Raw genomic sequence first — 66494 nt, 5'->3', positions numbered from 1 at the left:
GAAAACAAGCTCATCGGAGACAGTAATGAGGAATTCCGTTTCCAAACGATAGTGGGAAACGTGCGGGGGCTAGGGGCGCCCTGCTGGGAGCCGGAACTCCGAGGGCTGAGGGAAGCTGGCGGGGCCCCTGGGCGTGCGGACCCGGCAGCCTCGGCGCGCCGGGCCACCGGATCAGGGGCGGTGGGAGCCCAGCGAGCTCAGGGACGGCACAGCTAGCTGCTCCCAGGCCTAGCTCCGGCCCCCGCCTGGTCCTGCGCTGGGTCCAGGAGCCGAGGCCGCCCCCGCCCACCCAGCCAGCCAGCCAGCCACCCACCCCTCCGAGGGCGCGATTTCTCCGGAGCCGGGCCAGGCTCAGGCTGACTTTCCTTGGCGTGCGTGGGAAGCGGGCGGCCTCCGCACGCACCCGCTAGGACAGGACCCGGAGGAACCCGTCCCCTCAACACTCACTCCGGGGCCGATGCTTTGACTTTTTCCTCCGGAAGCCACGGCCCAAGCCCGGTGGTCCGCGCCATAACCGCATCCCCCTTGCCCTGAAGGCTGCGCCCAGCCCGCGCCGGCCCCCCCGGGCCCGCACCCGGGACCTAATTCAATCGCCCCCGGCCTAATGAATAGCCGTGCGCTAATCAGATCTCCGAACGCTTATGAATTTATGCGTGCCGCCTCTCCTCTCGCAGCCGACGCGCGCCACCCTGGATCGCTTCCGAAGGCACCAGTCTTGGAACTGGCCAGGAGCTCGGGCCATGGGGGGCGGGGGTCCTCATCGCCCGGTAGGGGTGTCGCCGGAGCCGGGACTCGGGGCCGCGCGCCCTGTCCTGAGTCCCCGGCCCGGGCCCGCGGAGCCCGGCGCTTACCTGCCAGCCCCGGGCTCTCCGGAGCTGCCCCGCCGGCCGCGCCGCCCGAAGCGGGCTCCCAATTCCGGAGCCCCGCCCGCGGCCCGAGCCCCCACCCAGGTCAGAGATGCCCGCGGGGGAAGGCCGGCCGGGGCCGTGCGCCCGCTTCCCCTTTCTCTCTGGATTCCTTTGATCCGCGGGCTCTCGGCAGCACCTCGGCTCCGGGGGTGCAGGGGTCGGCCCGCGGGGGTCCTGGAAACGGTCCCCAGCTTATCTCCTTTCATCAAGCGGCCTCGGGCCGCCTTGAAACCGCGGAGCCAGTAATTGCTTTTTTCAGGAGGCCCTGTGCGGACTAGACAACAGCCAATCAGCGCCTTGTTTACACTCGGTGATTGACAGCCTACTGGCGGAGTGCCAGCCAATCCCGGAGGTCCCGCGGGAGAGGGCGGGGGGGGGAAGGAAGGTGACAACAGAAAGCCTCCGGCTTAACCCCTTCGTGTCCCTACCGGAATGAGCCGGCGGAGAATTTCTAACGCGTGTGCCTGTGTTGGTTGGCATCTAGTATAAATACCTTTTTTTTTTGTCCCCCAGAGGGGCAGGCAGAGCTTCACGTGGAGAAAGAGAAGTAAAAATAATGTATCCATCGCCACTAAGACATCGCCTTGACTCCAGAGAATAAATAGCGTTTTGTTGGGAAACCAAATTCTAACAGAAATATTTGGAGAATATCTTTAAAAGTAGTTTGCATCTGATTACGATGAAGATATTCGTTCAGTGGCTCTTTTAATTGAGGCGAGAATTTAGCAGATATGCAGGAAAGCAACATTGAAAAATACCATGCATGGTTTCCACACCGTGGGTATCAAGGTGAGCATATTTTAAAAATCTAGTTGCAGATGAAGGAGGGGAAATCTTTGTCATGGCCATAAACCCCCGATTTTCATTTTGATCGGTGCTCCGTTGCAAAATGTAGCCAAGAGAGATAAAAACTGAGGTTCCGCAGATAGGTGGCCAGAGATACAGGACCTTCTCCCCAGGGTCTGATCCCTGGGGCAGGGGGAGGAGAGGACCAGACAGGCGACTCTAGAGCCCGTGGTACCCAGGCTGCTGTGGGCATGGGACATTCCTGAGCTCGGTCAGAGCAGGCGGAGGCCTCGGAGTGGTGGAAGGGCCGGGCAACCCGGGGAGGCCTCCATGCTTGGGACTCGGGCCTACCTGTGACGGGTTCAGCCACCTGCCAGACAGATCCCAGGTATTTTAAAAAGCATCTGCTTCAACGCGTGTTGCTGTTTCTTCTCCTGGCCTCTGTGCTCCAGACGCCAAACTTTATACCTGCTGGGTTAAATTAAAAAAAAAAAAAAAAGCAAAAGCCTTCTCCTCGGCGTGGACATGCGCTCCCACTCGCCCCTGCTCCCTCTCCCGCCCTGCGCCAACACATTCCCATTCAGCAGCAACGATCTGCGCAAAGGAGCTGCGCAGTCGCCGGGCTTGAATTAGGCGCCATCGGGCTCAGTAGTAGCCCTGCTGCTCCCTGATTGGCAGCTCCCTGGCCCGGCGCCAGCCTATTGGGAGGCCTGTTTACGCCGAATGAGTGGCACGAGCTCCCGGCCGAGGAGGGCCGCGCGGCCAATCAGCGCGCAGGCTGCTCGGGGCTGAGTGGCACGAGCTTATTAGTATGCAGGGCCCGTGGCTTGCCGCGCCGGGCTGCAGGTTTGAGAGCCGCTCTGGATGGGCTCGCTAGAGTCGTTGTTGTGGAAGCGGTGCATTTACAGTGCAACAGTCAGCACATTGAAAATACCAATAGGAATACAAAACAAAGTCACATTTACTGGTTTAATTGTATTGCATTCAATTGTATCCAGGAAACAGCCTCCAGTAAGTAACTGAAATTGCTTTCATTTTTTTGTTTTTGTATTTTTATTATTATTTTATTTTTTATTTTGGCTTTGGGGATTTACAATTTTTTTAGTAAGAGAAATTCAGGGTTGCGATGTTAAGAAGTATATATCTTCCCTTTTAAAAAATCCGTTATAATGTCGAGCAGGCTTTTTTTTTTTGAAGATGGACTATATATAAGAGCGATTTTTTCTCCCTTTGAAAAATCTTATCGATCGCTTTAAAATTCCCCCCGTAATGCGTCCTTGCTTTGCTCTGAGCGCTTGTTGTCTCGATCGACACCCAGCATTAAAAATAAATGATCGCGACAGGACAGGGACCGCCAGGCTGCGTCTGGCGCAAGCCGCGCGGGCGGCTCCGGGTGGACAGTCGGCGAGGTCCCCGACGCAGCCAACGCGCTCTCGGCTCTGGCGGCACCACGAACGAACCCCAGTTGTTCGCCCCACACACACCCTGTTTCCCTCCCCCGAGCAGCCTCGGGTCAGCCCCGCCCGGTCGCTCCGCGGCGCCGGGAACCGGCTGGCTCGCGCTGGCCGAGGCGGCCCGAGCCGCCTACCAGAGTGGCTTGCCGGCCGCCGGCCGCGTGGGGGCGAGGGACCGGGCGGAAAGGGGTAACCGCGAGGTTTTGGGGGGTTCGTTTCCCAGAGCCTAATTCATTTCAGGACGTTTCAGAAAATTTTTTCTGGGGGTGGTGAGGGTGGAGGAGGTGGCCAAGCGAGGCTAGCGCAGCGGGGCTTTCTCCCCGCGCGCATTCCGGGCGGTGTGCGGGGCTCAGGCCACCGCCCGCGAGGCGGGGTCTGCGGGCGGGTGCGCCCTGGGGTGCGGGGGTCTGGCGCGGCCCCGGGCCTCGGTCGTCTCCCGGCGTGGGGGGGGGGGTGGTGGTGTCGGGCGCGACCGTTTCGCAGGGAGCGGGTTCTGTGGCGGCGCCCGAGCAGCCCGCGCCCCGCGCGCGCCGGGCCCCAGCCCAGCCTGCATGTCCCACAACGCCAGCGCACTCGGAGACGGCGCCGGGGGATGCGGGCGGCCGAAGCAAGGGCAGGGTTTTCCGTGTATAAGTTAAAACCGAAGCAAACCCGAAGGAGCCCCACATCCTGGAGCGCTTGAGCCACGCGCAGAGGGACGGGCGGCTCCGGGGACCGCGCCGCGGGGTCCTGGGGAGGAGCCCGGCTTTCCGAGGTTCGGCTCTTTCCAAAATACCCTTGTCAGCGATTTTCCAGCCGGCGTGGGGCCCCGTGCCCGCCACCGTTTTCGCTCCGTTTCCTCTTTGGGTCCGGCCCGATCCGAGGCTGGAGCTGTCCTTTACTGCGGCCTCTCCTGGAGCTGGGGGGAGGGGGATCGGAGCCCTAGGACTCGCGAATGGCGGCGCCTGGGCTCCGGGCTCGGGGCTCCGGGCCCAGGCCGGGGCGGCCCCGCTCCCTGCCTGGCTCGTGTTCCGCAGGCCCGCAGGAGCCGCTCTCTGGCGGGCAGTGAGGCGCAGCGCGGCCTCTCCCCGGGAGCAAAGAACACAAAGAAAAGCTCTCTCCGACCTGGTAAGAATCTCTGCGGCACAAACGAGCGACAATAACCCACCTCCTTCCGCGTAAAAAGTCTAGCGGGCTGGTGGGGAAGGATCAATCCAGCCCGCGATCTGCCCGCAGAAGGTGAAGATTAAAATTGCCGCTGGTAGCCAAGCCCGCGTCCCGAGAATCGAGAGCAACTCTCTCTTTCTCGACAATTTTGGAATTTTTTATGGGAAAAAGGAAACCCCACAAAACAAAAGCATAGCATACACGGCTCCCCGGAGGCCGCCGGGAAGCCCCCCACCCCCCGCGCGCGCAGCCCCGGGCCTTCCGCGCCTTTGAAGCCGCAGGTTCCCGACCTCCCTCCCCTCCTTTCCCTTTGTCCCTCCCCGCGCCCCCCGGCCCCTAGCCCGGTGCGGGCAGCCCCTCCCTCCCCTGACCCCGGCGCGGGCAGCCCCCTCGCCCGGCGCTCCCCCGGCCCTGGAGGCCGGGCGCTCGCTCTGCAGGCCGGAGCGGCGGCGAGCCGAGTTATTTGTTAGACCGGGGTAGAGAGCTGACGATCCCCAGAGGGAGGAAGCCCCAAACCCCTCTGTATAAAGTTGAGAGACAAAGAGAACTCTTTGTGTAGGTCTCGTTTATTTACAATGCAAAAGCTCTCCGAATAAATATTAAAAAGCTTATCAGCTGAGCAAATATGTATTCACTTAATACATTATGTTTTCGGTTGTAGATTAAATCAAACACAAAATAGTCTGCAAATAAGACGTGTAGAACCTGTAGCATTAAATATAGCAATTTAAAATGGTATTCACAAAATGGAAAACATCTTAATCGCTTTATTGTCACGGTGGGACGGCTAAAAAAAATCAGAAGACTTTCTGCAAAGTTCACAGTTAAGAATATTAAGCCTACCCATCTCCCTGTTGTTGAGGTGATATCAAACATTAAAACAATGCAGATTTAGGAAATGAGAAATGTGTCGAATGAAAGCGGTCCTCCACGCGGGCGCACAGCCGTCCAGTTTATGTGTTGCTCCGCCGTTCCGCACTCAGCGTCTGAAATTACCCCCAATTTCGCTTCCGAGTGGACTCTCGACGTTGGGTGGGGGTGGAAGAGAAGGGAGGTGGGGGGCATTAAGTGCCCAGCCGGGAGGTGGAGGTGGACGACGGAGGCCGGGGGTCTGTTGGGACCTGGGCAGCGGTGAAGGTTGCGCTGGGCCCGGGCACTTGTCCGCCTCCCCAGGGCCCAGCCCGGCGTCGCAAACCCCACGTCCCCCGGCCGTGCAGAGACAGGCCTCGGCTCGGCGACCCGGGGCAGGCGCTGAAGGGAGAAATAACGTGGCCGATTTGGGGCGTTAAGAGAAAACAATTTCTGACTCTCAAATCGCTCCCCTCCAAACCTCCAATCCTCAGAGGAAGATCCTGGGCGAATTTGACTGGGGGGCGGGGTGATTGTTCCAGCCTCTCCAGGAAGCTCCCGGCTCCGGGACGGCCGACCGGGCACTGCGGCGTGGCGGCCCAGGTGACGCCGCCGGCGGACGTAGACCCCTTGGGCTCCGGGGAGCTGGCCCGGGGTCCTGGCTCGGCAATGCGGAGTGGGGGCCTGGTCCCCTTAGGGATGTTGGCGGGGGGGCGCGGCGGGTTCAAAAGAATGTGCCGAAAGACGCATGAGGGGGATGGGGAGAGGGAAGAAAAGGAAGGTTATTTAAAAAAAACAAACAAAAACTCTTGAGTTACAATCAATAAAATTACTCGCTTAATTAACATGGTCATTCGGTTAAGCAGAATGCAGTAAAAGCTGAACCTCAGAATGGGGGGAGAGGAAAAAAGCTAGCGTCGACCCCAGGCCTTTCCTCAGAGACACCTTTGGGCAGCGGGGGAGGGGAGAGGGTGTGCGTGTGAGAGTGTGTGTGTGTGTGTGTGTGTGTGTGTGCGTGATGGCTTCGCAGATTTGGGTTTTTATCAGCCAGCGGAGCCAGCAGCCTTTCGCCGAGGCGCCCTCGCCGCAGGGATCCGCGAAGGGGAAGCGTAGAGCTGTACGGCCGGGTTCCCTCAGGCTCCTCCGGGCGGAGCGTGGCCGGGACGGTGCGTGTGCGCGCGGTGATCGGGGCGGCCCGGGTGGCCAGCGCGCGCGCGTGCAGCGGGGAGACGCGCGGAGCTCTCCGGGCCCGGCCGCCGGGCCTGGCCGCGGCTCGGGCCGACGGGGTGGGGGGGTGGGGGGCGGGCGGGGCGGAGACCCCCGGGCGAGCCGAGCCCCAGAGTCACCAAGTCTCCTCTGCTTGCCTCCGCAGACTATGGACCCGCACGGCGACCGCCGGCTCGGCACGCAGCCGCCCGCCGAGGAGCCCAGTCCGCCGGCGTGCTGACCGGCCCCGCCGCCGCCGCCGCCGCCGCCGCCAGTGACCCCGGACGCCGCCTCCTCCGCGCCGCCCGCGCGCCGTCCGCGCGCCGAGCCGCCCCCGGGCCCCGGCCGCGCTGCTCCCGGGAGGCGGCGGCGGGCCGGGGCCGGGGCCGGGGCCCGGCATGGATGGCCGCGATTTCGCACCGCCGCCGCATCTGCTGTCGGACCGCGGGAGCCTGGGCCACCGCAGCGCCGCCGCTGCCGCGCGCCTCGCCCCGGCCGGGCCCGCTGCGCAGCCCCCGGCGCACTTCCAGCCCGGAAAGTACTTCCCGTCGCCGCTGCCCATGGCTTCGCACACAGGTCAGTGCCGGCCGGGCGGGCGCGGGAGAGGAGGCCCTGCCGCGAGGTGGGCATGGTCGAGGGTCGAACGGGATCCTGCTCCTCCTCTCCTTGGAGCATTTGCGGAGAAGCCTTCGGTTTCATTTCCCTGCTCCGGCACCGGTGGCGGCCCGCGCATCCTGCGGGCGCCCCGAGCCGGATCATCGCGGTTTAGAGCGGCCTTCCCCAGGGTCCCCCAGCGTCTCGGAGGGGCAGCCTCGGAGCCGGCTAAAAATAAAGCCTTTCCCCTCCTGCTACCCTCCCCCACCCCTTCCTGCAAAAGAACTAAATTCCGCGGAAACCTCATTTCTGCATTCTGCATTCACATCCTTAAAAACATTCCGGGGCTGGGACAACGAGGCACATTCTGCGGGAACAAAACGGCCGTTGTGAAGGTGGGGGGGGGGTGTGCCGCGGCCTCTCGGATTAGGGCGGTGTGTGCGCGGGGTGAGCGTTAATAGGGACTGCTGGTGTAAGACGAGCAAATCCTGTTTCTATATAAAGCCTTGAAGTGTCAGGGCGAGAATGGGTTTGCAGGGGATGCATTTGCTTTAACAAGTGCCTCTGGTATCCTGCTAAAGCCGGACAAAGCGTGGCCAGATCGCGGCCCAGCCCCGCGGCCTGCGCCCTGGGGGAGCGCAGCGCCGGCGCCGGCTCGGCTGGGGGCGGCGCGGGGGCCGCCGACGGATTTCGGTGCAGGCGAGTTCGCGGCAAATTTGCTCCAGGAGGAGAGAGCTGGGGCCGCCCTGCACTCGGGTCTTCTCCAGTTCTCTCCCGGAGAGAGCTGTTCCTTGGCAGAGCTGACCCAGGCCTCCAGAGCAGTCGCCGTCTCGGGTGGCTTTGATATTACTGCCGAGCCAGGTCAGAGGAGAAGCAGGGCCAGGCAGAGGGTGGCGAAGGGGCCGCTATCTCGCCTGAGACCCTGGAGGTCACTGGCCAGCGCCGGCTGAGTTTGCAGGAAGCTGGAGGGGCTGCGCGTGTGGGGACCCGCTGGTCACCCTGAAAGGTTGGCTTGCTTTTGTTTACAGTTTGTTCTAAACATCAGAAATGTTGTTTGCCGCTTTTTTTGTTGTTGTTAATTTGGCAGTAACACTTATTGCTAGCTTGATGAACTGTGAATACTAATAAAATTATATCTGCTTTAATGGGATTACAATTAGTGTGTGGATTAAAACGGATGGCAGAGTCAGGCTAGAAGGGAAAATGTCAGAAGGGAGGGCAGTCAGAAAGAAAAACATAAATTACCTAAAAAGAAAAAAAATACGAGAAATTGCTTGATTACTAATGGGCGTTTAGCATTTACAACGTGAGATACGAAAAGTTCGAGCACGCTGAGAGTGGAGGGGCTGGTGCTCAGCACTCTCCTGGAATCAGCCCTTCGCCCGCGTTTCCTGTTCCAGTGCGAGCCTTCTGCAAGGCTTTTTTTCTCTTCCTTGCTCTTCCTTCTTCCTCTCCCTTGCTTTTTTCCTCTTATAGATTTATAACTCAAAAGAGCAAAAGTACTTGCCTGGGCAATTGGTGATTTTAAATATCTGTCCTTGCTGTCCCTGTGGTTGTCTTTCCTGCCCCTGCATTGGAGATGCTGCCCGCCCAGCTCAGCCCACACTGGGGGGTTGAGGTTGGGGGCTTGTGGTGGCAGCGGGGACAGTGCTACAGTTTCCCTAGTCCCTTCAGGCTGCACACACACACACACACACACACACACACACACACCCCCGCATATGCCATACCCTCTAGCCTGAAGGGTACAGAAACAAGGGTCCAGAAGGACCCCTGACACCAAGGCTCTCCCAGTAGTGCACAGACAGGCTGGGGCTGTGCCCCCCTTTGGGGGGGGGCAGGGCCAGACCACATTCCCCATCAGTTCAGGTCACTGCTGTCTCTCTCGTCCCCATTCAACAGCCCACGGCTCTCGCCAGGTCCTGGTCAGCCGCCATTTCCCCTTTCTGTTCTTATATCCAGATGCTGGCACCACCAAGTCAGGTGGGAACGTGGTCTGGGTGGCCCAAACCATTGTCCTGTTCATTCCAAGTTTGACCACGTGGTTCTTGGATCGTAGGCCATGGAGGGTTTGGAGAAATTGGGTGGGTGCTGGCTTGGTCTGTGTCCTTGACCCAGACCCTACCCACCTCCCCCATATGCAGGGTGCTCTAGAGGGCGCTGGAGGTCCCCAGGGCACCCTAGTGGGGGGAGCTGGAGGGCCACGTGTCCCCTGCTCCTGGAGGCTGTTTCCACCTCCCGGGGGACCAGAGAGACCTATTGTGCTTGGAGATGTTCAACCCATTTGTGACGGGAAGGCTGGCCTACAGGGCGTCCAGCTAGAAACATCTGCCGCTGAAAGCCTTTTGAAATTGCTGAAAGCCAGTATCTTGTATTGGTTTTAAAATATAGCTACATGAATTTTTTTAAAAAGGAATTATACCCCAGACTACTTTGCTTTGGTCTGTGTCTGTATATGATCTAGTTTTAAAAGAAAAAGGTATAATTAAGTTAAATTTTTTTTTGCATCTCTTGTATGGATTTCAAAATGGCCAGTTTGGCGGACTTTCTTCCCATTTTCGCGGATGGCCTCAGGTCCACAGGCCACGGCTGCAGCAGCCCATCCCGCCCCTCCCTGCACTGACTACCCTGCTGAAAGGAAAATTGCTCCGAGCTTCTTCCTATTTGTCCGGCTGTAACGTGGGAGTAGGATCCAGCCACCGGAGATCGAGTCCCTGGCTTCTGAGGATTGCTCGTCCCTGGCACAGACACACAGCCTGGCCAAGGGTCTCCCTCCCTGCCCTCCACCAGTGCTGCCCTTTCTCGTCCCCACCCAGTGCTTTCAAAATGTCAGCTTGAGGGACCCCGATGGGATATTGGGCTCCAGGGCTTCTTCCATTGTTTTTCTAAAACTGAAAGTGCCGATAGCTTTATCATCGGGCTGAAGGGTTTTATGGTAAAGTGCTGTTCCAGTAACCTTGTCACCAAAAGGTGCAATTAGAATGTTTGGAATCGTTATTTTTAGTGCAGTGTTAGATTTTGTCTCTAATACAGATGGTCCGGAGGCAAAGCTGTGAAATCTAGGGGAAAAAAAAGGAAAATCAACAACGCACCAACCCAAGATTTTTCATCAGCGCTACTGCCTGGAGCAATTGGGGATCGCGCCTCTCCTCCGAGCGCGTTTAGTAGGAGGCAGCCCGGCCTGGGAGAAGCCCAGTCCCCGCCCCCTCTTCTAGCCGGTCAGCTCCTGCCCTCCATCCTTCTCTGTACGTCCCCCTCAGGGCTGAACTTTCGAGAATCACCGGGTCTCCACCCGAGGAAGGCAGAGGAGCCGATCAAGTCTTGGTTTCAGCAATGTGACAGCGGGTGGGTTCTCCTCTCCGCCCCTTCTCCCGGCTTCTTTGGGGTGTAAATGGCCGGGCCTGGAAGCCAGGTGCCCTGGGCCTGCGGTTGTTGGGAGTAAAGAGGGCGGCACGTTCCTTCTGGTGGGAGAACCACAAACTTCTCTCCTGCTAAAAGTGCTTCTGATTGCCAATCTCAAAAAAATAAAGAAAAGAAAAGAAAAATGCAGTAGAGGAAAAAAAGATAATTTCTGGGTGTGAAAAGACCTCATCAAAGGGTCCCCCTCCCTCCTCATGTGATATTTTTTTGTAAAGGAAAAAAAATACATTTTTGTAAATACCTCATTAACTCAATGACATGGTGGAGTGTTTCTGCAACAGTTACCAACATTAAGTAGGTGTGAAAAGAGTTACTTTCCGAAGATTCTACCCATCCTGCTCTGTAAGTGACAGAAGCAGACATCAAAGACAAGGCTGCCCTGCGGAGCCAGGAATCCAGTGGCCTCGTGGATCGGCCAGGCTGTGGCCGCCTCGCCCACCCCAGCGAAGCCATTTTTGGAATGTGGGTTTTTTCTCAGTGGGGCTTGTACTGCCCCCATGTCTGATTTTTCCTACAAGGATATTCCTATAGGAATATCCAGGTCACGTGAGCACTAAGGCAAATTAGCCAGCGAGGCAGGGAGCGGCCTTGTGCCATCCCTCATCACCCCCAAACGCTCCCGTGTATTCTTAGAAATCTCCCTCGTCTGCTGTGAGACTGAGTTCAACAGCCCGCACAGACAGGACAAAACGCACAGGAGGCTGTTAGAATAACATGGAGGGAGCTAAAAATACCCCTCAGAAACACACATAAAAAAGCCAAATCCAACAACAGAACGAGCTAAAAATATTCCAGGCTTTGGCAAAGAGCACAGAGTTAAATAAATTATACAAGAGCCATTCATGGGAGCAAGTTGACTTTCTCTCTTACGGGAACTTGGTTCAAGCTAATAAAAATAATAATTTACTGGCCACTGAGCTTTGCTTGAGTTTAGATTTAATTGGTGGGGCTTCTGGCGTTTGTCACTTCTTGGCGATTAGTGGGCTTGCCCTGGCCTGGGGTAGGTTGGGGATGGGGTGCTGAGTCTGGGTCCCTGGAAGCAGGGCAGTGTCTCTCCCCGCCAACCCGAGGAGCAGGGCCTGGGTGCAAGGGCAGGATGCCCAGGAGGCCAGAGAAGGAGGGAGGCTGCAGGGGAGTGGTCAGGGAAGGCAGAAAAGGGACAGGCAAGGCGCCGCTATTTTAATTTGATAAATGATCGTATACCTTTAAGAGTGTGTTTTAACAATCAAGATACACTCCAGCAAGTTGATAGGATGTTCGCTGTCAACTTACATATGTCATCAGCAGGGGCTGTGAGCATAAATAATGTGCGAGAGTGTGCGGGATGCGCTGCAGCCTCTCCAGGAGCCCGGCAGGTATCACCCCTGTCTCTCCTGCTGTCTGGGGGCAGCTGCCAGAGGAGGACGGGAGTCGGGGCACTTCAGGCAGGGTTTTTTCCCTCTGGGGAGTTCCCAGGTCTTCCCACCAAAATAAGAGCTCCAGAAGGCTTGCTCAGAGAGACCACTGTGGGTGTGATCTGAGGCTGGAATCCAGCATTGGCTGGTATCTTTTCAGGGAGCAGATGTCTTAAGTTCAGCCATTTCCCAGGAATGTCAAACTTCCACCTTGGGATTAGGGTCAGGGTAACCTCCTTTGCTCTGTCCTCTTGCTTGCTCTTGATGAGACGCCCCCGGAAATCCCAGCAGGCCCTCCCAACTCCCAAAGGACTACACTTCCCAGAATGCTCCTGGTCTAGCTCCAGGGTCTGAGCCTGGGACCGGCCCCGAGCTGGGAATTCCCAAGCTCAGATAGAGTTCAGCCAGTGCCACTGGGAATGAGTGCTTTCTGGGCGGAAGGGGGCCTTGGTTGCCACCTCCAGTAACCCCTTGCCCTTTCTCCTGAAAGAGGGCTCTGGGCCCTGCCTGGCTTCCTCCCTACCATAAATATCTGCATATAGGCCCCAAAAGATGGGAGCTGCTCCTCTGCCCCAGGGACACCCTGTGCAGAGGGCAGCTGCCTTGATTGGCGTGGCCAGAGTCCCAGGGGGATTCCCACCAGATGCCCTGATCTCAGCCCATTGCACGTGGCCTTCTCAGAGGGGCCCTGGTCACACTGGCCAAGGGTCAGCTTGGAAGGGATGTGGGGACTCCACCTGGGTGGCATCAGGGCTGATCTCTGCCTAGAGAGTCCCATGAGAAAACCCTGCAGAGACTTTGGGGCAGCGCCCCACTCCCCAGCCTCCCACTGACAGGCGGCAGTAAGCCCTATCAATGCCGTATTGACCAGCATCCACCCTGGATGACTTCTGATGAATAGAAACCATCCCCCCAGGATGGGGGTGCTGCCTTAGCCCCTCTGGAAGGAAGGCCTAGCCCATCATCACCCATCCAGAGAAAGTTCTCACTCCTGCCACTGCCAACAGCCTCCTGGAGAGGTGGGCACCCCTTGGGAAAGACCCTCGTCAGAGGTCTTTGCTGGGACTTGCGCCACAGCTCTCGAGCTGAGGCCGACCTCAGGGCTTTGAGGTGCAGCACGTGCCCTGTCTGTTTGGCAGTAGGTGACTTGCACTGCAGGGCTTCCTCCTGCCTTGCCCGCCAGGGGACGGCTCCCCGGGGTTCCCCTGTCCCCATTAACCTCTGGGGCCTCCTTTCTCCCACCAAAGACTCCAGATTAAAAGCAAACAAAATTACAACCAGCATGCACTGTCTAGAACATATCCCCAAAGCCCCGGGCCACGCCAAGGAAGGTTCGGGTTTTGCAGCCCGCACTCCAAGGCTGCTGCTCCGTCTCGGCTTTGACGCCCTGCCTGATGACGTTTTTATGGGATAATATACCATTTAGATCATGCAGGCCTATTTGTCAGTGGGCCGCCCCTGTTTGTTGTAATATATAATATTACTGCCTCCTGTGGCCCTGCCAGCAGCTGCCACTGGAGGACGGGGACCGGTCGGTGGGAACTGGGTGTGGGCTTAGAGGAGGTAGGGGGGCGCTGGGTGGGGGTTGCCCCCTCCCCGCTTATGGGATTGGTGTGGGTTTGCAGCAGGCTGCGGGCCTGGCGGAGAGGCATCCAGTGCCCAAGCTGGGAGCCAGCCGGGCTGGCATCTGAGGGCTGCTGCAGCTGTCCAGACGATTAGGTTCCAGATTGGATCAGCCAGGAAGCTTTTTTTTTTTTTCTTTCTGACCTAGGGTGGGGGAGGGGGAGGAGGGAATGAACAGGTGGGTTGGGTTCCCTGCCCCCTCTCCCCTCCCCCAGGGCCCCCAACAAAGAGTCCAGTGTCTTTAGATCCAAAGACTTTTGAGGCTGGGGAAGGGGGGACCCACTGTGTGCCTGGAACCGGAAGGAAAATTAAAGCAGCCCTGCTTCATCCAAGTATAGGAACTTGGTTTCCTCTAGAAATTACCAGAAATGCAGGGGAGGGGCAGAGGATAGGTGTGCTGCTGAGAGAGGCCTCTGAGTAGTAGGCTGGGGTCCCCAAGGGTGGCCTGGGGTGGTGTCTTCTTGGGGAACCTCGCCAAGTAAGAGAGACTCATCAGCCACATTTAATAACTAAACCACCCTCTGCCATTTTCTTGGGAAAAGGCAATCTTGGCTGGATCCCTTTGCTCCTCCTTCAGGGAAGCCAGAGCCTTTCTTCCCTGGGACTTCCTTCTGAAGGCAACTCTGGGGAGGGCACCATGGCCCCATCATCACAGAGCCAGACCAGGCAGGGCCCCCCACCATCAAGGCAGGCATGCTGGGAGCACAGCTGGATGGGGGTGAAAAGAAGGCAGTTTGGGGACAACCAAGGGGCGGAACCCAGGGTGGGGATGCGGTGGGGGTGTGGGGAAGGGGCTGCACTGCCAGGCTGCTGTCCACCAGCATCTCACAAGCATCTCACAGCACCCTGTGGCAGGCTCCGTCTCAGCACAGGCATTGCTGCCTGGCTCAGCCCGTGTCCCCTTTGGGGGCAGAGGCACAGACCTACCCTGCAGACCCCAATGTCCCCACAGGCCATCCAGTGCATTAACTGGCCGAGCTCACATGAGCCCACAGTGAATGGACACACGTCACACCTGCTCACGTGTGCTCACACCCCCAGGCATGTCCTTACACCCACACCTGCTCACACTCATGCAGACACTTGCTCACAGACACTCACAACTGGCCTTCAAGGAGTCACATCCCAGTTGGCCCCTGGGAGAGCCAGCCCGCCCCGCGATCGGAATGTGCGTTCTGATCTGTCTCCACTTCCCGCCACCTGCTCCATCCTTCAGCTCCTGGCCACCTCCCGGGGATGGAGCCTGAAGGTCCCCAGTGACCCTCGGTGGCAGACTCAGGGCCTGATGTGCAGGGCTTGGTGCTGGTGAGCTGCCCGCCCCTGCTTCAGCCCCCTTCTTCACTGTGTCACTGTGGAACCCATCCTCTGGCTTCTGCTGAACTGGAGCTGGTCCTTTCCCAGCGCCCGCCCCAGGCTTCTGCTTCAGGTGAAGCTATCCCCATGTCCAGTTCCTCCAGGAGGTGCCGGTCAGCTTCCCTGCCCTGCCTCTACCTGCAGGTCAGCCCCAAGCCTGTCTGAGCCTTCAGCCCTGCTTCTCTTTCCCTCAGGGCCTCCCTTACCCAAGCCCCCTACACCGTAGGTCAGCTCCCACCTACCACCCTTGTCATACCACTGTCCCCGAAGGTGTTCCCAACACTCAGCACATGTGCCAAGCCACCCACAGGCTCTGGCCACCTGTACTCCCCTCTTTGCTGCCCCAGGTACCTTCTCTGCTCCCCTTCCCCTGTCCCTCCTGGAGTCTCCCCACCTCGGCAGCCCCTACAGCCACCAGTGCCCAGGCTCCAACCCGCATGGTCCGTGACCTCCGGCCCTGACCGCCCTTGGCAGTCTGTCCCCCCAGGCCTTGCAGCACCCCCGTCCTTCTCCACATGGGGCCACCTTCCCCGTGGGACCACAGCGTCCTGAGTCTGGGTGTCTGTGCCCTCCATCCCTTTGTTCCCCCGGAGCTGGGCCTGGCCGTTGCTGGCCTCCCTCCCGTGCAGGATGGCTGGGGCCCAGACGGGGTGTGTGTGCCTGTCCACACTTGGGTAAAGCACGCACGTGCCTGTGGACATAGAAAGAGCCCTGTTCGTTTTTTTTCTCCTGCAATTTTGACCCCACACTGGAAAATCGAGACGATAACCCTCTGGGAGAACCTCATGAGGAGGAGAAGGGCAGGAGACACCGGAGTCTGAATTGGTCCTGGTCTCTTCACTAAAAACCAAGGTGCCCGCCCGACACCCGACCACACATACATGGGGACATTCACGTGGGCAGCGTCTCCAGCCTGTGTGGCCACCTCCCAGGGGCCAGGTCAGCATCTCCTTACCTTCCAGAAGCATCTTCTGTCGTCCGCAGAGGCTCGCAGACTGTGTGCACTCCATTTAAAAGAGGTGTCAGAGCTAAAAAGATTGGCAGAGAGGACAGTCCCCTCCTTCTTAGTGTCACACCCAGTGACGGGGTGAGGGGGTGGCAGCGAGAGGTCCACTGGGCAGTGCAGCCCAGCGTCATCCTTGCGGCATGCGGGCTGGCCTCTGGGCGCACATGTGAGGTTGTGCAGTGGAGAGGGGGACCAGTGGAGATAGAACAAGGCTCAGGATGGGACTGTCCCTGCGGAGACACCGCTGCCCCCTCCCCCTGCAGTAAAGGAGGGACCTGGTGGAGCAGGAGCTGGGCACCGGGTGGGACCACTTTCTGTCTGTCCCTTGACTGGCCCCTGCAGGTGACTCCCTCACCGTCAACATGTGTGGTGGGGCACCTACGATCGATTGGAGGGCAGAAGCCAGCGGCTTCACCTGGGCCTTAGGGCCTGGTGGGCGAAGGGGGACAGACGCTGGGGGAGAGCTGCCCGCTCCCCTCCCCTCCCTTCTGTGGTGGCTGTGTGGGTGGCTGCATAGGCAGGGGCTTGGGGGGCAACCAACAAAAGGGAAACGAGGGCACAGGAGAGATGAGGGAGCAGGGCTGTGGCCCCTCGCCATCTGCTCCATCTCCATCCCGGGCAGGCAGGCATGGCAGCGAGGGGCTGCAGGCACTGGAGCATTGTGTTGCCAGGTGGGGCCCGCTCGCTGCACCACTCTGCTTTCCAGCATTTACACACCAGGAGGCTTAGGAGCCGCTCCTGGTTTTGGCCTCAGTGCCCAGCCTGGGAGGAGTGCGTGGCTGCCCGGGGCTGGTGGCAGTTAGTGGCACACCCCTGCCTGCACATCTCATGGAGGCTCTTTCCCACAAGCCCTGCCTCTCCAGATCCTGGTCGCTTCTCTCCCCCAGGCAGCGCTCACATCCCTGCACTTTGCACTCAGTGGGGCACAGGCCCTCGATGCCTCGTCCCATCACTCCCTATAGGGTCCTGGCGGCCGGCAGGTGGGGGATTCAGGACCCAGTCCTGGACATGGACGCGGTGAGGGCAGGACCGGGGCTCCCGCCCGCCTCCTGGCCTCAGCAGCGCCATGCAGAAGGGTGCCAGCAGATCCCTCTGTCCCTGGCCTGTGTGCACAGCCTTCCTCACCCTACACAGGATGCAGGGGAAGGAGCCGGACCTGTGGTCCCCCAGGACTTGCCCGTTTGCCTGGTGAGGCAGCTGCCCTGTTCAACTGGCCTTCCACAGGCCTGGCCAGCAGGTCACTTGAGGGCAGTTTGCCTGGAGCCAGTCCCCTTTTTGAGACATTTTGCATCCCTTTGGGTCTCCTAAAAATAAGCTTTTAATTTGTTTTAAATTAATATTAAAATTAAATCTAAATTAAATTGTAATGCATCTTTAGGCGAACTCTTAAAAAGCCCTTAACGAGTATGAATACAGATAAAATCAAGAAAAGTTGGGAAGGTGCACACGAGCAGCGTCATCTTTACACCTGTCAAACGTCTGCTCCAAGATACAGGCCAGTGAGATAGCCCCAAGCAGCTGCGCAAGGCAGTGTGGGTCACCAAGAGGTCCGAGGGCCATTGTTGGAGGCCAGGGTGCCCGGGCAGCCTGTGACTTCCTCGGATTCCAGGGTGAGGGTGAGTGACCCTGCACACTGCAGCCACTCAGTAACTGTTTGTCTAACGAATGAGCTGGGTTAGAATTTCATTCTCTGGACGGAGCTCAGGGCCCAGTCTGTGGCTTGGGTGACAAAGACGTTTGTGCTGTCCGGTCTGGGCAGCACTTTCTTCCGATGTTCCCACGCCAGCTGCCTGCCCTAGTGAGGTCAGCAGGTGCCCTGGGCTTACCTGGGCACTCCTCCTGGACTGCCTGGGGCTGATGGAGATTCAGGGCAGCCCCACCAGGCCCTGGGTCCCTCTCGGGAGCAGTCAGCTGGCCCGGGGCCTGGCCGCTGGACCAGGTGGCCGGAGGGCATGGTGCATCTTGAGGTCTCTAGACTGTGTGTGGGGCACCCTTTGGAGACCTCATTCCACCCGGGCAGCCCAGCCCAGAGCCCCCACCCCTGCTCTGGCAGCAGAGCCTTTTCCACACACGACACTTGGTCGGAGCCCAGCATGTGAATCGGGCGAGGGGTCAGTCCTCAGGCTCAGGGCCGAGTCCCCTGCTGCCCCCTGGCCCTGAGGCAGGTGGGGTCCAGGTGGAGGCTCAGCAAGACCACTTGCTTGCTCTGTGGTCACATCGGGAGCCACCCAGGAGCACAGGCTTCTGGGCTGGAGGTCCAAGGCTGGTTCTCTGCCTGAGCCCCCAGCCCCTGGCATGGGGTGGGGCTGGGGGAGCATAGGGCTGGGTGCCCAGGCTGTGGGTGAGCTGCACGGGGCAGGGGTCTTCTCTCCATTGGGAGCTCTTGCTGGGCCGCCCCGAGGCTGGTTCCCCGCTAGCTCCCCTGGGCTGGCTGGCACTCCATCCCCGTTTGGGACCCCCAGACCAGTGGAGTGCACTTCACCCCAGAAACAGCTCTCCTTGCCCTGTTCACTTCAAGAGTTCCCAGAAACACCGTAGTTTTATGTCAGAGAATTGAGGTTTTCTGTCTACTTATACTCACCGTCTTTAGAAATTAAAATATTTTATTTCCGTTCTTTGAAGAAAGTGGGGTGGTTTGTCAAAGCAGCGCTGTTAGAAGAAACTACAAGGATACAGAGCCCTGGGTGCATCCTGCCCCCACCCCATCTCCCTTCTCATGGGGGCGCAGCGCTGCCCCCAGGAGCACACTGTGGGGGATCCCTGCTCCCCAGCGGGCTGCCCCCAGAATGCTCCTCCCTCCAGGAGCCGTGGGCAGCCCCGGTGCCAGGCCTTTTCCTGCTTCTGGTCACAGACATTAGAGTCGGGTTGGGAGGGCAGGTCTGCTGAGAGCCTCAGAAGGCAGGGATGGGGTGCAGAGGGTGGCCTGTCAGAAATTCCAGAATGTGGGCTCCCTGGAGGTCTCTGCCTGGAGAAGCACAGGGCACCCCCCCCCACCATCTGCTGGGAATGAATTGGGAGTGTTGGCTGCCCTCTTCCCCTGCCTGCCCACAGCTGAGAAAGAGGCGTGTTCAGGCCAGCTCGAGGCGCTGAGTGCCTGGGTCCAGGGGATGGGGTGCAGGAGAGCGGGGTGGGCACCTCCGACCCTGTCCAGATGGGCTCTCCCTCTGAGGGGACCAGTGGGGCTAGGGCGTGGGTGTGCACCCTGATGTCTACACTGAACTACAACCACTAGGGCGTTTGTCTCCTTGCAGCTGGCTTATTTCAAGATGGTGTGAAGGGAAGCCTTGCTTTGGCTGAGGATGCTCCTCCAGCTGGCGGGGTTTGGAGGGGGTGGCGCCGACCAGCCCTGGTCACCTCCCCACGCCCCCCACGCCCCCCCACGCCTGTTTGCCGGCCTTCAGGGGCGTCCTGGAGGGGGAGTGCTGGTCGTTCGCCAGGGAGGGTGTGAGAGGGAAGGGAGGCGGAGACCCCAGAAGGTGTGAAGAACAGGAGGGGGTGGGGGGCAGCCCTCTGAGTCACTCTCGGCCAGAGTCCGAGGCGGCCCCGGTGGGGAGTGTTGGCCACCCCGCACTCCCTGCCTAGCCAAAAGGCTAAATTTACCCTTTTAATAAGAACCAGACTTATATCCGGTTTTCCTTTTCTTTTATTAGTTCTGGGCTGTTGGTGGTTGGGCCCGTCCCCTGTCATCATTGCCTCTATATTTGTGGGCCTGGTGGCTCAACAACCACAGAGTTTTCCTATTATGGCCTGTGAGACACTGCCTTTGGGCCAACCGGGTCTTCTGGAAGGTTCTCCTGGACCAGCAGAGAGGGGCTTCCCCTGTGACGCACTCATGTTTCTGGGCGGGCACCCCTCACCGGGGCTGCCCCCGCGTCCCAGGGCTGGGCTGGCGGAGGCTCGCATTCTGCCCCCACTGCTGCCGCCCCACGCCCTCCCCCACCAGGACCCCCTCTCCCACGGCTGCAGCTGTCTCTTCCTGCCTCCAGCCTCTTCCTTCTCTTCTGTCCTTCCTTCCTCCCCGTGCCTGTCTCGGCCTCCTCTTCTTGTTCCTCTATCTTCTCGGGGCTGTGGATGGCAGCTGGGGTCATTGGGTGGCATCCTCAGGGACTCTGGGGCTGTGGCAGCAGGGGGTGGCTTGAAGCAGGGCAGGCTCCGTGTCCGGTGAGACCAAGTCAGTGAGGGGGGTCAGACAGGCCGACGTCTGGAGGCCACCGGTTTGTGGCTGGAGGGGACTGCCCCAGATCCCAATAATTTCTGGGTCCTGGAGAGCCTGCCGGGTGAGGCTGGCCCTGCCCAGAGGGGGTCCCAGATCGGAGGGGGCTTCTGAGCTGCTTCTCCACCACAGAGGAATCGGGCTGTCTGTGGGGAGATGGCCCCAGCCACGTGACCTGCCAGCTGCCCCCAGAATCCACACAACTGCTGGACCCACTTTCAGGTCCAGGTGGCTGGGGGCTGAGCAGCTGGGCTGGGGAGGGGGCCGACTCCCAGGCAGGAGGGGGTCGGGGGTCTTGGTGCTGCAGTTTGGTACAGGCTTGAGGCTAGCGTTCCCCTTCCACCGTGAGTAAGCTGGATATGCCCCCCAGGGTGGAGAAAGAGGGGGGTGTCCTGGTGTCTATCACCTGCCACCACAGGCATCAGACAGAATTAAAGGCCAGGAGCATTTTTCAGAGTCTGGACCAGGAAGGAGACCGGTTTGGTGGCAGCGTGACCCTGGGACGCAGCATCCCTCAGGGCCGGCCCAGCCCGTGTGTGACTCCCTCACACAAGAACAAGTCACCACCTTGCGCACACTCGGAGCCAGGCGTGCACACCCACGTCCAGAGTGCACCCTCAGAGCCTCTGCCCCAGACCTGCATGCACATCTGTGCCTGTGTGCACGGCCATTGCCCACATGCACACTCAGCCATGCACACACACCCAGACACACCCTGAGCGCCCACACATAGTCCCTTCGCTGCCTCTGTGCCCCTGTGCACAGACACATACACAGGCACACACATTATCTCATGCCTGGGCCACTGGTGGGTTCCAGCCCAGCAGGGAGTGTCCCTGGTGGCATCAGGAATTGAGCTTGCAAACTCGTGTACACCTAGAGTGGGTCTGGTGGCCGGTGGTGTGGTGTAGCCTCTATGGCCCCTGCTGCGGCCGCTTTGGGTTTCCTGTGGGGCAGTCCAAAGCGGCCCCTCCCACCAGGGCCTGGTATCCCCATCCCTGTCCCCCTCCCCCCATTCTTCTCCTGGGTGGTCAGACAGATGGACGCCCACCTGCCTGCGAGCAGGCTGGACTGAAGCCTCTCCACCCCGTCCACGCGGACACCCAGGGTGGACATCCTCCCTCCCCTTCCCTCTTGTGGAATGAGAGGAATGTGGGCCGGGTCCACGCAGTGGGCTGTTATCCTTCCTGCCTCCTCTTCTCCAGTCCGCTCCCTCTGGAGCCTGGCCCAGCACCGGAGGGGCACTTTGGCCTCCTAGGCAGGCCACCCATCCCTCCAGTGTCTCAGCCGCCCCTGGTGTCCTGAGGGAGACCCAGGGATGGCCTCAGGGGAGCTGGGTGTCCCCGCACCCAGGCAGGCTCTGCAGGGGGCTAGAGGCGGTGGGGAGCCTGAGCAGGTGTGAGCAGGAGGGTGGGAGCTGTTCCGGGCGGCGGGTGCAGCCGCCAGACGCAGAGCTGGGGAGCCCGGTGCCAGCAGCCTGTCAGCTGGGCCTCCAGAAGCAGCAGGAGAGCCTGGGAAGGGGCTTGCTTCTCAGCAGCGGCCGCCAGCCATCACAACGAGGCCCTTTTTGTTTTTTGTTTTTTACAACCCATTTCACCGTTTCCAGAAAAGGTAGCTCACTTAAGTCAAAACAAATGCTTGTTCTGCTGTAGCTGTGCGCTCCCGCTCGCGCTCCCCAGCTCTCCAAGGCCCTTCTCTGTCCCTCTGTCAGCCTGGTGGGAAGGTGGAGGCTGGAGGGAGAGGGGGTGAGCAGGCCCAGTGCGCACCTGGCTGTCCAGGGCTCCAGGCCTGGCCTCTGGTGTGCCAGCCCCTCGCGCTCTGGGGACTTTGCTGCCAGTCAGCCCCTCCCTGGACTGGAGGCTCCCCAGGGTAGCACCTGGGCTCCAAGGCAGGAACACCCTCAGCACCCCTCGGGCCTGCCCAACATCTGTTGACCGTCTTGGCTGCAGCAGGTGGGCCTGGCACAGGTTGACAGAGGAAGGCCCCTCCCCCTGGTTTTGCCTGGGCATGTGCGGTCACCTCTACCACGGCCGGCACATAGAGGCCCTGTGAGCAAAGGCTGGACTTAGTGGTCAGGGCATTCCCGCCCGGCTCCATCCAGCTGGGGCAGCTGGGAGGGAAGTAGCCACATAGTCAGGGCCCAGGTACGGCCTGTCTCCTGGTCCAGGTTGTCTGGGCCTTGGAGCGTGGGAAAGGATGGGCCTCCAGGGGTGGGGGCCTGGCCTGAGGAGCTGGGCCATGGCAGTGGGTGGGGGGTGTCAACTAGCCCTCCTGGGCGTTCTGGCTTCCGGAGTGGTTTTCTCAGCCAGGCCGGCACCCGGGCCAGGCCTCCGTGGTGTCCTAGGCAGAGCTGAGGCGGCGCTGGAGTTGGGGCTGGAGCCCTGTGTCTGGGGCTGCAAACCGTGGATTGGGCCAGCCAGGCAGTGGGGATGGCCAGCTGGGGGCTGGTGCGTAGTACAGAATGGCCTGCCTCAGTGGCCCTGCTGACACCTCACACAGCATTCGGGTCCCTGTCCCAAGATGATGCTAAACTTGGCCAGATCGCTGTGATGAGAGCCTGCAGAGGATGCAGGGCACTGGCCACTGTGACCATGCTCACTGGAGGGGCCAGGGCAGCCTCGGAATGGACAAGCCTCATCCAAACCCCAGCCCGAGCACTTGGGGCCGTGGGGCCAACACTGATGATGCCCATTCCTTTGTCAGCCCCGTGGTGGGACCGCCACCTGGGATCACGAAGACCTGAATTGATACAAGGTTCATAAAGCCCTTGCCGTGAAAAGGGCTAGTGCAGATGTTGCCAGGATCGGAGCTCCCAGCCCGGGGGCTCTGAGCTGAAAGCCCCTCTGGCCCTCCCTGCTGCTCGGGGCTCCCACTGTCCCCTCCCAGGTTGCTAACCACAGCACTCCGTGGGCAAGGACCTTGCCAAGAGGAAAGAAGCCTCCAGCCCAGTTCCCGGCCAGACTTGGCCATGCAGCTCCAGCCCTGGCCAGGGCCCAGGCCGCCTCTGCTCAGTCTCTGTCTGGGCCTGGCTACTGGTCGGCGGGTGGGGGCTGGGGAGGTGGCAGCCAGGTCTGCCCACGCCTCTGCTGGCTGGGCACGGTGCCATGGCCAAACTCCTTGGAGGTGGAAGTGACACGGGAGCCCGCACGCTCTGTCAGGGTCAGGAGCCAGCTGGGGGTGGTGGGGGGACTCTGGGTACCAGCAGTCCCCTCCCCCACACCCACCATGGCAGTGCCCGCCCAGCAAAGCCTGTAGGACTTTGTCTGCTTCCAAACTTCTAGCCCAGGATGGCGGGGGAGAGACTGACCCCTTCAGAGCAAGGCTCATGGAGCCGCATCATGCAGGGCCCAGGCTGGGGAGCCCATCAGGGAGTTGTCTTTGCACCTGCCCAGCGTGCATCCCCCAGGCCTGGCCTGCTGGTCAGAGAGTATTGAGAGCCCTTGGCAGGACCTGCTGCCATGGGCTGGGGTTTTCGGAGGAGAGGCCACCTGGATACCTGCACAGGTCTCCCACCAGGGCGAGTGGGTGAGTGCCCAGAAGGTGGTCCCTGGGACACGTGTGTGGCTCTGCCCCAGGGCAGTGGGGTCTCCCGTGACCTCTGTTTCCTTCCTTGCTGTGTCTATCACTTGAACGTCTTATAGTGAAGATATAAAGACATAATATTCATGTGACAAGCCTCTTCCGTTTTCAACATGAAAGGAAAAAGGAGGGAAAAGACCCCGCAGATAAATGGCCCAGCCTGAGGCGGGGCACAGGGGGCTGCAAGCTGCCCACGAGGCTGGGAGAGGTGGAGCGGCAGGGGCAGCCCAGAAGGCTCGGAGCAAAGGGGGGCCTTGGGGAGCCCAGGACCGAGGCCAGAGGGTGGGGCTGGAGCGCTGTCCCATTTGCTCACTTCCCACACTCTGGGACAGAGGTCCCTTCATTATGGACTCAGGAAGGGCCCCAAGGGGGTCCCCCAAGTTGGGAGACTGGCTGGCATGGGGCGAGGTAGGCACACAGCAGGAAACTCTGCCTGTTACTGGTTTGTCCCCTGCCCCGTAGAGCCGGGACTGGGGCTGGCTGAGCTGCAGCACACCCCCGCAAATCTCCCGTGCAGTGGGACCCCCTTCTGGGATGGTGTCGAAACAGGCACCCGTGAGAGTCCCCACCCAGGGCCAGGATCGGTCTCCCGGGGGAGGAGGGCATGAAGTCCCATGCCTCCCCCACCCCCACCCCAATTCCAGCTTAGGGGACCAGTCAGGTCAGACACCCCTCTGGGCCTCAGGCCTGCTCCCTACCTGCCCCTGCGCCAGGTGGGTGGCCCTTGGGGGTGTGGGTGGTGGGTCTGCAGAGGTGGCCTGCTGCCCGTGCAGGGCCCCCAGGTGTGGGAGACCCTGTGAGGGGGCCGCCTCTGAGCCTCGGTTTCCCTGGATCCTCAAACCGGAGGGGCCCCATGGGACGCCAGGCTGCTTCTTCCACCCAGCCTGGGGCCTGCCCACTGCCCCCGCCCGCCGTGGTGTGGGAGAACTCAAGGTTCTCAGGCCAAGCTCCTGGAGAAATCCTTTATCCAGACCGACTCCTGGACTCAGTTGCTTCCCACTGTCCCCAGGAAGAGCAGGGCGGAGGGACTTCCCTGGGAGGGTGCGGGGGTGGGAAGGCCTGGGGGACATGGGGTGGGCCTGGGCGAGGCAGGAAGAGGCCTCAGTCATCCCACAGGCATGGGCCCTTGCCTCCAGGGTCCCTGGAGCACAGCAGGGGCCGCCCTCCATCTCCTGCATGCTCTACCCGCCCGCCTGGGAGGCCAGTACTTCCCTTCCCAGCCCAGAGTCCCCTCCCCTGGCTGGACATGCCTGTGGTCTGGCCGGGGCCCATGGCAGTCCCAGCCTTGCGGTCTGGGAAGTCCCTGGCTCCTGGGCACCTTCGCCCCCTGCCCCTGGGTCCTCTCACGGTCTCCCTTTGGCCTGATACCCACCACAGAGGTCAGTTCACACCTTGGTGCCTGGCAGTGCTCACAGACCCTTCGTCTGAGGCCCGTGGCCAGGAGAGGCCTCTCTCGTCCACATGTCTCATTCCCGCACAGGAGTGGAGGGAAGGGGAGGGGAGCTGCCAGGGTCCCGGCGGGGCAGCCCCTCCCTCTCCCCAGCTTCAGGGCCGTGCCGCCTCTCTGCTGAGTCACCCCGTGTCTGGGAAGCTCCCAGGGCCAAGCCAGGCTGGATGAGGCATCACAAATTCACAAATTCCCCCTGCCTCCCGGGCAGGGAAACAGCTGCCCTGACTCACCTTGGGCCGGGCCTGCAGCCTCCTGGGGCCCCCAGAACCCTTGCAAACCCCGCCAGGCCCCTACACTCAGCCTAATGGGATGGTGAGCCCCCAGGTTCCTGTTCCCCATCCCCTGGGATGGTCCCAAGCTAGGCTCTCTGCCCATGGAGTGGAGGTGACAAGGTGCCGGGGGCGCTGCTGGGGTGGGGGCTGAGCAGTGCAGCCCAGACCACCCACCGGGCACCGGGTGCTGCTCTGCGCAGAGTGCTCTGTGTACATCCTTCCTATGCAATCCACTGGTCGCCATGGTAACCTGGGGAGGCTTGATCATCCTGGCCTTGGCCACTGGACTTGGGCAGATAGGGTATACAGTGTCGGAGGGTGCAGGTGGGCAGGCTACGGAGGCTGGCTGCCAGGGAAAATGCCAAGAGTGTCCTGGACCATAAGTGACTGCCTGCATCCCGATGCCGCCGGTCAGGGCCTGACCCTGAGAAACGCTGGGGGCATTAAAGCAGATCCTGACACTTCCATCCTCAGGCTCCTCTCGCGTGTCTCTCTTCCTCTGCCTTGGTTTCTTTGCTTGCTCACCTGGGAGAGGGCACCCCAGTCTGATGAGGTGGTTAACTGGACCTGGGGAGAAGGTTGAAGACACTGCCTGGGGGAAAGGCCGGCCCTCCCAGTGCCACCCAGGCGGTAGGCAGAGACTGCTGGGACCTGCTGATCCTGGACCTTTCCAGGAGGTGTACTCTAGCAGGTCTGCCGGCAGCTAAGAGGCCTTGGCCTGGGAGAGGCAGAGTCAGAGCATCCGAGTCGAAGACCCGCCCACAGGGCCGCCTGTTTCCTACAGGCCCTGGGCCCCACAGTATGTGGCACCTGGTTGATGGGGGTGGGGGTGAAGGTGGGTGATTCGGCAAAAGTGCCATTCTTGGGGGTTTTGCAGTAACAAGAGGGTGTCAGGGCCTCAGGGGCCCGAGCGGGCAGCTTCTCCCACCTTGGCTTCTTGGCTGTTTGAAGACAAAAGCCCAGGGAACTTGGGACCTGATAGTCAGCCCTGGAGAAGGGCTCCTCAGTGCTGTCCCTGCCCAGACTCACTCTTGCCCCCTGTGTCCACAGCCAGCAGCCGCCTGATGGGGAACTCTCCGGCCTCCTCTTTCATGGGCAGTTTCCTCACCAGCAGTCTGGGCTCAGCGGCCTCCGCGCACCCCAGTGGCCCCAACCCCTCCCCCTCGGATCAGGCCTACCGTGGCTCCCACCCCACCACCTCCCAGATCTGGTTCTCCCACTCCCACGAAGGTAAGTCGGGGCCGGGGCTCCCAGCCACACCCCGCGGCTGAAGCCACTGACTGTGGTGCCCAGGGCCAGTGGTGAGGCAAAGGGCTCCCCCGCTGTGGCTGGCAAGAGCCAGCCGGCAGACCATGCCAAGCACTCTGGCGAGGGGCTGCCTTCCTGTTGAGGAAGCCCCCACGGGGGAGGTGGTAATTGGTTGGAAACAGGGGGCCAGTCTCGCCAGTCAGTGATCCTGGCCAGATGTGCACCAGAGATGGGCAGAGAGGGTAGAAGGGGGTGGGGCCAGGAAGGCTCTGGGGAGCCGAGGAAATGTGGAACACAGCTGGGCTGGCCGGGCAGGGCTGCGCCCACCTCCTAGACTCGGGGAGGCATGGGCTCCAGATGTGTCAGCTGGGAGGGAGGGGTGGGGAGGAGAGAGCTGTCAGCAGACTCCGGCTGCCATCCTGGGGGCCTGGCCGAGAACAGAGCCCCTCCCGGCCCCTTCCTCCCCCTCGGTTGCAGCCTCGTACACACAGTAGGTGCCTCATACGTGTCTCAGGCCTCGTAACTGGCAGAAGGGCCCCTGCAGACCCTTCTAGGACATTGGGGCTCCCCTTGGCTTTCCCAGGGAGGGACAGAGCTCCCCACCGCCCAGCTCCCCACTGTCCGCTCAGCCCCTGGGCACTGTGACGCGGGCAGAGGCCCTGGGCCCCAGTGTCCCCCGCCCGAGGTTGCTGGTATTGGCTCGGCCACCACAGCATGGGAAGGGTTAAACCCGACAGCGGCTGGCACACGGAGAGGTAATTGCAGTTGGCAGCGGGCACAGAGGGCTCTCCGCTCCTGGCACCGGCACCGCCGTAACTCAATGACTGCTGAGCAGCGGGCGTTGTGTTTGCAGAGCACGTGGACCCACACACCGCGCCCGCCTCCGCCCGCGTTCCAGGCGGGGAGATTAGCGCCCAGTGCTGCTGGAGAGCGAGAGAAACTTCTCTTTGTGCAACAAGAAAGGGGCTGTTTTCCAAACAGGACAGGTGACGAGTGAGGGACAGTTGTTAAAATAATCTGGGCTTTAAGCGCCGTGTGGAGCGCACATGTTGGGCAGGCGATAAGGAGCAGTTCTCCTCCCCGGTGGAGGGGAGGCCGGGCTGGCCCTGAGGACCCAGGTGGGCAGAGCAGGCTCCCTGGCCCAGACACCTCTGCTGCCTGCTTCCCACCCCTGCCTCTTAGCAGCCTCCCCGGAGGAGACCTGGTGCAACAGTGCCAGGCCCTGGTTCGGGGCTTCCTGGGCCGGCCATGGGTGGACCCCACAAGCTCGTGGCACCCCTCGCTCCCCTGCTCCTTCCAGCCCTTCCGCCTTCTGTGGCTGCCAGGCAAACTCCTGGCCCTGGTGGGAGCATCTGGCTCCCAGGACGTCTGTGGGAGGGTGGAGAGGGCCGAATGCTGTGGCGAGGGCAGGGGATGCCCACAGCAGCCATGTGGAGCCACCTCGACCGAACTAACGGCCGCTGCCCTGCCCCGGCCCAGCCACAGGTATGTGGGCACAGCCAGGCTGGCTGCAGCGGTGGCCCCTGGTCAGGGTCGGGATGGCAGAGCTCTGTGTCAGGAGGCATATATCCCCCGCCACTCCGGCCCACCCTTGGGGACCTTGCCGGCAAGGAGGGCAGTTTGTGGGCAATGCCACCTGCCCTGGGGCCCGGGGAGAAGGTGCCCCTGTCTTGCCCCTCTGGGGGCTGCTGGGGAGAGGCGGGTGGGAGGCAGCCTGCAGATAGCGCCCTCAACGGCCTCCAGACACTCACTTCCCCCGGCCAACGGCTGCCTTGGCGGAGCTGCTTGTGGGGCACCCCGCCGCCCGCAGCCACAGCCTCAGAGCCACCTGGCAGTGACAGTTGTCACCACCCAGTGGGGTGGGACCAGCGTGGGGGTAGCACCCTGGCTGTGCTGGCCCCCTACCCACCCTCCCCATCCTGCACGTTGGGGAGGCAGCTGCTTCGAGGCGAAGGCAGCCTGAGCAGCCCTGAAACAGCCCCGGGGCCTCCTCAGGCTGGACATGCCCACGGTCTCACGGGGGAGGGCACGCGTGTGGGGCGCTGGGCTCAGTGGGCAAACACTGGTGGATGCAGGACAAGGGGAAGCAGATGGGGCCTCCGAGCCTCCCACCTCAACACAGGCTCTGGAACACAGGGTGGGTGGGGAGCAGGGCCAATCCGGGGCTAAAGATGAGTGTGGGAGAGCGGCAGCCCCGGGGGAGAGCACTCCAGCCTGCCGGGTCCCACCTGAGGTAGCTAGTGCATCTGTCCTGGGGACTACACCACCTCCCAGGCCTGTGCCTCGGTCTCCCCCTCACTGTCTCCCCTTCTCTGCCTCCGGTTAGGCTGCCCCGCCTGGGATCCCCTTCCTACGGGGTTCCCCTGCCCTCCGCCCTCTGCAGCCTCGCTCCGACAGGCCACGTGGTGTGGCTGCCTCGCTGTGAGCTCCCAGCGTAAAGGCCGGCGGGCGGGCAGGCGGGGCTGGGGCGAGTGGCAGCGCTTGCTGGCTGGCTGCCCTGGCAGCTTGCCTGGCTGCTAGTTTGACTGGGTGCCAGCTGGCTCCCTGCGTGCCGGGGCCTGTTTCTCTGCCGTGTGTGTTCAGGGGAAAGGGGGGAGAGGTGGGCGGGGGGCACGCGACATGGCTGGAGAGTGGGGGCCGGCAGGCACGGCGGGCTGCCTGGGCGGGCTGCTCAGAGGTCTGACCTCACCCTCATCCTTTCACCACCCCCAGGATGGGTCGGAAGACAGGTGCCTGGCAAAGCCTGCTTGCCGCCCCCTCCCCAGTCTGGGGCGGGTCAGGGCTAGGCCCTTGAAGGGGTTCTTAGCTTAAGGGCAAGGAGGCCAGGATGGGCTGGGGGGATGTCAGTGGGGACCAGGATGGGGGATGGGCCCAGGCGCCTTTCCACTCCAGGCAGGGCCCCCCAGCTCTCCGTGGGTGGACCCAACCCACCACCTGGGGGACAACTGCCAGAGCAGGGGCCAGAGCTTCCTGCTTCCCTGGTGGAGCAGCTGGGGTGCAGGAGAAGCACCCCGGAGCTGGAGGAGCCGCCCCAGAACATCTGGCCTGGGGCAGAGCTTGTCTGTCCAGCCCTTGGGCCTCCTGGCCCCCCGGTTCACCCAAGTGAGGGGTCCTGCCAGAGACTAGACTTTCCCTTCTGGGGCCTAGGGTAGGGGTGGGCGGCGGAACTGGCCCAAGGCAGGGGTGAACTAGTGTCCAGCCAGCCTGCCCTGGGTGGGTCCTAGCGGGGGTGGGGTGCAGCACAGCTGGTCCTATTGTCAGCAAGCCTGGCCCCCTCCCTCCCTACCCCACCCCCGGCGGCCTGGTGGGACCACCCACAGGGCCATGAAAGGGGATTCTGTTCCTGGGGGTTCAGCTGGGGAGGGATGGGGGCCGGAGCTGCTGTGCTCCCACAGCCTGGGCTACTCATGGTCTCTTGTGCCACCTGGAGGGGGAGCCTCGAGAGGCAGCAGGCACATGTGCCAGCGCTGGCCGTTAGCCTGGCTGGCCTCTTTGTCAGAGCCTCACCCGCCCCGGCAGCCACTTCTCCATCCAAGGCCGGGCTGACCTCCAGTGGGGGCAGGGGCTGCACCAAAGAGCCACTGGGCACTCCCTGCTGTTCCCGGCCCCCCAGCTTCCTTGAGCCCTGTCAGCTGTCCCTCTGTCCCCCTCTGTCCCCTCTGAGACTTCAGGGCTCACCAGGGCTTCTGGGAGCATGTCTGTGTGAGGGACAAAGGTCCCAGCCAGTGTCACCATCTCTGTGTGTGGTGACACCATCTAGAGGAGCCCGCCACCAGCCCTTCTCTGAGGCAGGTCCCTGCCCTGGACCTGGTCCTTTTCCCCCAGACCCTGGCAGCTCCAACCCCTTCTCCTGGCCTCAGTTTTCTTGGTGGCCAAAATGGCCTCTGAATCTGCCCCCACAGGACCACTGACGATCACTCCCACCAGCCCAGTGAAGATGCCCCCACGTCTAAGCGGCACCCCTCACTCTGCCCACCTGTCCCTGCCCATGCTGGAGGCGAGGAGCTGGGTCAGTGGGAGCAGCTGGCTTCTCTGAGATCTTGGGACAGCATGGGGGAAGGGCCCAAGCTCCCCAGATCCAGATGTGGGGATCAGGGCTGCCCTGCCAGACAGGCCCTCTCCCGCCAGCTTCATCTTAGCCAGAAGGAGGCCTGTCCCGTCTGGACCTCTGACCCCCTCCAGAGCCTTTTCGGGCCAGCCCTCCCTGCCCCCTCCCTGTGACCTTGGCCCCTCACTTGGCCTTGCCTCAGCCCGCCTCCTCATCAGGGTCCCAGCCTCCAGGGACCCCTCTGTCCTTGCAGGTCCCCTGTAGCAACTGTCCACTGCTGGGCCGGGGGCCTTGGTGCCTTCCTGGGCTGACATTTGCAGCAGGGGTGTGTGTGGGCAGCCCTGGGTCTAACAGGGCTGGGGAGAGGCCTGGTGTCACATCTGGGTGTGGGGCTGGCTTGCATTGTTCCTGTGGCCCCAAGCCCCGTGTCTTAGACACCCCGTGGTGGTGGTGGGGGGGGGGAGGCGGGGCTTGGAGTGCGCAAGAAGGCAGTGTGCGGAGCCAGGGGCAGGAGGTCTGGGGAGGGGCGGCGTAAGGGTTCCCTCCAGCTGAGCTCCCTGGCAGTCAGAGCTGCTGAGTGGGGTGTTCGTGAGGGTTTGGGGGGGGTCATGCCAGCTTGTTCCCAGCCCCAAGCTCTGAGATTCTGTTATCTTCTCCAGCTTTAGTCCTGCAGCGAGCCCTGGGCCCCAGCCCTCCCCAGCCCGCAGGCCCTGCTCCCTCGCAGGGGCCGCTGCCGAGCCCTGCACCTCTGCTCTGTGCGGCCTGAGCCCAGCTTCTCCCTGCGCAGCACGTGCCAGGAGCCCAGGACTGTCCACAACCGCCTGGCTCCTGGGCTAGCTGCCCGCTGCTTTTGTTCCGGAGGTGCCCGCGGCAGCCTGGCACCTTCCCCCGGCTCTGAGCCACTCCTCCCGGCCTGGGAACAGACCGAGGCTGCCAGGCCCAAACCTGGGGTGACTGAGGGTCAGTGTGTGTGCGTGGTGGGCCAACTCTGATGGGATGGAGTGGAACAGGAATCATCCTGTGCCACCCTCAGGCCCCCACCCCAGCCCCCAGCTGTGAGAGGCTGAGGCCTGGCCACTCCCTGAGGGGCCCAGCTTACAAAGCCACCTTCAGCCCCAGAAGGGGTCTCACTAGGCTCCTCCCAGCAAAGCCCAGGGTGGTTGATCCTGGGAGCTGCACTTTGATGCACAGCCTGGACACCCACGGGTTCTGACCACTGAGTGTGAGCCTGAGGGGGCTTATGGACAGAAGCTGGAGTGTTTGGCAAGGAACAGGGAGGACATGGGGAGGGGGCTGTTGCAAGGTTACCCACTTCAGATACTAGAGCAGGGGTGCTGGCAAGCATCCTCCCAACTTGCTGCCAATGCCCCTCCTATACCCAGGGCAGATATTATTAGTCAGTCGTAGCACTTTCTAAACTGCATGTGGATGCAGCCTCAGAATCCTTCTTAATCCAGCATTCTGGGTGGTCACTATCGTTTAGTAGTCTTACGCACCACAGTCGAAACCCATTGGCACCCTGAGTGAAAGGGGTGTCACGTGGGAGAGAGCCAGCACCCAGTTAGTGTTGGGCATTGGGTCGGGGCCCCTAGCCTGGCACGTGTGGCAGAATTCAAAATGACAGGAGCGTGCAGGGCCCCAGGAGCAAGAGTGGTTTGCCTAGGTGTCTGCGGGGATTGCTGTGGGTAGAGAAAGGATGGGATCTGTCAGGGCTGGCAGGACACGGGTGGGGGGATGGCGTGGTCTGGTGGGGCTCTATCCAGAGAGGCTTTCGCCTCTGCTGAGCCCTGGAGGGTGGCCCTGACCCAGAGGAGATGGGTAGTTGAGATGGTCCGATCCGGGTTTCCCAGAGCCTGCCCAGTATGGCTGGCTATGTAAAAGGATGGTTCCTGGCCCCAGGGGTTGGGGGCTCAGCCAGTCATGTTGCAGGCAGCTGCCCTTGGGACCTGATGCCAGAACCCTGCTGGCAGCCCCTGGCCTTAACTCAGGGCTCAGTGGTGGGGAGAACTTTCTAGCAACTTGAGCCTCCAGGGAGGTGGCAATGCCTTTGTCAAGGTGGCATAGGGGGCAGGGGGCGTCCGTTGCAGAAGGCCTTGCCCTCATGGGTGTGCGGACAGCCAGCAGGGAGCTGGGGCAGGACCCTGGTAGCATGGGGGTGATTAGAGCCCTGTGTGTCAGGCCCCTGGAAGAGTTTGCTAAGCCTGCAGTGTCTGCACTGAGCTCTGTGGGCCTAGGGGTGGGGGTCTCCAGGGACCCTGTGGTGGGAGGTCCCCTGACCCCCCCCCAGGGGATTCTGGTCCTCTGTTGGCTGGCCATGCACCCCTCCCCCAGGACTTGGCCAGGAGCACTCCCACCATAGCCTTCTGAGAGATGCAAGAGCAGCAACTTCCCCCAGGAGGGTGGACCTTGCAAGGGCCTTGGGGAAGTGTTGCCACCTCCCCAGCCTCGGTAAGAAGAGGAGGTTCTGGGCCTGGCCTGGGGCAGGTGGGGTCTCAGGGGCACCTTGGGCTGCTGGGAAAGTTCTACAGCAAAACCCAGGAGAGGTGAGGTACTGTGCAGGTGGGGTGGGGACTGACCCCACCAGAAGAGGAGGGCAGATGTGGGGATGCCGAGGCTGCCCTTCCTTCCTGTCCATCTGAGAGGCTTGCAGTGGGCCTTGGGTCCTCCCAGGCACCCACCTCTTCTCTGGGGGGGGGATAAGAGGAGCCCCACCCCCCACGGCCCCCCTCACCTATTTCCCCTGTAAAGCGTCCCCACCCTCCTTCTCACCCCTCTGTCCTTCAGACCCTGCCCTCTGGGCAGCCCCCACCAGGGGCAGGCTGCCCGCTGACCCCTCTCCTCCTGCCCACTTAGCACACTTCCCACCAACACCCCTGACCTTCCCGGATGTGGCCAGCAAAGGCCCCGAGGGATGCTGTGGGCGGGGTGCCGGGGTGTCCCAGCAGCCCAAGGACCTGGTCTGTGCTGCCCCTGCCCAGTTCAAGACTGCTTCCACTTCATTGCACCTCATTAGGTGCTGATGGCGTCAACCTTTTGTCCTCCGTTGCCACTTATGTCACAGGATTGGGTTGTCTCCTGGCGACTCAGAGCGTGGGGCCAAGATGGGGGGCATCCTCACTGAGGTGTCCCCTGAGGCCCAGGGCCTCTCCCCAGAGCTCACCAGGGGCCTCCAGGGCTCCAAGGGCAGCGGGGCCCAGGGATACAGCATGGGCTCGCATGTCAGTTGGGGTGATCACAGTAGCCCAACCTCAAGGGGTGTGAGGGCCTAGGAATGAGGGGGTTCTGGACCACACCACCCCTGAAAGAGTGCTGGGTAGAGGAACTCTGACACCCATCCCCTGCTCCCTGAGCCCTCTCCAGAGCCCTGCACTACCACCACATTCTCCTCTGCCGAAGCCCCTTTGAGAACCAGGCATCTCCCAGGCTGGACGCAGCGGCCCTGGCTTCTGGCTTCTGGCTTCTTGTTTCAGAACAGCTGCTCTGATTCATGGAAATCATTTTTTATTTTCTTCTTCAGTTCAGAGAGTACAGTCTTGTTGGGAAAAGAAAGGGTCCTTTCTGTGGCTGGGCTGGAAGGACTTCTCCCCTTCCTCCCTCTCTGCCCCCCACCCCAGATACCCACCCGTCCGAGCCTCTTTCCTCACACTCGCCCCGGCCGCCCCACTCAGCCCTGGCCCATGCCCCCTCTGCTTCTTCTCCCGTCTCCCCCAGCTGCTCCCTCCTTCCTCCCTGAACCTTAATTCCCCTTCTGGGGTCCCAGAGGGTGGGGCTTCAGGCAGGCTGGAGATGGGGGAAGGGCCCCTGGTAGATTTCTGTCCCCTCATCCCTGGCCACCATCTCAGGGTCAGAAGTGGAAGGACGTGCATGGCCATCGCCCTCCCACTGCCCCCAAAGGGTGCGGCAGGAAGGAGCCCACCACTTGGCCAGCTGAATGCCTGCTCCCCGGAGGGCGGGTGGGCGGGAGGCCCAGACCTCCCGAGGGGTCACGGGGGTCTGTGCCTGGGAAACGGCGTCTGGGAAGGAGGAATTTACAGACTTCTGTTTACCAAAACGAGGCCCCGTAAAACATTTAACAGCAGCCAATTAAAGGGGGACAGCTGTGGTGGTTTAACCACTCCCCATACTACACACACAGGCCTCTGCCCCCCTGCCCCGGCCCGCCCCCACCCCCGTCCGGCTCTCGGCTTTTGTCAAGTCTTCCAGGAGCTGCGTTTAATCTAGGGAACATCTGCTCCAGATGTGTCTCTGCACACAAACCAGGCCAGTTGGCCAGGCTCTCCGAACTCAGCCGTGCCCTCGCAGGAGGGGGCTGCAGGGGGACAGGCCTGGGGGGCGATGGGCACCTTCCCTGAGTCCTCAGATGGGCCTAGGATGTGAGCCCCCAGTGGGGAGACGTCTTGGGACTTCTCAGAGCTTTCACAACGTGCATGCTGGTGGAGAGCCTCTGAATGGGGCTGGCACGGGCCATGTTCTGCGTGGAGCACCTATTGGGGATAGCGTTCCACAGCTTGACCTCAGACCCCCTGGGCCAGAGAACATGACGCTGCGTCATTAGGGCTGAACGGGGGCTACTGCCGAGGGGGCTGCCAGGATCAGGGTGCAGGGTGCGCCATTTGGACTGGGGGCCTTGATCCTGGGGCATCCCAGACTGTCCCTGTTTGATCCTGCCCATTTCCCGTTCTGAGTGGTACTCCTGCGGCTCCTCGGCCATCCCTATCTCTGAGCTGGGTTCCACAGCCCCACCCACGCTGGCATAGCTCCCCCTCAGCCTCAGACCTGCCAAGGGGCCTCCTGGGCGCCCCCATAGTCACGGTGAGCTCCAGGGCTGCCCCCCATGTCCCCACAGATGCCCCCAGCGCTGAGACAGAGCCGGCCTTCACTCTCCATCTCAACAGCTGCAGCAACATGGCAGGCCAGCCTCCGGGCCTCTGGGGGCCTGGGAGCCTGGAGGTCTGTCCTATGGCTCTGAGCCTCCCGTTCTGGAAAGGTGTTTGTCTCGTGTATTCTGTGGAGTGGAGCAGAGCGTGCAGCCACGAGTTGCCACAAGGAGTTCCACTGAAACAGCAAAGGGCTTCTGTCCTAAAAGGAGTTTGGCAAACAGCTAATGAGCAGGATCACACGGAGCTCCCTGACTCAGGCTCGTCCGTAACTTCATCACGACACACCAAGTGGGGTGCTGGCACCCCTGCTCCCCAGGCATGGGGCTCGCAGCTCCCTCGTTTCAAGGCACAGTTATGACCTTGTTCAAACATTTGCCCTGCAACCCGCGCCTTCCCCGCGGGGACTGCTGCCTCAGGGCCCTGCTCCAGCCCCTCCCTCTCCCTGTCCCTGAGGCCACTGCTCCCTGGGGAGACCCGGTGATTCCTACTCCCTCGTCCAAGCCCAGGAGCCCCAGAAGTCAGGTGGGAAGCCGCTCCCAGCAGCCGGTCACTCTTGGGACAATCATGAGGTCCCCAAGACAAACTCTTCTGGGACTCATTTTCCATGGGAAAAATGTTCAGAGCATTAGCTCAAAGCGTGAGTTTTGGAGTAAGACAGCGTCCTGCCCACCCCAGCCCAGCCGACTCAGCCATCCCAGCTGCAGGCCCTCCACCCACCCCCGCCCCCTCACTGCTGGGCCTGGTGGGGAAGGACCAGCTGTGAGGAGCCACATTCCAAGTGGCTGGTAGCTCTGGGCATCCAGCAGACACACCTCCCCTGGATGTGCCTGGCCAGGATGCCAGTGCCTGGATGGGCCTCCCCGGCCAAGTGTTAGTTCTGTCTGTCTTCATCCCTTCTGAGGGGCAGGGTGTGTGTCCCAGGTGGCCAGAGCGAGGTCCAGGGTGTGGCTGGTGTTCCTGTGCTGGGCAGGGCCAGGCCAGGAGGACAGTCCAGACCCCTCAGAGGGACAGAGAGGGGCCTGCTTGACGTGACTGGGAAGCTCCAGGGAGGGTCTCAGGCTGGGGACCAATGCAGGGAACTCTCCTGGGGGCGATGCTGCCACGGCTGGGGACCAGCTCCTTTTGCAGATCTCAGAGCACAGAGGAGGCTCGGCTGGTGGAGAGCCCCATACCTGCGGCCTCCAGCAAGGCAGAAGCCTGTCACACCCAACTAAGTCAGCCCCAGGGTGTGGGTCACTGACCCCAGAGCTGCTAGCTCACCTGGCGGCTATGGATGGTGCAGGCCCAGGTGGTGTCCAGCCCTGCCTCTCCTGGCCAGAAGCTCAGCCAGGGCTGCAAGGGCCTCTGTCCACTGCATGTGACCACCGCGTCTCCCTCCTCCCAAGACGCTCTCCAGAGCCCCTTTTGTTGCCCTGCCTCAAAGCTCCCACACTGCTAAGTGCTGCTGGGTGAGAAATCAAAGGCTCCCTCCTCCATCCTCCACTCTCTCCCCAGCCCATCAGCAATTCAATTTGTGCCACACCGGAGGGATGGTATTAGTCGAGTCAGAGTTAATATGATGTATTGATGGGTTGATTTCCCACCGGTGGGCTGCGCGCACCGCGCTCCACAGGGCGTCGCTCCCGGGCCACCCGCCAGCTTCTCACCTCCCTGGGGTCAAGGCGGGTGCGAGCCTGGGGCCTGGAGGTGCCTCTACAGCTGTCTCCTTGCTTCTCTAGCTCCAGGGTACCCCAGATTTTCAGGGAGTCTGGCATCCACCTTCCTACCCATGAGCCACTTGGATCACCATGGAAACAGCAATGTTCTCTATGGGCAACATCGTTTCTATGGAACCCAAAAAGGCAAGTGCCGGCGTGGGGCCGTGAGGGATCGCGTGGGGCCTGGGGCACAGGTCATCCTGGAGGGGTGGAGGGCAGGGCTGGGGGCTTCTGGGGTGCCAGGTAAAGGTGGCCAGCCTGGGTGAACCCTCACCTCCAGGTCTCAGGCCACGGCAGGGATAGGGGCTGGAGGAGGGTGGGCCTGCTTCTCAGGCCCCTGGAGACTTTGAACTGCGGGGCCCAGGACCATAGCCAAGCAGCAGGTTACATGCCGGGGTCAGGCGAGCTCGCTAAAAACACAGCCATGCTCCCTGAGCTCTCGTGGCTCAGATGGAAGCATCGCAAACAACCGTGGCCCTGAGGGGTGGCACCCACGTCCCTCAGCACCTGGCCTTGTGCTGTAGCACCCCCCGCCCCGCCCCAGCAGCTCAGGCGTTCCAGGGACATCGGGTTGGGGTAGGGAAGGCCCCCAGAAGCCTGTACTTCCTGCCTCACCGAGCTAGGCAACATGAGGCCCAGGCCCCACCCCACACCAGGGCCTGAGGTCAAGACAGGGCAGGGGAGGGGTGGCGGGGGGTTGGGGGCAGCAGCAGGGAAGGGGGCCAATAGTGTGCCCCCAGCAGACAGAGGAACGTCTCCTACCCTGTTGGCAGGAGGTGTCTCTGGAGAGGGGATGCTGAGGTTGAGGCTTTGCTGATGAGAAGGCGGAGTTGGTGGAGCCACGGGGGGAGCGTTCCGTCAGGAGGGCATGCTCACGCCATGCACACACACACACTCACACGTCTGCGTGCAAAGGCCCAGCCTCAAGGAGCCTGTGGGAGATGTAGCCACCTGGAGATGAGACAGGTGTGGGGAGTGGCCTGAGGCCTTGGTGCCCTGTCTCCAGGATTTTTCTTGGTGGGGTGACGTCTCGTTTGCATTTTATAAAGATCTTCCGGGGGTGGTGCCCAAGAAGCTGGGGCAGAGAGACTTTTGGGTTAGTTACTGTGTTTAGATGACAAATAATGGACTTGAATGGGGACATGGGATCCCATGGGAGACCTGGAATGGGCATGAGGGTCAGGGGGGTCCCAGATAACCCCCCATTTATGGCCCAGGCTGTAGGAGGGCGGTGCACCTGCAGAGGAGCAGTTCAGAGGGGAGGGGTGAGTTCAGCTTCCATGCAGAGGGACTGGGAGACCTGCCTTCCCAGTGGGTGGCTGGACATTCATGGTGGGGTGTCAGTGCCAGAGGGGAGGGTTAAGAGGTTGACCCAGCCCAAGGAGAGGGACCACCCGGGTAAGGAGGGTGGATAAGGACAGAAGCAGCTCCGGGGAGCCCAAGGAGCCCCAAGATCAGGGCTCTGAGTGGGGGTAGGCTTCAGGTGGCAGCAGCTAAGCAGGAGAGAGTCCTGAAGGGTCTCACGGAAGGAAGGGGACCCCAGAGAGGTGACCCTGCGAGGCAGGTTGGGGGCGGGCCTGTGGCCAGCCCTCCTACCCTTCCACCACCGTCCCCAGCCCCTTCTCCTCACAGCCTCCCACTCTGTGACCTCAGCTTGTCTGTGTCCTGGAGCCCATCTTGCATCTTTGTCCAGGCAGGGCAGTGGAAGCTATGGAAGGCCTTGGCCCAGCCCAGGGCTGGCCAGCTTTGATTGGTGCAAGTAAGACCCTGCCTACAGACAGGGCCAGGAGAGCTTCCCAGCCCCATCAAGGGTATGGACAGACGCTGGACACTCCCAGGGAACCAAGTCTCCTCGGGGTTGGAGGCCAGGTGCACTGCTGCCCAGAGGACAGCCCCCCGCAGGCCTCTGGCTGAGTACCTCAAACTCCCACATCAGCCCCAACTGTGTGCTGCTATTTTGACAGTGCTTGTCAGAAGCAGGCAGGTGGTCCCAGCCCCAGAAATCCGACCCAGAGCTAGGGACCCCCTCCAGGGTGTGGGCCACTGGCTTCCAGGAGCACTGGCTGGTGGCCTCCTGCTTTCACAGCTTGTGGTGGAGCCCCACCCAAGAACACTTTGGTTTTGGAAATTGAGCTAATTAGGTTTAGCTACACTCTTCCCCCTTCCTTTAATTAGTAGGAAATTGACAAGTAATTTACATGACTCAGGACAGTTTTACAAGTTCCAAATGTTTCTTTTGCTCCCTCTCTGCTCCACACCATCCAGGGTGGCTGCCCTGCCCCACACCAGCTGGGTATAGATGGGGTTGGCCCCCCACTGTCCCCAGAGACAGGCTTAGGGAGCTGTGGGTGTCCCCAGGGCTGGCTGGGGACCCAGGTAGAAAGCAAGGCACCCCAGGTTGAGGGCCCAGGCTGGACAGCAAGCCATGGCCCAGCGCAGGGAGCTGGGGGTACACCTACCACCCACCCAAGCTGGATGGGCCCAGAGCTGCAGAGGCATTGAGAGCCCATAGTGGACTAGGTGGGGACGGCCATCTGGGACCATTTTCCTTTCTTTAAATGATCATCCTAGCCCCCCAGCCTGGCTGGGGGCCTCCCAGGGTATTCAGGAGGTAGGTGGGCCGGGTCCTTCACACCCGGCCCATTCTCAGACACATATCTGCCCTGGGCCTCACTTCCTCCTGGGGGTCTTAGCGCTTACAGGGGGCTACTAAATGCTGTCCACTTTGCTGTCCACAGCGCACGGTCCTGCTTGCAGGGGCGTCTCTCAGGCAAGTCTCCACGTGGCTGGGCATCCTGAGCTGTGTAGTGACCACATCACACCACATGCTGTCCACTTAGCCATTCCCCAACTATGAGCCCACAGCCTCCGTAGCTTTTAAGGTTCTGACGGCTGTTTGTAAAGACTCAACCAGTTTACACTCCCCCAGCATCGTGTGGGGTTGGGGGAGATGCCCGTGGCCCCAGACCTCACCCCCTGGCTCTGGTCAGGGCACACTGCTGCCCTCTCCTGCCTTCCCTTCACTAATCTCCACGGGTACAGCTGGGCACAGGGGCTGGGCTCTTTGCAGCTCCCATCTCCTAGGGGCTGAACATAAGTCAAAACCTCTGGGGCATGGGGAGTCAGTGTTTAATGGGGACAGAGCTTCAGATTGGGACGATGAAGAATTCTGGAGATGGACAGTGGTGAAGGCTGCATCACACAAGTGTACTAATTACCACTGAACGGCACACTTAAAAATGGTTAAAGTGGTGATGTTTATATCACGTGTATTTTACAATTATAAACCTTCCTCAGAAAGTACCAGTGGGTCAGTGTCAGCTGGCAGTGGGGAGGCACCTGGCACAGTGTCTTGGGGGCACTGAGCCCTCCAGCCCCTGCCCCAGGCTTCCCGGTGACCTCAGCTCTCTCGGCACACAGATAACTTCTACCTGCGCAACCTGCCGCCCCAGCCCACGCTCCTGCCCGCCAACCACAACTTCCCCAGCGTGGCCCGGGCCGCCCCCGGCCACCCGATCGGCTCCTGCAGCCGCGACCGGGGCGAGGCCGGCCACCTGCAGAAGGGCGCCAAGGAGTTCGACCGCTTCCTCATGGGCAAAGAGAAAGCCGGCAAGGCGGCCGAGGGCAAGGAGCGGCTGGCGGTGGAGGAGGACGTCGTCAGGGGGCGGCACAAGCTGGTGCTGCCCGTACCGGGGGACTCGCACTGCAAGGAGGGTGGCGTGGCCCGGGGTGCCTGCGAGGGCCGCCCCAAACACCTGGCCTCCTGCCTTCTCAACACCAAGGTGCTCGACGGTGAGCTGGGCAGGTCCGCGCTGGCCAGCTGCGCGGGGGGCGTGCTGGGGCGGCCGGGTGTGGGCGTGCCGGCCTCTGGACGCTGCACCAAGGAGGCAGCCGGCCCCGTGGAGCCTGGGCCAGCCTTCGGCGAGTGCCTGGAGCGGAGGCAGATGCTGCACCACGCCGTGCCCTACACAGTGCCATCTGGCCTGCCCACCGGGCCGCCCCCACCCCTCAGCACGGCCACCGGCTCCTTCCCCTGCCTGCAGCTGCATGGGGGCCCGGACGGGCTCTGCCCCCTGCAGGACAAAGTCCCCCGGGACCCGAAGGCCAGCGGACCCACCTTCGTGCCTTCCGTGGGACACCTGGCCGACAAGAGCCGCCCCTTCCAGGTGGCCGAGGCCTGTGCCGTGGCGGGTGAGGGCAAGGACCGGCACCTGGATGGGGCTGCAGCGCCTGACCATGCTGCGCTTTATGGGGTCTCCTATGCCCACCTGAAGGCCGAGGGCAAGGGCGAGCGGCGGCCCGGGAGCTTCGAGGCAGCCCTCAACCCCCGGCTGAAGGGCCTGGAGTACCTGGACAGCGCAGGCCCTGAGGCCCCCTTCCCGGGGCTCCCCAAAGCAGGTCTGGACAAAAGCGGCTACTTTGAGTTACCCGCCCCCTCACAGGACTGTGCCCGGCCAAGTCACCAGGACCCATTGGGCGGGAAAGGCACCCAGGCCTGCTGCACTTTAGACAAGACTGCCAGCAAGGAGACCCCTGTGGGTGCCCCCGGGGCCCAGAAGGTGGCTCGCATCCGGCATCAGCAGCACTCGGTGGCCCCCGAGGTAGAGCCGGGGAGCAGCGGGGCCGAGGCCAAGCGCAAGTCTCTGGAGCTGGCATCTCTGGGCTACGGCGGGCCACCCCCGCCCCCGTGGAGTGTCCAGTCGGGCCAGGGGGCCGCCGTGGCCATTAGCGAGGAGTGCAAGGCTGGCGCCTACCTGGACCCCTTTGGCGGCACCCTGCAGCAGGCCGCCCTCCTGCCTCAGGACCTGCCTGCCCCGCCTGACGAGGTCTCGGCCATGAAGAACCTGCTCAAGTACAGCAACCAAGCACTGGTCGTTGGCCAGAAGGTGCCCTTTGTGGGCCTGGGGGGCCTGAAGGCCAGCTGTGCCCAGCAGGACGGGAAGTTCCCAGCCTCCAAGGGCACGGGCCAGGCCCCCGGCGACGTGGAAAGGCCCGACTGTGCCCGAAGCCGAGAGCACGACGCTCCGCATGGCGATGGGGAGGTGCGGCAGCCGCCTGTGGGCATTGCGGTGGCCTTGGCCCGGCAGAAGGACACGGTGAGCCGGGCGGAGTCAGCCTACAGTGCCAACACAGGGCGGCAGGGCCGGGCAGCCCCCGCCTTCAAAGGTATGGCCCCTCCACAGAGAGGGAGGCGTGGGGCCGTGTTGCTGACCTGCCCTCATCCACGCACCTGAGGCTCCCAGGGCTGGGCCCTGGGCCTTTGTGCCCATCACCTCCCCATGTCTCCAGGCCCTCCCAGGGCTGCCCTGCCCTGCCCCTTCCCTGTGAGGCCCATGGGGCAGGAGACCCTCTCTTAGTTCGTCAGCCCCCCGGCTCGAAGTAGGGTTCCTGCTTGCTTTAGCTGCTGGCTCCCGGCCGCCCCAACCCTCACCCCTTTCTACCATCTCTAACCTGTGCAGCTGGCAGTGGGCCCCGCTCCACCCACGCGCTGGACCTGGAGGCCGAGGAGGAAAGGGTGCGCCTGTGTGAGGACCGCCTGGGGCTCGCCGGCCGTGAGCTGCTGCTGCAGTAAGAACCGGGCTGCAGCCTTCGGGGTGGGGTCCGGGCCGCGCCTCTGGGCTCACCCGATAGTGCCGTGTGGGATTAAGTGGCCGCTGTGTCAGGTTTTGTGGCCTGTCTCGGGCACAGCTGTGCACCCACCCCAGGCTTTGCTGGGATTTCTGTCCCTGTTGGAGGGAGTTCTGCTAACTCCCCCTCCCTCCTCTGCTAACTCCCCCTCTGCTGGGGGACTGCTGCTGGGACAGATACTGGCGCTGAGCGTGACCCCGAGGGGTGAGGTGGAGGAGCTGGGCCAGGGGTGGCAGCTGTGCTGAGCCCCCACCCATCCCCCGTGACGTACAGGGACAGCAAGGACCTCGTGGAGTTCGCCCGGATCCACCCGTCAAGCGGCTGCCCTGGAGACCTGGCCCCCCATCTCATGATCGCCGGGGGCTCCTCCCTGCAGAGCAGCCAGCTGGGCGGGGACCCGGCCCCCCATCCCCACCCTGCCCACCCCCCCTGGCTGCCCCGCACCCGCAGCCCCTCCCTGTGGATGGGGGGACATTCCTACGGTCAGTGCTCTGAGGGCAGGTAGGGGTGCATGGGGCAGGACAAGAGTCCTGGCCGGGCGTGGTGGTCATTGCTGGCCTGGGGCTGACAGCCCTCAGCCTGGAGCCCTGCTTCCTGCCCCGCACTGCCTGACCTCAGTGCCCTGTCTCCCCAGGCCTCGGGCACCCTGCCCTGCACCAGAACCTGCCCCCCGGCTTCCCTGCGTCCGTGCCCGGCTCCATGCCCCCCGTCTTCCCCCTCTCCCAGGACGCCCCCACACAGCTCGTCATCCTGCCTTCTGAGCCCACGCCCCACGCCGCCCCCCATGCGCTTGGTAAGGGCCTCCCGGGCCAGGCTGTTTGCATGTGCGGGTGTCAGAAGTGGGTCTGAGGAAGGGAGCAGCCCCCCCATGGGGGTTGGGGAAGGGACAGGGAGGCAGGCACCTGGCCAGAGCCCGGGAGGCAGGTGCGAGGCGGTCGAGTGGGAGGTGAGGGCTGGCAGAGGCCAGCTCGGTGGCTGGGATGCAGCACAGCGCCCTGTCCCCGCCGGGGCTGACGACCCCTTTGGCCCGGCCCACAGCTGATGTCATGGACCAGGCTTCACTGTGGCCCCCCATGTACGGGGGCCGGGGCCCTGCCTCCCACATGCAGCACCCAGGCCAGCTCCCCGTCTACTCGCGGTCCCAGTTCCTACGGCAGCAGGAGCTCTACGCCCTGCAGCAGCAGCAGCAGCAGCAGCGGGCCACTCAGGCTCTGGAGCTGCAGCGGGCCACCCAATTCCAGGTACCTGCCCCCTCGGCCACGCCCAGCTGGGACCCAGGGCACTGCTGGCTGCCTCTCTGCTGCCACCTGGCCTGGCCCGGGAGTCCCCACGGCACACTCCCCCCACCCCTGCCCCACACTGATGTGATGCCCTGAGCAGGGGGCCCAGCCGGGCTGAGCCTCTGCCCCAACCCAACAGCAGAAGCCGGAGGACCACCAGCTGGAGCTAGAGGAGCCCGTGCAGGAGAAGTCCTGGAAGCCCACCCACAAGCCGGTTGCCTTAACCCCCACGGCCAAGGGCACCCCCTCACCCGCCACCACAGGCCCTGCCAAGCTGTCACCCTGCTGCCACTCTCCCGCCCCGAAGCCCCCCGCCAGCTGCCCTACACCACCGCCGCATCCCGGCGCCCCGTGCACTTTATCCGTCTGCCCCACCGGCAGCCCCGGGCCAGGCTCCAAGCTGCCCCGCGCCGAGGAGAAGAGTGGGGAGGGCCAGCGGCCCGGAGCCGACCTCAACACGTTGGAACCAGGTGAGAGCGGGCGGCACTGGGCTGGCCTCGGCCTGCCCCCCTCCACTCAGGCCTGTCACCTGTCTGGTGGGCAGAGCTGAATGGGGGGCAGGGCTGCCTGGCTTGGCACCTTCAGGGGTGCCCTCACCGACCCAGTCCCCCCGATAGCACCTGGGGCAAGGTCGCCTGTCCCCCTGCTCTTTCTCTTCCTTCTTCTCCACAGTCCTTCTGGGGGACCCATAGGGGAGGCACTCAGGGCCCCCGCCCCTGGTAGATGGGGCAGGATGAAGGTCAGGCCCAGCCGGCTGGCACTGGAGCCTTGCGGATAAGGAAGCGCCTGGCCTGCCGGGGACGGTGGCAGGACCACAGGGCAGCAGCCACGAAGCTGGGCAAGGGAGCTCGTCTCACTGTCAGGGCCCGAAATGCCACCACTTGGGCCCAAGGCAAGGAGAGGCAGCCTGCGGTGGAGGGTCCAGGCCCGGCCTCAGCCTCTGCAGCCGCCCTCCCACCCTCCGCCCCCCAGCTCCTCCACAGCTATTTGATTCTGTCTGAATTAGGCTGAGAGTGTACACTGGAAGCCCGTGTGGCGAACATAAAATTCGTCCTAGTTCCACAAGAAGGAGGCTGAAGCCATCCGAGGTTGTTGGGTTTTTTTTTTAGAGTTTTTTTCCTTTTTTTTTTCTTTTATTGTAGTTAATGGGGCATAATGCCTCCGACAGGCTGCCAGCTCGTTCTGGTTCAGGGAAAGCCCTGATTCAAGTATCTTGTTTTAAAATCCCCCTTTTCTGGTTAGCCACACCACACATACCAGAGATGGCCGCCAGGGACCCCCATGGACCCCCCCCCCCCCCGAGGCAGTGGCAGGAGCTGGGGAACGCACAGCTGTCCTGGCCAAGGAGGAGGGCCTGGGGGCTTCCCCTTTTGCACCCGGTGCTCCCTTGCTGCCCCCCTCAACATACCACGTCCCCCGTTCCTGCCTCACACATTTCACAGGCAGAGGGTTGGCTGGGGACCCTCCCCGCCAGGTGTGGGTCTGAGGTGTCTGAGGTCACCCTCACTCCCAGCTGCTCTCTCCTGACAACGCCCTCTTTTGCAGACCTGCCTCCCGGATACACGTGCCCTGCGGCCGGCTCGGGCTTCTCCCTGCCCCGCATTGTGCACTCATCTGACCTCTCGGACCCCGAAACTATGCAAACCGCCCTGCCGGGGGCCCAGCCTGAGCTGGCCAGGACGTTCCCACCCAGGGAGCTGGGCCCACACAGCCCCCAGAACCTGGAGCAGCCTGGGCTGCCCTCAGGGGCCAGGGAGGCCACCCAGGACCTTGCCGCACACCCCCACCCTGCCGAGCGGGGACCCCCGGGGAAGGCAGCGGACCCCAGCCCACTGGAGGGGCTGCGAGAACTGCGGTGCGGGGCCCTCCTCGAGGGAGGGGGCCCTGAGGCCACTGGCCAGGCTGATTCTACTCAGGGAGGGGCCCAAGAGGAGAGGACCACAGAGGAGGGGCGGGAGGAGGGAGAGCAGGGGCCCTCGTTGGGGGCCAGCCCCCAGGCCGTGGAGCAGCAAGCAGGGAGCCTGGGTGCCCTGGATCAGGCCAAGCCGGGCAAGCAGCAGCCCCCTGCAGAAGCAGAGGCAGAGGAGGCGGCCAAGTTCAAGGAGGCCGAGCTGGAGGAGGAGGAGGAGGAGGAGGACTGGGGGTTGACTCCCGACAACAGCCAGCCGCCCAGGGAGCTGCCGGGTCTGGACGCCCTGGTGGCAGCCACCATCAACCTGGGGGATCTGCCCGCTGTCAGCCCACTGGACCCTCAGCCCCCCACTGTCCCTGGGCCACCCAGCACAGCTCCCCTGCCCCGTAGCTCAGGGATTCATGGCATTGCCCTGCTCAGCGAGCTGGCCGACCTGGAAATCCAGCAGCAGAGGACTGAGCCAGACCTGCAAGGTAAGCCCCATCCCCCCGGAGCCCCAGGAGCTGGACCCTTGGGCATAGGCTCAGGGTCAGCCGGCCAGACAGTGGCCTTCAGCCCTGCTCCGTTGTCCCCACAATGTGGCCCCTTGTCAGGAAACCAGGCAGGTGTGCCCACACCTGCAGGATGAGCCATGGGGTAGGGCCTCAGGGCCAGGACTGCACCCTGAGGATGGTGTCAGAAAGGTGGCTGTGGATATTCACGATGCCCTGAAGGGGCTTGAGGGTGTCTCCAGTTTACACACAAGGATGCCAAGGCCCACAGGGGTGGGGGTGGGGGGCGGTCAGGTCACTAAACTACGGGCGCTCAGCCAGGAAGCGGGTAGGAAAGATGGCGCTCTTGCTATAAGCTTTCACCTCCTTGGGTTCTGCAGCTTCCGAACCTAGCCTGCATGCGGCCCAGCTCAGGATGTGGCAGCCCTTGCCTCCCAGGCCCCGGGGAGGTGGCACCCCCCACGTCCCCCTCAGCCTCACTAGGCCTTGGGGCTGACCTGTGTGACAAGATGCTCCTGGCCTCCCTGCACCCCACCCAAGGGCCCCAGGGTGCCAGCCCAGGGCTGGTGCCGCCCTGACTCGGACCAGAGCCCAAGGGCCAGGCGTTTGCTTAGGCCTCTCTAGCACTTAGGTCCCCCACAGGGACCCCTCCCAGGCCCTCCCTGCTGAAACCCCTCGGGGGGTGGGGGGAGCACCCCCAGCCAGGCTTTGTGCCCCGTTGATACTTATGGAAAGAACCCAACGAAGTCCTCAGCTGGCCCACTCGTTTTCCCACCGCGTGAAGCTCTCCACTGCCCACTGCCAGCCGCCAGCACCTCTTGTGCTGCGTGGAGATATGGGAAGGTTCTTGTAAAGTTAATTTCCCTGAAGGTCTCTGTGTCACTCCTCTCTTGTCTGACCAGAGGGGCCACCACTGTGCTGAGGAGAGCAAGCCGGGGAGCCCTTGCCTGTCAGGAACTCTGGGAGGGCCTCGCTTGGAGCTGTAGCGTGAGGCGGGGCTGCCCCAGTCAGGGCCTTGCTGCCCAGAGCCACCGTGTGAGTGTGGCTGGCGTGAGGGTGCACTGAGCGGGTGCCGGGCACCATGCGTGTGGCCACCAGTCTGTGCATGTGAATGCCTACTGGACCCGTGCCCATTCATTGAATGGATGCTCACGTGTAGACCACGTGTGTCCCATTGTGGGTATTGCAGCTGCCAGCCCAGGCCAGGCCCTGCTGCCACTGCTGGATCTCCACCCCACCCTTACCTTCTGGAACCTTCAAACCCCCCTCTCCCCTCCTGTTTCTCCCAAGACCCCCGCCCTCCCCTCTTGGAGCCCTCAGGCCTTCACCCTCCCCTCCTGCTGCTCCCAGGCCCCCACCCTCCCTCTGTCCCAGTTAATTGGCCCGTCTGCGCAGCCTCTCAGCTTTAGAGCCGTTCCCTACAAGCTCAGTGACTGCTTTGCCTGAGATTACTTAGGAAATCAGCTCATTTTCTGAGCAAAAGGCAGGACTCACAGAGGGAGAAGGCGGGAGAAGACCATCTCGGGAATAGGCCAGGGTACAGAGGGGAGAGGGAGAGGTAAAGATCCAGAGGGACATGGGGGCCTCCTGCCCCCTCCTCCCAGAGGAGACCCCCTGAAGTACCTCCCAGGCCAGGCAGAGCTGGTGAAAGGCCAGGTGGGGGCCCCTGAGAAGTGGGGGTGAGGAGGTAACCAGGTTCTGAAAGGTGACGTGGCCCCCAACTCCCATAGCGGGGCCGAGTGGAGCTGGTGTTCGGGCCCCAGGCTCTTTGCTCCCAGGCTGGGGCCAGCCCCACCCTCACTGATGTGGGCGTCCAGAGCCCTCACACCCCCCACCAGTAGGACTTGGCCGCAGGACCCTGGCTTATCCCCCACCTGGGCTCAAGTCCAGGGAGCTCAGTGGGCAGGCTGTCCAGCCTGCGGACCTCCATCGCAGGGGGCAGGGACTCAGGCCCCAGATGGAGCCCTGGGATGGGAGTGAGTCGGACACTTCTCTGGCCATTCACTTGGCTGGTGTGGATGGTGGGGCCTGCCTGCAAGGGCCCATCCCCAAGACACCCAAAATGCCCCACTCTGCATTTGGAGGGGCCACTGGGGGGCATGGTGCCCACTGGGGGGCATGGTGCCCACTGGGCTTCCCATCCACCCTGGAATTTTGGGAAGGCCAGGCCCTGTCCCTTCCGGAGTATGGCTGCCCCTTGTTCCTGAGTGACCCACCTGGTTTAGGTGAGTCAAGATCCCAGACCCAGCTTTTGAACTGCCCTGCTGACCTGCACCCCTCCTCCCACCTTCTCCTGGCCCCTACAGCTCTGCCAGCCTGGCTGGTTGGGGGAAGTCCAAGCCTTGGCCCTCTTCTGTGCCTGTGGAGCCCTCAATCTGCCTGGACAGCCCAGCCCTACATCTCTCCCGGGACAGGGATTACAGACCCCGGAGGCTTGGGGGTGGGGCTGTTATTGTCTGCTGCACAACTCCCTGAACCAGAGAGCAAGGCAGGCTGTTGTTTGGAGGCCAGAGAAGAGCCCAGCAGCACCGCCACCCGTGCCATCTCCCCGAGCCCACCATCCCTCCGCAGAGCTCACCCTGCAGGACTTTGCCGTCTCAGCAGGCTTAGCCTGAAGAGTGGGGGCGGGGGTGGGGGCTTCAGGGAGGAACAGAGGGGCTTCCTAGCAGTCACAGTGACCCCAAGAGACGAGGAGACCCTGTGGAACTTTTAGCTGAAATGGGGCTTGCAGATATCCCTGCCGCAGCTGGAGGTGGGAGGAGAAAGCCCCCTCAGCGCCTCCCCCACCTTCCCAGGGCACCTTTGACCCAGCAACCCACCTCTGGCCTTGACCCAGCACTGTGTACAGAGGGTTGAACTTCCGGTGTCCACCTGTGCTTTGTCCCATTACTGAGGGTGGGTCACCCTGATGACTCCATCAAGGCTATGGCTGGGCACTTCCCCTTTTGTAGTTACTAAGTATTTCATGGGGAGGGACTTTGAAATGGTGTGATATCCCCTTCCTCTTCAAACATTGGATTCATTTATCTATATCAGTGTGACTTGTGGATTTTTATTCGCTTCAATCCGTTATAATTTGTCACTGTCACTATTTAATTTTGGTGATTGAATTGTCTCAGATTTGGCCCCTTCAGCTGGATCATCCTCTGAGAACTTCCTGTGTTCCCAGCTCACCCCGAACCTCCCAGTCCCTGGAATCAGCCATTTCTCCAAGGAGCCCAGTTCCTTTCCTCAGAGAATTTTAGAAGCCAAGTTCAGGGTGCTAGGTGTGCTCGTTGCTACTGGGGTGTTGCTGCTCTCAGGCCTTCTCAGAGGGCAGAGCTGGCTGTGTGTTCTAGAAATCACGACTGCCCACTGACACCTCCAGCTCTAGGCACCCTGTCTGACCCCACAGGGCTCATGCTGGCTGGTTCCTTCCCCAGCTGTAACTCCTCGTATGATCAGCCCACCAGCCCACCTGTGCATGCCCAACCCCCATTTCTGCCACCACCCTCTCCCCGTGGTTGCACTCAGTCCCAAGTCTCCACTCCAGGCCTGTCCCCTGAATGGACACTGCCCTCCACTGGCTCGGCTCTGACCCTGCACTGGGCCATCCCTCCCCACCCCCTAGGGCTATGACACTCCGGGTTTTCATGGATCTGGAAGAGGGCAAAAATGCAAGGCAGTTTCTGTTAAGAGCGTAACAAGCCACGTGCCTAAATGGTTTGGGCATTGTCCTGAGGACTTGTGCCATCCCAACTGGCCTGGCCCACGGTAACCAAGGGTGACATCTCTCCCACCCAGAACGGAGGCGAGTGCTAGGTGCCCATCTCATTGTTCCAGGCCGCCTCACTCTGCATGTCTCAGGGAGTCCGGCTGCCTCCGGGCGTCTGGGGGTGGGGGGTGGGTACACGGGGTAGGAGGGAGTAGTCTGGGCTGTGCTGAGATGCAGGCTGACATCAAGAGCCTCTTGCACACACACTGACCCTCATGTCCCCCGCAGAGGAGGAGGATGTGCTGGCCTTCAACCTGCAGCGCCTGGCCACGCTGGCCTCAGCCTGGTCCCTGGTAGAGGCTGCTGGCCTGGACAGCCCCGCCTCCTTGGCCCAGCCCCCCACTGCCGACTCCTGCAGGGCTCCCACGCTCACCCCCCGTATGCAGATCCTGCAGCGCAAGGACACCTGGACCCCCAAGACCAAGCCTGTGAGTGGGGGGCCCTGGTCGCCCCCATTGCCCAGTGCCATGACCTGGGGGAGGCCTCGAGTGCCCAGGCTGGCCACCTACTCACCCCATCTTGGTCCCCTAGCGGGGCTCACAGGTCCCTGTGCCCCTGCCCACTAGGTATGCCCACTGAAGGCTGCCATCGACCGGCTGGACACGCAGGAGGTAGAGATGCGCGTGCAGCTGGCGGAGTTGCAGAGGCGCTACAAGGAGAAGCAGCGGGAGCTGGCCCGGCTGCAGCGCAGGCATGACCATGAGTATGGCCCAGGCTGGCAGTGGGGTGGGGAGGGCTGGAGCGTGGCTTGGGGAGACACCCCCAGTTCAGGCACTGGGGCAGATGTGGGCCCAGCCCAGGGCCACCGCCTTGTGGGCAGAGGTCAACCCGTGTGTGCTGGGCTGAGTTGGGCCAGAAGTGGGGGCCTGGGAGGGTCCCCAGAGGTGGTGGAAGGTTGAGGCGTTCACTCAGCAGAGAAACCAAGGGAGAGTGGGGGGGGTGGAAGAACCACCCAACAGAGACTGGTGCAAGGCAGAGGCCAGTCTTCATGATAGGGGGGCAAAGGGTGAGAATAGTGGTGTCCGAGAGGGGGCTGGGAGGCCGGGGCAGGATTGGGGTGTGGGAGGGCGGAGGGAACCCCTAAAGTTGCCATAGCAGTGGGGGGAGCCCACCTGACTGGAGTGTGCAGGATGGCTGAAACTGGGAAGCAGGGATGGTGGGGGCAGTGGGGACGCTGGCTCAGCCTTGCCCTCTGTTTGGGGACCAGGCTCCCCAGGCCAAATCTTGGGAGGGCCCGCCCCCCGCCCCCCGCCCCCCGCCACAGCCCCCAAGGGCATTGCCCTCTCCTGGACCCCTGTCAGGGAGCCAGGACGGGCGTCAGCCTCTGACCACCCCTCCTGTGGCTCCCAGGAGAGACGAGAGCTCGCGGAGCCCTGCCAGGAGAGGGCCCGGCCGGCCGCGGAAGCGCAAATACTCCAGCTTGCTGCCTGCCCTGCGACCCAGCGAAGGCAAGAAAGTCAAGTGAGTCTTGCATGCATGGGCCCCGTGGGGTGCCTGGGGCCGAAGGTTACTCAGTGGCGCTGGGCTGGCCCAGGTGCCCTTGAGGCCCGGGCAGTGGGGGCTGGGCTCCTCTCTGGCTTCTGTGGCCGCTGGGCCTCCCTCACAGCTTCTCCTGAAGACCCAGAACCCCGGGCCAGCCGCGGTGGGGAGCGTCTGGGGCACTGAGCCCGTAGCAGACAAGCCCCTCCCCCTGGGCCTGGGGCGTGGCCACACCAGCTCCACGCACCTGGCCGTGGCCGGGGCCGTGGCATCCCTCCTGCCAGGCCCCAGCCCCCACCCGGCCCCACGAGTGCGAGGCGGCATTGCGTAAAAGCCTCTTTATCTGCACCGTATAGAGTCGTTGGTCACGCTGCGGTGCTGCGCACGGCTGCCGGCGCGCGGTTATTATCCATTACCCGCCCGGCGCAGTCATTGGCGCACTCCCGGGCCTGGTATAATTGTCCTTCTCGGCTACAAATTGCCTCTCCCGGCAGGCCCATTTGCATAAATCCTCGAGCTCCTCCAAGCACGATTGGCTCGGCGTGTGCGCACTGCATCAATCCTGATGATTTGGTAATAATAGTTAAATCGGCACTAAATGGTTCCTTCAATTAAGACAGAGGCAAAAAATTAATCTCAGGGCTTTATGTCACAAAACATTAGCAAACGCGGAGAAGGTTACAGGGAGGGGAGTTCGCGTAGGCTGCTGTGGGCGGGGAGGGGATGCACCATATGGCTGTGGGGCCTCCCCAGGCTGTCCCTCCGCCCTGCCCAGGTGTCACCCCGCGGGGGCTCCAAGGGCCTCCCTTTGAGGACCAGCCAGAACTGTAGGGGCTGCTGGCTAAGACCAGGGCCTGGCAGGGGGCCCTGTTGGGGAGCCCCTGGCGAGGCTGCCCCATGCTTTGCTCGAGCCCGCCTGGCGCCAAGCCCCTGCCTGACCCTGGAAGCCCCATCCTGGTGCTTGTATTGTGGCCACTTTCTCCACTGACCTGAGAAAACAGGCCCTGGCTGGACGGGAAAGGAAACCAAGGCCAGGGCCCTCCCTTCCTAAGGATCGGGGTTCCCTCCCACCCTCTCCCCATCTCAGGCTCCTACCCACTCTCCATCCCTCTGTGGGGCCCCTGCCCTTCAGTAGCTGCTGACAGTTGGGCCCAGGCAGGAAGTGGGAGGGCCGAGGCCCGGGGGCCAAGCATGGTTCCGGGCCGGCTTCCTGCCTGGCCTCTCTGGGCAGGAAGGTGAAAGTTGACGTCTGGCCGCACAAGGCCAGGGCCAGGCCAGGGCCCTCAGCCTCCATCTGTGACTCATTTTCATTAATGCTATGTGGGTAAGGGAGGGAGTAGGTGAGAGGCCCAGCCCCCAGCCCCTGTCTGGCAAAGGACAGGCAGCCAAGCTCCCAGCCTCACACCTGTGGGACACAGGGAAACAGGCTCAGAGTCAGCAGCTTCCAGGGCCCCATCTGGGAGCTGGGTGGGGGGGATGCAGAGTTCCTCCTTTGAGACGGAGAATTGAGGGCAGAGGACAAAGCTCTGAGGGCTAGGAGGCAGAGCCTGGGCACGAGTTTCTCTGGCCGCTGCCCCCCACATCCTCTTCCTGGCAGTGGCAAAGATGCTTGGGGTGGATGCCTTTCTCAGGGGCCTCTGCTGATGCCCTCTTTGTTCCTAACTGCGGTAGCTACTGGCCTTTGCACTCACTAAGTGACCTTAGTGAGTGCAAAGACCAGCATGATCCCACCCCAGCCTTGCGGAGAGGCACAATTTAAAGCATCCCCATTTTCCAGGTAGATAGACTGAGGCCACAGCACAGGTCACATAGTGGCCCAGCTGGCCACAGACCCCTGGCCCCTGAGCACTGGGCTGCCCCTCCCCAGTGGGCAGAGGGGGCTAGCTAGGTAGCGGGTGCCCAGGGGGCTCAGCACTGGCTTGGCCCCTCTGGCCTCCCAGCAGCTCTGTGTGCTTAGAGAAGACTGGCCCAGGGGCATAGCCTTGGCCAGGAAAGACGCAGGGCCCTTACAGGGGCAAGTGGGTCTCCCAGACATACAGCTGCACCACACGACCCACCGCGGCGCCCTGGCTGCCGCCACAGGGACTGTCTCAGGGACAAGGCCCAGGCGCCCAGGTGTGACCTGCGCCCCCCGTGTTCCCAGGGCAGTGCGGTCCAGCCTGAGCCTGCTGTGCACCGAGCTGCGGGGCGGCGATGATGAGCCCTCGAAGAAGCGAGGCCGGCTGGAGAAGGGCGCCTACGTGGGCCTGCAACCTGCATCTGCGGTGAGTCCCACAGCAGCCTCACCCTCAAGCCCGGGTGCAGGATGTCAGGTGGACAGGACAGGAGGCAGGCGGTAGACCAGCCCCAGGCCAAACACTGCCACCCCGCCCTGCCCCGTGCCACCATCCAGCTGGGGCCCCACTGCTCAGATGAGCAGACAAGGCCCAGCGAGCTTCATGTGCCTCACACAGAGGCGGGCCTCTGAAGCTGCAGGTGTGACCAGGGGCCGGTTATGCTCCGTGACACCTCCCCTCCCTCTGCTCACTCCAGCGGGAGGAAAGGAACACACAGTTATCATAGGTCACAGGAAGACTTTTCGGGAGGGAGGGCCCACGATGTCCACCATGTCAGGTGCATACCTGGTGTAGTGGGTGGACCAAGGGCACTGCCCCTCCCTTGGGACAGGCTCCCCCAGGGGTGCCAGCACCCCATTCCTTCTCAGTGCAGTGAGTGCCTCCCACCCCTCACCTATTCTAGGGTCCTGGGAGGGACAGGTGAGAGGTGGATTTGAGTCTGTTGTCACTTTGCCTGTCCCTCCCAGAGCAGGAGGCTGGTCCCTCTCTCTAGGACACAACAAACACTTGGCCCCTTGGCCTCCCTCTGCCAAGCTGAGTAGGCTGGGCCATCCAGGGAGGCTGTGAAATGGGGGACAAGACAGGCACAAGTTTAGGCTCCAGTGGGCAGGCCCTGTGCCCCGGGGCCAGACGCCCTCTCAGGCATTTTGGAGGGCAGGGCCAGCGAAGTGCCACCTTTCAAGCCCAGTACTGGCAGAGGGGAGGCCGAAGGTCGCAGGGCCGTGGCTCAGGGTGGGGGACCCGGTGACTGCAGCCTCCACCTGCCCGTTTACAGGAGAAGGTTCGGTGCAAGAAGAGCAGCGGTCAGGGCGACCTGGCATCTGCAGTGGCCCACAAGGTGGCCCAGCTGAAGCCGAAGGTCAAGAGCAAGGGGCTGCCCACCAGCCTCAGCCCCTTCCGGCGGAAGGAGGCCACCCCAGGGGGTCGCATCCGGAAGAAGCTGTCACGAGCCAAGAGCGCCAAGGTGTCTGGGGCAGCCCGGCACCCACAGCCGGATGGTGGCGTTGCTGGCAGGGAGACACCCAAGTTCGCAGCCCAGCCAGCAGCGGCCGCAACACACGAGGCAGGCAAGTTGTCGGTCTGAGCAGCGCAGCGAGGACCTCCGCAGCCACTGGGGGCTGCGGGAGTGGGTGGGCGGGAGCTGGGACAGCCATCAGAGCCTGGTCAGGGCTCACTGCGTATGCCGGACACAGGGAGAACCTCTCACTGGCCCAGGATGGGTTCTCCGTGCCCCACCCCCTCACGGGGGGCCACAGGGAGAAAAGAGGCTGCTGGATGCATCCTGGAAAGAGGGGCTAAAAATAGCCCTTCTGCCTGCTCCAGCCCGCCTTCCTGCAGTGTCCGGCCGGGTGACCTGGAGGGGTTATCTGGCCCCCAGCAAACGCACATGTCCAGAAACAGGAGCCTGGAAAAATAGATGCTTCCTCCCTGCCAGCCCCTGCCCCCTCCCGCAGGTCCCGCCTGAGAAAGAACAAAGGGAGGGAAGAGGAAGCAGGAAACAGGAGGGCATCTGGCAGGGGGACGAGGGAGGGGAAGGGGCTGCCCTGGGGAAGGGGATCCCCAGCCCTGCAAGGTGGGTGCTCCACTGCCCAGTGCATAAGAAAGGAAAACTGAGGCAGAAAAAGGGAGGTCAGAGAGGCAGCCCCTTCTCCTTTCTGGTCCAAACACCCTCACCTGGACACCTGGCCCAGGTGCCTGCCCTCGAAGCAGCCCCGGGATGACAATGACGGGCTCCACTCAGCCCCCAACCCATCCGTACATGCGAATGATCCGCTCCCCCGACCCCATCCCAAAATGGCACTGCTCAGATGCCAAATCACCTGGACCACCCGCCTCTCCCCAGGCAGCGGCTCGGACAGTGAAAACTGCGAGGGTCTGTTGGAAACAGAGGCACCCGCCAAGGAGCCCGGGCTGGCACTGCACGCCGGGGCCCGCATGGCCGTGCTGGGGCCCTCGCCCTCCTCCGTGGTCAAGATGGAGGCCAACCAGAAGGCCAAGAAGAAGAAGGAGAGGCAGGGCTTGCTAGGTACCCAGGGGGTGAGGGCGGGCTGGGGCAGGCCTGGCCCATGAGGGCCCCAGCAGGCAGCTGGGGCTCCTGCGACGGCCTCCCTCCCTCCCTCCCCAGGGGCCTGCCGCCTGTCCAGCCCCGAGAGTGAGGTCAAGGTCAAGAGGAGGACGGTGAAGGCCAAGGTGGGCAGCAAGCTGGAGCAGGCCCCGGGGCGCAGGCCCCCAGGTGGGCCCGGCAAGAAGAAAGCCAAGGGCAAGGCCAAGGGCAGCCTGCGGGCAGAGCCGGGGGCCACACCCGGCAGGGAAGCCCTCTGCAGCCCCACCCGGGCCTTCACCTGCCACGAGGAGGGCAGCAGGCTGGCCAGTGAGCGCCTCAAGAGAGCCACGCGCAAGAGCACGGTGCTCCAGCCAGGGCTGCGGGTGAGGGCCAGTGGGCACCCCAGGGTCCTGGGCCCAGCAGGGTGGGTGCCAGATGTGAAAGGCCTTCGGGGACATTTACTCCACTCTTTTTCTCTACTTGCTACACCAAGTCACACTCTGGGACTCATATTCAGGGTCACACTCAGGGTCAGCCTGAGTCACACCACGGTCAGGCTAGGGGCAGGAAGGCTGGGGCCACCCTCACCTCAGCCCCTCCCCTCCGACAGCGGAAGAACGGGGCCCTGTCCATCGCCCTGTCGCCCCGCAACGCCAAGGCCATCCTGGGGAGGGGCAGGAAAGCGGGCAAGGTGAAAACCAAGGCTGTCGGCAAACAGGTAGCATCCCCACCCAGACCTTGGGGCCCAGCCAGCCCTGACCCCTCCTGCCCCTCCCAAGAGAGCTGACACTTCTGACCCCCCAGGGCAAGGGCCGGGCGGTGAGCCGGCTGCTGGAGAGCTTTGCAGTGGAGGATGACTTTGAGTTTGAAGACAGCAGCAGTCTCTCAGAGGAGGAGGAGGAGGAGGAGGCCAGTGGCCCCCTGAGCGCTGAGCAGAGCGCCGCCTTGGGTGAGCGGCCGGGAGGGGATGCTGAGCGTCTGGGGCCAGCAGTGGGCGGGTGGGGGCCAGGTGCTGACACCCCCATCTCCCCAGCACGCTCATGCACCATCCACAAGGAGGACCTACAGGACGGGCTGCCCGTGCTCATCCCCAAAGAGGACAGTCTGCTATACGCGGGCAGCGTCAGGACCCTGCAGCCCCCCGACATGTAAGGCCCGGGCGTGCGCAGGGAGGGATGTGGGCTGAGGCCTGAGCGGGAGGTGGTGGATGCTCAGGCCTGTCTCATGCTCCCCTACCCGTGCCCCTCAGCTACAGCATCGTCATCGAGGGTGAGAGAGGCAACCGGCAGAGGATCTACTCACTGGAGCAGCTGCTGCAGGAGGCGGTGAGGGGACAGCCCCCGCTCGGCTCACCACCCCAGGGAGGTGGGCCTGGCTGCACCCAGCCCCTCCCGGGCACCCCTTGGCCAGCCCTGCCCACTCACGGCCGCCACCCCAACTGGTCCCGCAGGTTCTTGATGTCCGGCCACAGTCCAGCAGGTACCTCCCGCCCGGCACGAGGGTCTGTGCCTACTGGAGCCAGAAGTCCCGCTGCCTGTACCCAGGCAGCGTAGTGCGAGGTGAGCCCCGCCCAAGGACCCCCAGGGAGGCCCATCAGCCCCTCCCCTTAGGCGAAGCTGCAGATGAGAGGCCCCTCCGAGCCCCCACCCGAGTGCCAGGGAGGGGACCCTGTCTCTCAAGGAGGGCCTCCCGCCAGCCCTGCTTCCCAAGCCGGAGCTGGTCAGACAGAGCAGACGATAGCATCAGCTCCCTGGTCGCCAGGAAAAGGCGAGGGGGGACCTGGGGTGAGGACAGGGTGGAGCCTCTGGCTGTCCAGAAGGCCTAGCAGAGAAGGAGCCCCAGAGCCCCAGACCTGAGGGTTATAAACTGGTCACCTGGGCACCAGCTTTCCTAGGGTAAATCCTTCTGCCCCCCACCCCCAGGCACAGGATGTGGGGACCCTGCGGTCTGACAGGTGCGGGGGCAGGTGGGCGGGCAGGCCTCAACCAGGCATGTGTTTGCACACATGCGCGTGTGCGTAGGGAGAGGTTGGGGCCCCGCGTCCCTGTGAGTGTGCCCTGGGATGCGGGTGATGGATGGCGGTAATATTGCCTCTCCGGCCGCACTCCGGGAGGTGGAGGGGAGGCAGGCTGCTCCCAGCTGCCATGGCAGCTCCAAGGTCAAATGTGATCAGGGAGCAGAATATCCCAGCATCATCTGTCAGGCGTTCTGGAGCCCATCCTGTCATCCTCCCGTCCCGGCCACCCGGCCACCAGGGAGAACCCCGTGGGCCCCGAGCAGAGGGCCCCGTGCTCAGGTGGGCCCTGTCTCCAGGCGCCTCCAGTGATGAGGAAGAGGACCTGGACTCCGTGGTGGTGGAGTTTGACGATGGGGACACTGGCCACATCGCCGTCTCCAACATCAGGCTGCTGCCTCCGGACTTCAAGATCCAGTGTGAGCCCCAGGGCCCTCCAGCGTGGGGTCCTTACCTTTCTGGGTCAGCCCCTATGGCTGGAGTTGGGCTGGGCCTCCCCTGGGTCCAGACAGTCTCCCAAGGAGGGAGCAAGGGGAGGCGGTCACCCTGACAGCACAGCGCTGAGGCCACTGGTCCACTCTGCAGGCACAGAGCCCTCACCAGCCCTGCTGGTGTCCAGCAGCTGCCGAAGGACCAAGAAATCTTCCTGCGAGGCACCCCCGCCTGGTGAGGCCACCGCTCCCAGCCTGTCTCCCAAGGCACATGATGGCCCTGAAGCCTCAAAGACCCCCGGGAAGAAATCCGTAGGCAAAGACAAAGCTGGTACTCGTGGGACTGCGGGGACCTCCGGTGGGGAGGCACCCTCGGGAGTGGGGGGCCAGAAGGGGCGGGCAGGTAGTTCCTCTGACTCTCCCTGGACTCTCCCCAGGCAAAGCGGAGCTCCTGGCCTCCGGTACCAAGCCCTCCGCGGGGGCCTCAGACCACTTCCTGGGCCGCCGGGGCAGCCCGCTGCTGAGCTGGTCAGCGGTGGCGCAGACCAAGCGGAAGGCGGTGGCCACGGCCGCAGCAGGTGGCAAGGGGCCGGGCGTGCTGCAGAACCTCTTCCAGCTCAACGGCAGCACCAAGAAGCTGCGGGCCCGCGAGGCGCTGTTCCCCGTCCACAGCGTGGCTGCTCCCGTGTTTGGCAACGGCTTCCGCGCCGACTCCTTCAGCAGCCTGGCCAGCTCCTACGCGCCCTTTGTCGGCGGGGCCGGGCCTGGCCTGCCCGGGGGTGCCCACAAGCTGCTGCGGGCCAAGAAGGCCGAGCGGGCGGAGGCCGAGAAGAGCGGGCGGCGGCGGGCTGGCGGCGAGTTCCTGGTCAAGCTGGACCATGAGGGCGTGACCTCCCCCAAGAGCAAGAACTGCAAGGTGCTGCACGCGGGTGACAAGGACGTGGGACCCAGGCCAGGGAGGCCCCTGCCCAGCCCCAGCTATGGGCACCCGGCCCTCGTGGGCAAGGACAGGAAGGGGCGGTCGCCTGTCCACCCACTGCCCATGGGGCTGGCGCTGCGCAAGTTCGCAGGCCAGGCCGAGTACCCGCTGCCCTGCGACAGTGACTGCCACAGCTCCTACTCGGACGAGGAGGAGGACGGGCCTGGCCTGGCCCCCGGCGTGCCCTCCCGCTTCCTCGCCCGCCTTTCCGTGTCCTCCTCCTCCTCGGGCTCGTCCACCTCCTCCTCCTCGGGCTCCCTGTCCACCTCCAGCCTCTGCTCCTCGGATGACGAGGGCTCCTCCTACAGCTCAGACGAGGAGGACCCAGCCCTGCTGCTGCAGACCTGCCTCACCCACCCGGTGCCCGCCCTCCTGGCCCAGCCCGAGGCCCTGCGCGCCAAGGGGGCTGGCCCACACCCGCACGCCCAGCGCTGCTTCCTATCCAGGGCCGCGGTGGCCGGTGGGGGCGTGGGCGCGGGCCCCAGCAGTGGCAGACCCAGGCTCAAGCGCAAGGAGGCCCTGAGCTTCTCCAAAGCCAAAGAGCTGTCCCGGAGGCAGCGGCTGCCCTCCGTGGAAAACCGGCCAAAGATCTCAGCCTTCCTGCCTGCCCGGCAGCTCTGGAAGTGGTCGGGGAACCCCACACAGGTAGGTGGGCCCAACCACGCACACTTACACACAAGACACACCATCTGTCTGTCCTACACACTCTCTGCGTCTCTCTCTGTCATTCTGTCCTGTGTCCCCTGCCCGCCGCCTGTCCCCAAGGCTCCTGGGTCCTCACCACCCTCTGCCCCTGGCTGTCTCCTACAGAGACGTGGCATGAAGGGGAAGGCCAGGAAGCTGTTCTACAAGGCCATCGTCCGGGGCAAGGAGACGCTTCGCATTGGGGACTGTGCCGTCTTCCTGTCGGCTGGGCGGCCCAACCTGCCCTACATCGGCCGCATCGAGAGCATGTGGGAGTCGTGGGGCAGCAACATGGTGGTGAAGGTCAAGTGGTTCTACCACCCAGAGGAGACCAAGCTGGGGAAGCGGCAGAGCGACGGGAAGGTGGGACCTGGGGGGGACAGGGGGTCCGGGGGTGTGGGCAGGCTCAGACTGGGGCGCCTGGGAAGGGGTATCTCAGCAACTGGCACCAGCAGCCAGAAGGGGAGTGGTCATCTATGGACATCCCTCACTCCCGGTTCCCACACCTCAAGGCCTCCCGGCCCAAGGGTGCCGTGGGCCCCACAGGGAGTAACACGGCTGAGGGCTCAGGCCCCAGAGCCAGGCCACCTGGATCCCTCCCCAGCTGGGCCTTTGTGGCTCCCCATGCAATGGGTGACAGTTTCACCTTGTGGGGGGCTGTGGCCCATAGCAGCCTGTAGCACCAAACAGGTCCTGCCCTCAGCAGCCTATGTCCCCTACCACGGGCCCTCTGATCCCTGCCTCCCAAGGTCAACCCAAGACAGAAAATGCCCCCAGCTCACTCTCCAGTCTTCCCTGAGAACCATGTTTGCAGACGGTGCAGAAACAAGTGTTTCTCCAATTCTGCCAGCCCGCTGGGGGTCCGGGTGCAGACCCTGGCCACACAGTTAAGAGCTTATCCAGAACTGAGGGTCCCGGGTCGGGTGGGGTGCGCTGGCCAAGGCCAGACCTGACGCCGAGCACTCCTCGCCCCCCTTCCCCAGCAGAACGCGCTGTACCAGTCCTGCCACGAGGACGAGAACGACGTGCAGACCATCTCCCACAAGTGCCAGGTAGTGGGGCGCGAGCAGTACGAGCAGATGACACGGAGCCGCAAGTACCAGGACCGGCGGGACCTCTACTACCTGGCGGGCACCTACGACCCCACCACCGGGCGCCTGGTGACGGCCGATGGTGTGCCCATCCTGTGCTGAGCCTGCCCAGACCGGCTGCAGGTGACCCACCCGCCCCGCCATGCCCAGCACCAGAGCCACAGGGACGTGAGGACGTGAGGACCCAGCCCCACGCCTCCGAGCAGGAGGCTGGCCCACACCTCGGAGGGGCAGGTCTGAGCAAATATGCAAACCCACCAAGGCAAGATCCAGGCTTTTTTATTATTTTCCCTGGAAAGAGAGAGAGCTTTTGGGCATCAGAACCCAGTTCCATCCGTCTGCTGCGGAGGGTCAGCTGTGCCCCGACTAGGACCTACCGGCCCTCTCTGTTTTCCCACATCGGCAGTTCACGAGAGATTAGAATCCAAGCCATATTTTCCCTAGTACCTCCGACTGTCTCCCACCAGGGAAAGCAGAAATCAGGTGTGTTGTCTATTTATTTCTCTATGTAAATATTGTATTTCTGCGGGAAAGTTTTATGGAAAAAAAGCCGAAAAGGATTTTTTTTTCCTCACACGCGTAACGAGGGTATGCGTGCGTGAGTGTGTGCGTGTGTCTATGTATGTGTGTGTGTAGAGACTTTGTTCTGGGGGGGGGGTTTCTTTGAAAATGCACTGTTTTCCTCAGCCTAGCTGAGTTCCAACTGGGGCGTCTGTGACGACAGAGGCAGCTGGGGGCGGGGGCAGGGGGGCCAGAGGGCACAGGGGAGGTCAGACAGGACCCTAGGTTACACCTGTTGATATCTTGGGGGGACTGTCTAAGATGGAAGTCACACTCAAGTTTATTTCTTTTTAATTCATCTCCTGGGAAAAAAAGGACTGGGGGGGCGGGTTTGACGATGAGGGTCCCTCGGGGAGAGAAGGGATGCCAGAAGCAGGCTCCCCAGCCCGAGAGTGTGACAGCCGCCATATATGTATCTTACCTCTGTTTAAAACAAAGCAAAAATGAACAAATATTTTAAACTATCGATAAGAAAAAGTGATGTTTTGATTTTATTTCCTGAATGCTCCAAGTTATTTCTGATTTCCGTCTCAATGGCCAGCTTGTCCAGCCTCCACTCAGAGCAAGGAAGGAACTGGCCCCCGCCAGCTCATGTGGAGGTTTCTGGGACTTTTCTGCGGCCACTTGGCAGGGCCGCTGGCCTGGCAGGCTAGTGCTTGGGGCACAGAGCAGGGTTCCTCCTGCCCACAACCCAGCCTCGGGTGCACGGAGCAGCCCTCTGCCCAGCACCCTGGCTACCGTGTGCCGTGTGGGTGTCCCAGACCCTCAGCACCACCCCCATAACCCTGGAGAACTCATCACACCTTCACTTCTCCTGAGGCCAAGAGGGACAAGCAGGGCAAGCCAGACCCGTGGCCCAGCAGCCCTTGTCCCCGAAAATACGCACTGAGGGCCACGTGCTCCCATGTCACACCACACTAAGTCTCCCCTGGCCACACTGGGAGCCCCAGGAAAGCCCCCCAAGTTAGCCACTGCTCCTTAGGACGGGCTCTTGTGTGACCCACAGACACAGGCCAGGTACCTGGGAAATAAGGGATGTCAGTGGGTGCCCGGGCCCCTTTTTCTTTCCAACCAGGAAATCACCCCTCCGCCGCTCCTGGTGGCTCCACGGGAAGTATAGGGACAGGGAGGGGTTCCCCTGCACCCCAGCTTTCTTCTCCCACCCCAACTCTCCCCTTTGTCTCGGCTCGAGTGCAATATTTCATTCCTGGTGGTCGTCCTGGAGAGGCGGCTGAGGTCCTGCTGGCGGCCGGGGAAGTGGGAAGATGCTGTGGAGTGACGCGGCCAGTGCCAAGGCATGTGTGGGGAAGGCCCAACCACAGACATTAGAACCTGAGGCTACTTCCAACCCCAAGCACCGAGGCAGGAGCGAAGGAACAGGCAGCCTTTTCTTGGCCCTCCTGCCCTCCCATTGGTTCTTCTCCCTAGTCCATGGATTTTTGTCCTTTGCTTTTCTCTTCCCGTCCCCCTCTGTCCGTGTGCGTGCGGACAGCGCGGCCCCTCCCACCATGGTTAAACCTGGCAAAAGCACGACTCTTGTAAATGTGTAAACTAAGAGGATGGTTGAATTTTTTTTTCAATGTAAACACTAAAAACAAACAAAAAAAAATACAAAGGTTTTATGAACAGCAAACTCTATGTAAAGGCATTTTAGTATTAAATTTTTTATTGATAACTTGCTTAAGAATAAATATATGAACTATTGTGCAGGTTTTCAATGGTCCGGAATCCTAACTGCACCCCAGTGTCTGTGTGCGTGTCCCATGGGGACTCCCTGGAGGCCCCAGAGGCTAGGGTCTCAGCAGATGAGGGACTGGGACATCTGGGTCAGGCCTACCTCAGCTGCGGCAGCCGAGCAGAGCCCCTTGGGGTGCTGGGCCTGTGAGAGGCACATGCAACCAGGATGATTTTGGGGTGGCCTTGGCCTTTGAAACCCCCCAGGATGAGGGTCCTTTATCTTAGTAGATCTCCCCCATGGTGGGTGAGATGTTCAGCTTGAACCAGTCCATGTGGCCAGGCCGGGCGCCCCTGGAGGGGAGGAGTGGAGGGCACAGACACAGGAGGAAGGGTGGTCCCCAAAGTGCAGGGGAGGGGTCTGCGCAGACCAGACAGCAGACGCCCTCCTCAAGGAAGGCATGAATTTACTCATTTGACAAACATTTTCAGCTGTGCAGGAGTAATAAACAGCAGTCCTGATCGTTCAACAGCGGGTTGGCCCCCCAAGGCCTGAGGGGTGTTGGGCGGGGGTACATCTCAATGCATCCCCTGGCCAGAGAGCCCCAGCCAGTGAGGCTGCAACCCCGAGGGCTTTCCAGGAACCCTACCAATTTGGGGGGGTGCTGTTTTTCCTCCACCTCTAGGACCCCCTGGGGAGGGACCCCCTCAGCTGGGATTGGGGACCCTGATGAGGGAACCCCAGGTCAGGGCAGATAAGCATGGGGCGTGGGGCTGTGACCAGTGTGACCAGCACTCCCCTCCCCCACAGCGCCCCACCTCCCCCCCCCCCCCCCCCACCGCGGGCCATTTGCACATATGCACAGACACACTGCCGGCCCACTCTGGGGCTGCCCCGGGCCAGCCCTGACCACACCCCTTTCCTCCGAGAGAGCAGAGGGGCAAGACCCCTCCCTGGGATGCAAAAGGACCAGCCCCGCCCAGAGCATGGAGACCGAGGCCAGGCGAGGCCTGACAAGCTCTTCCCTTGGCCCCTTCCGAGCCCAGCAAGCAAGAGTGGTTAGAGTGGGACTCCTGAGCCAGCGGCCCTGGGCCGCAAGGAGTTGGGACAAACAGTCTGAGTGCCCAGGTTCAGCTGTGCCTGAAGGCAGGCGACCTAGCCCTTGGATTCTCCGAGTCCATGAGTCAGCAGCCCCCACTTTGTGCAGGTGAGTTGGGTTTCCAGCTGCTCAGGAGGGAAGCCCAATACCAAGGGCTGCGGCAGGGAGAGGGAGCGAGTGGGTCCAGAGGAGGCCTTGGGACCAGGACGAGTGACAGAAGAGGTCTGAGAAAGGAATGCCTGCTGACCAGGGTTTCTGGCTCGGAGCCCCTCTGTTGGGGGAGAAGGGGGCAGAGACCCCCTGTGAGCCTGGAAGACCCATCTTCAGTACGTTCGGTTACGTGCTGCAGCAGAGTCCACGCAGGACCTGGGCCAGAGCAGGGGAGAGGGTAGGTGAGGAACACAGCTGGTGGCCAGGAGGGCCAGAAGCTGGAGCCGGACTGTGGCAGAGGCTAGACCCTGAGGGGCCCTCAGTGCAAGACAGGGTCTGCACTGTCTGCTGGACAATGGGACACACCGAAGGCTCTAGGCAGAGAGTCCGAAATCAGATTGAGACCACTCCCTCTGTGACCCCAGAGTCAGAGTTACAGGCGCTTGTCCAGCACCTGAGGGAGGAGTTGACACCAGAGAAAGACTCTAAGGGCCTGGGGTGGGGGCAGGAGCACAGGTTTGGGCTGGAGGGTGAGGGGGCCCTGAGGGCCAGAAACCAGGGAGGGGCGCCAATGGGCCCAGGAATGTGGGCAGGTGGGGGTGAGCTGGGGGGCAGGTGACTACTGGGTCACAGCAAGTAAGGACCACAGCAGGATTAGGTGAGCCCCCAGGGGTCCGTCCCCAGCAGCCCCATCTCCTCCTCCCCTCCCCCACCCACCCCCTCTTCCCACCTTAACTCAGACAGCGTGGCCCTTGCCTTCCAGAACCTCCTGCCTCCCAGAATAGGGCCTGGGCAAGGGATGGGGGTGGGCACATGAGGCTGCAGAGCCCCAAGGGTTAAACACACGGGACTACACTTGGATCAAGACGAACGAGCCATTATGTGAAATGCTGAAGCAAGATAAGTGATGGCATTGGGTGAGTGAGATCAATAAAAGTGATGTTTTATCAGGTAGAAATGACAATCTGGCTGATCACAATTTGTTTTTAATACCACAAGCCAACTGGGGACAGGGGTTTAAATGTTCGTGCCCGGCTGGGGCGAGGTGGCTGGGGGCTGGGTGGGGAGCTCAGACCCAGGCCAGGGATGGGGGAGCTCGGCTCTGCAGCCTAGCCATTGAGAGGTCACCTGGGCACTCAGCCAGCCAAAGGCCGATGACCAGCCAGGCCCTTGGCGGCCTCCTGAGTCTGAGCAGAGGCCCTACCAGGTTAGGAGGGACCCACCTCTGGGGCCCCTGAGTGAGGAAGTGGACCAGGGCAGCACCAAATAGGGTGACCCTAAGGGCTCCCTGGCTCCCAGAGAGAAGCTGGGGTCCGGACCTCCAACCTCCATACACCCCCGCCCTCTGCTGCCACCCACCCCATTCCCCAGGGCTCCCGGTGACAAGCCAGCACCCCTCCCAAGCCATTTCTGCTCTAAAAGTCAGGCCACCTGCTGAGATCCAGGACCGTGACAAGAGCAGGGCTGCTCGGTGCACAAGGTCCAGGCAGACAGACAGGCTAGGGATCACCAAGGTGAGGCCCCACTCAGTGTGCCCCCTGGGGCCAGAGTGCCACTGGCAGGGGCGAGAAGAGGCCCGAGTGACTCGGGCCTCTGGAGAGAAGGACGGGAGGAAGCGGGCTGGGTGAGGTGGCCGGTGGGAGCGCAGCCCGGGACCGCAGAGTCCTAGTCTGTGAACCGGGTCCCTGACACTTGCCCACTTATGGGAACAGGGTGAGGTTCATGGGAGGTAGCAAGGGATTTCTGGACCCACATGTGGG

The 66494-nt window shown here is 62.4% G+C and overlaps 1 protein-coding gene across 5 annotated transcripts; it reads left to right on the top strand.

Moving 5' to 3' along the window:
- The first annotated feature begins 6731 nt into the window (after window positions 1-6731).
- Window positions 6732-61949, top strand: BAHCC1 (BAH domain and coiled-coil containing 1). 5 transcript variants are annotated; one of them, XM_061177156.1, is made up of 27 exons: window positions 6732-6925; window positions 26304-26483; window positions 37148-37270; window positions 40547-42292; window positions 42586-42694; window positions 43028-43236; window positions 43389-43547; window positions 43793-43995; window positions 44177-44504; window positions 45580-46419; window positions 50420-50619; window positions 50758-50894; window positions 51542-51652; window positions 53814-53934; window positions 54782-55077; window positions 55854-56032; window positions 56132-56433; window positions 56661-56768; window positions 56855-56999; window positions 57084-57198; window positions 57300-57375; window positions 57501-57609; window positions 58364-58483; window positions 58650-58826; window positions 58933-60119; window positions 60285-60521; window positions 61142-61949. In XM_061177156.1, exons 1-27 carry the CDS (start codon window positions 6748-6750, stop codon window positions 61349-61351), a joined length of 7905 nt encoding a protein of 2634 aa, XP_061033139.1. In that variant the 5' UTR covers window positions 6732-6747; the 3' UTR covers window positions 61352-61949. The 5 variants fall into 5 exon arrangements, with proteins under 5 accessions (XP_061033139.1, XP_061033140.1, XP_061033141.1 ...); XM_061177157.1 differs by having other exon boundaries at window positions 44174-44504; window positions 50758-50882; XM_061177158.1 differs by having other exon boundaries at window positions 44174-44504; window positions 56132-56196.
- Window positions 61950-66494: the final 4545 nt, after the last annotated feature.

Source organism: Eubalaena glacialis, chromosome 19, assembly GCF_028564815.1.
Source record: "Eubalaena glacialis isolate mEubGla1 chromosome 19, mEubGla1.1.hap2.+ XY, whole genome shotgun sequence".
In the NCBI taxonomy this organism is placed as follows: domain Eukaryota; kingdom Metazoa; phylum Chordata; class Mammalia; order Artiodactyla; family Balaenidae; genus Eubalaena; species Eubalaena glacialis.
Note: the sequence above shows the minus strand (reverse complement) of the source record. Positions and strands in the feature narration are given on the sequence as shown.

Excerpts from the sequence above, each read along its gene's own strand:
- BAHCC1 (XM_061177154.1), top strand. The coding sequence starts at position 6,748 with ATGGATGGCCGCGATTTCGCACCGCCGCCGCATCTGCTGTCGGACCGC. Across the intron at positions 37,271-40,546 it reads TTTCTATGGAACCCAAAAAG|ATAACTTCTACCTGCGCAAC; the intron begins GCAAGTGCCGGC and ends CTCGGCACACAG. Across the intron at positions 42,293-42,585 it reads GGCAGCCCCCGCCTTCAAAG|CTGGCAGTGGGCCCCGCTCC; the intron begins GTATGGCCCCTC and ends TAACCTGTGCAG.